The sequence below is a fragment of the Nomascus leucogenys genome, chromosome 6, assembly GCF_006542625.1.
Source record: "Nomascus leucogenys isolate Asia chromosome 6, Asia_NLE_v1, whole genome shotgun sequence".
Classification (NCBI taxonomy): Eukaryota; Metazoa; Chordata; class Mammalia; order Primates; family Hylobatidae; genus Nomascus; species Nomascus leucogenys.
In genome coordinates, this window is record NC_044386.1 from 112,190,816 (window position 1) to 112,262,904 (window position 72,089).

Here is a 72,089-nt window from a genome sequence, read left to right on the forward strand (position 1 = left end):
TTTGTATTCCTACTCACAATGAATGAGAATTCCTTTTGTTTTGCATCCATTTCTGCAACTGGTATTGTTAGTTTTTAGATGTTAGCCATTCCAATAAACATGTAGCAGTATCTCATTGTTATTTTAATTTCTAATCCCCTTATGACATGGTTTGTATGAATGGTTAATCTGTGTAAATTGATTTGTGCTATATATCTCATTCTGTCACTTTTTTTCACTAAGCACTCCATATTTAGGATTCACTTATGTTACTGTCTAATCCATTGCTTTTAACTGCTGTGTAACACTCAGATACATCCACTACATATCCCAATTCACTCTCTCAGTTTCAGACGTCCCAGTTGCCTCCTACTGTCTACCACCACAGATAGTATTGCATTGAACATCAGTGTTTATATCCCCTTATGAACCTATGAGGAAATTTCTTGGAGAATATACACACAGGTGAATTACTCAGTCATTCTATATGCACATTCTCAGTGTGACCAAGAGCAATGCTAGTTGGCTCTCCAGAGTGGCTACACCAGCTCAAGCTCCCACCTGCCATGTATGGGCTTCTACATCATGTACTTGACATTTTCCATCTTTCTTTTTCTTTTTTCCTTTTAATTCTTTCTTTCTCTCTCTCTCTCTCTTTTTTTTTAGACATAAAGTCTCACTCCGTTGCCCAGGGTGGAATGCACTGGTGCAATTCGAGCTCACTGCAGCCTCAAACTTGTGGGCTCCAGGGATTCTCTCACCTCAGCTTCCAAAGTAGCTAAGACTACAGGTGTGCACCATTTCACCAAGCTGATATATTTTTATTCTTTGCAGAGATGGGGTCTTGCTCTGTTGTCCAGGCTGTTCTTGAACTCCTGACCTCAAGCAATCCTCCCGCCTTACCCCCACAAAGTGTTGAGATTATGGGTGTGAACCACTGTGCCCAGCCTAGCTTTCTAATTTTTGACATTCTAATAGGTGTAAGTGATATCTCAGTACTGTTTGAATGTGCATGTCTCTATTACTGTAATCACTAATGATTTTGAGCATCTCTTTGAGTGCTTAGGTAGTCTTTTGCATTTATTTTCCTCTTCAAATTACATGTTCATATTCTTTGCCCATTTTTCTATTGGGGTTGCTATCTTTTTCCTATTGATTTTTAGGCATTCTTTGTGTATTATGGATATTTCTATTTATTTTGTCCATGCTGTTCTTAGTTTTGATGTAATGACACTTATGAATTTTGTCTTAAGTTTTGTGCATTTGAACTCTTGTTTACAAATGCATTTCCCTGCTCTGAGGTCACAAAGATATTCTCCCACATTTTTTCCTACTAATTATCTTCACATTTAGATCTTTAATTCATCTGGAGTCCACCAATTAATGAGGTATAGGAGGAATTCAATTTTATTTTTCTCTATATTGGGAGCTAGCTTTCCCCAAACCATCTTCTAAATGGTCCGTCATTTTCCTATGGATCTGTAGAGACTTCTTTATGTTATATTTATGTTCCATTTTATTCATAGATCTATTCATTTTGTTTCACTGGCATGGGTCTTGCACCAGTTTCAAGATGTTTTTATTAATTTTTTATTACTATAGTTTTACAACCTGTCTTGATATCTAGTCAGTCAGGTCCTTCTTCTTTATCATTCTTTTTAAAGGTTGACTTAATGGTTCATGGACCTCCCATCTAGAGGTTGCTTTAGTCACTAACTTCCAAGAGCCTCCTGAGCTGGCCACTTTGCCAGAGTTCCCCAGACTTCTTTATAGTACTAATGATGGACATGTTTGAGCTCCCTCTGATTTCTCCAGTTTCAAACAGTGCATCTCTGAAGACCATAATGCTAATCTTAGTGTTGTTTCCATGATTTCCACTAAGCATGAAAAGGAATTTCGAGGGCCAGCACTGGCCACAAATGATCAGCCTGTCCTGTGCTGTTGGGCAGCTGTAACAAGGGTCCACTCTTGGCTCAGTTCTGGGCTGAGGATTTACTCTTGAGTAGTAGCATGGTAATATGTCTCGGTTCAGAATTACTGGAAAAGCTCCAAATGTAATTCTGATACTATTGGAGCCACTCTGTATCCTGAAGCTTTTGGTGACTTTAGCTCAAATGTCCAATTTTCTCTGCTTGGCCAATTTCAAAGACTTCACCCATTTTTTTCTTTTTCTGAATTCCAACTCATCTTTCCTTACGTTTTTCTTGCTTTGAAGAAGTTAATCTGCAACTTAAGGTAAAAAAAAAAAGAACAGTTTTCAAGATGATCCCTTTTGAATATCTTGGGAAGTCAGGGTGATATATTAACATGAGTGAAAAACTGACATTCCAGTTCTGGTTCTACCACAGGTTATAATTTTAGGAGAGAGACTTTATGTGACATCTCTATTTGTCCCCATGCAGTTCAAAACACAGATCTCAGTCTCTTCTCTATTTTTCCTGAAGGAATCTATTCACAGATAAGGTTTTGTGGATTCAACAGCTTTACTGAAGATATGTAGATTGTTGTTAGCACTTCCTACCTTGCACAGCCTCTTGTACCCTCACTGGCTCCATGCATCTTCCTCTGCTGCCTTCAAGAAGCTCCAGATCCTGCCACAGACATGCTCCACTCAGAGGACTGGAGTCCAGTCCCCACACAGTGCTTTTCTCTTTGGGAAGCACCCCCTCCCCCATTGCCATTAAACCTCTGGAATTCTATGGAATAAAGTAAACCTTAACTTATGACATTCTTATTTGTATTGCCATTGTTATCATTATTGTCACCATCACACTGATAGCTAACACATACATTTAGAGCTTCCTTTGGAATAGTGAATTAAAAATAGGGTCAAATGATGCCCTCATTTGAATTCCTGTGCTGGGCCTTTGATGTAGTGTCTACTGCAGAGATCATGCTGTGGGACTATATAATAGATGATATAGTTAGTAATTAAAATAAAATTGACAACAATAAAATGAAAGGTACCTTCACTGAGCACTTAGCATGTGCTAGGAGCCATCTAGGTATGTAATATATTATCTTTGATTCTTGTGACAAATTATTGATGTAGATATTATTATCTTCATTTGATGGGCTAAAAACTGTGTCTGAGCGAAATCACCAACTGGGCCATGCCTCTGACTGATTTACAAACTTCGTCAATTAAAGTTCTCATTTGAGAAAAACACCATGATCAGGGCTCTTGGGGCTGTGATGATAATGATGCTAGGGCGTTCTGTGAACACCCAGGGCACTCAGTGATGGGAGCAGGTGTATGTAATTCTTCCCTCTCCCACCTTCTCTTGACCAAAACGTATGCTTCAATCTCCTGACCTGGAACTGACTCTACTCACAGGCAAGTAAGGGTTTGTGAGAACCACTTGCTTGGGATGGATAAAGCTATAAAGTGCAGGGGCATGTGGTTGGGGGCACGCCCTCCAGAGGACAGTCTTAAATCCAGTCTAGCCTTTCCCTTCACCACTTGCACATGGGGCAATGGAGACCCAAAGGGAGAAGGCACTCGTGGAGTCACAGCTGGTTACTGGCGGAGCTAAGACGGGAACTTCGCTTTTTTGGTCGTTGGACTCCTGTTACAGTGCTCTTTCTTTACTTTATATCACATTACATTTTAAAATGCAGAATTTATTTCCCTGGGAAAATGTGCACATTTTTGATGATACTTAGGTAGGTTATTTTGCTCATTTAGTTTGGAGGGGATGAGATGGAGGAAGGGCAGAAACAATTACTATTAATCTAAATTTTCCTACACCCATCTTACTATTTAATATCTATCCAACACATATCATCTGACACTGCTAATTACCATAAGGTGACATTTTTTGAGTTGTATAAAAGTAGATGTATGTACATGTGGTCAGAGGAAAACAAGCCTGGTTTAAAGACACCGTTTAGAACAGTGGTTGGCAAATTGTTACCTGTCAGCCAAATCTGACTCATCACCTGTTTTAATAAAGTTTTATTGGAATATAGTCACATCCATTCCTGACATATTTTCTATGACTCTTTTTGTGCTATAAAGAGCTGAGTTGCTATAATTGTGACGGAAATCACATCACCTGCAAAGGTTGAGATAGTTACTATCTGGCCCTTTAATGAAAAAGTGTGTTGACATCTGACATTGAAGAATTAGCCTGTTTTCAAGACCCATTTCCATGATCACATCTGTTGGTTTTATTTTTGGGGAGATAGAACATAATTATGAAGGCTCATAACTTTGGACCCAGAAAGGCCTGGATTCAAAACCCATTGTGACCATTTATTGGCCATAAGACCTTGGCCGAGATACCAAACCTCTCTATGCTTAAGTTTCTTAATTTGAAAAATAAGAGTAATAACATCAACCACTCTCTGTGGATATGAGAGGTAAATGAAACTATACATCAAAAGCACTAAGAACAGTGTCTGACACATGGTGATTAGTAAATAAATGGGAGTGTTTACTCCATTGAGCCTTTGTTTGCTGACTTTTGTTATTACTGATGTTCTCTTGACATGAGGCTACTGCTTTAGTCATTCATTTTCAGCAAATCTCTATATCCCAACTCTGACTTTTGGACCAGATGTTGAACCTTTGTCCACCCTCTTGTTTCCAGTACTGCTGATAAGTACCTCCAAGGTTTTGTCACTTCTGCCACAGGATCACTACCCGTTTTGTATAGAACCTGCTATTCCTATTCAAAATGGTGAACTCAGTAGAGAGAATTTGAAATTTTTTTTAGGTAGAAGTGACAAGAATAGATAGCAACTGAGATGTATGTAAGGAAGGAACAGTTGTTGAGAATGACTTGGAATTCCAACTGGGGTAACTGGGCAGATTGTGACGTCATTAATAAGGATTGAGAATACCAGAGGCAAGCATGTTTTTGCCTTGTAGGAAAAATATATCCAGAAGAGTTACAATCACCCTTGTAATATTGTTTAACAATATAAATATAATTTATATTCAGAGTTTGTTATTCTAGGCTTATAATTGGTTGTCCCCACAAATAATGCATTTTTTTTACACAAACACTTATATAGCTCTCACCATACCAGGCACTCTTCTAAGAGCCTTTTTGTTTTTTTTTTTTTTTGACGGAGGTTTGCTGTGTCGCTAGGCTGGAGTGCAATCTTGGCTCACTGCAACATTTGCTTCTCGGATTCAAGCAATTCTCCTGCCTCAGCCTCCCAAGTAGCTGGGACTACAGGTGTGTGCCACCATGCCCAGCTAATTTTTTGTATTTTTAGTAGAGACAGGGTTTCACCATGTTGGCCAAGATGGTCTCAATCTCTTGACCACGTGATCCACCCACCTCGGCCTCCCTAAGTGCTGGGATTACAAGCATGAGCCACTGTGCCCGGCCTCTAAGCCCTTTATAATATAATTATAATTTAATCCTCCTGACATGTCTATGAGATAGGTGTTATTATTATTCTTATATTAAAGAGAAGGAAACTGAGGCAAAGAAAGATTAAATGAGTTACTAAGGTGACATTGCTGGTATGAGTTTATCATCCAAAGAAGGCACTTATAGCAAACACGGCCATTTTTTTTAGAGGTTCATATCACACTGTGAACTGGCTGAAGCTGAACAGATCTCAGAGATATCCTGTACTGATGACCCATAGCAAGGTTGTGCTTGGTGGTAGATGGCTGCAGGTACAGAGCAAGCAGGTGCCAAGAGAAATGCTTTGAACAGTTTCCTTCAGCGGTTGTAAGACTGATAAAATAGAATAATTTATGGTTGCTTTACTGAATAATTTACCAACCAAATCATTCACAAAAGCAGTAAGATGTGAAATAGGAAAACATGAGAGACATGAATTTGAACTAGGAAAGAATCAATAAAAACCAGTAGGGCCAAAAACTGCCCGTGAGGGCTGGGGAACCTTGGCACTCAACAGAGGGAAGGCAGGTCTCTGTTGGATTCAGCTCTGACTTCAGGAGGCAAAACAGAGCTTTTGTTTTCCATGCACGGTGCGGCCTGAGTGCCTACATCAGCTTTTAGTGGACTAGTTTGTTTTTTTCTCACTCATCCACTCTTTCTGAATGGTAACTTACCTTTGTCTAGGGTGCAGGGTAGATCTTGGTATTAGGATTCACATTTGCATCACAGATTTCACTGGATCCTTGTTGCAAATTGCATGACTTCTAAAAATGATCCTGTGGAGAGTGCTATGCAGTTGATAAAGGATTTTGCATGTTATCTTGTTTAGTCCACATAACTACTCTTATGATCAAGGTTGTGTTGTATCTCATAGGTGGGCACCAAGGCGTAAAGAGGGTAAACTGTCTTGCTCAGGGTCTCAAGTGCAGACTCTGACTCCTAGTCCCCTCTGTTTCCACTCTACCCCCATTGCCTTAGTCTCAGTGGCCGCAAGGAAAGATCAGATCCAATGTCAAAGAGCTGGGCCTCTGTGATAACCACTTCATTAATTGTAGTCCGTTCTGCATTCTTTACCCCATCTATTATCCATGTAGACATCTGTGTAATATCACTTGGGAATCAAAACCATTTTCTGTGTAGCGTAACTTCAGTATTAAATGGCCATTCTGAACACTCATTTTCTAATCTTGTTTAGTGCCTGTGCCATGGGCACTTTTGCTGCCCTCTAGGCTTTTGAGGTAACTTATCTTAATTAACTGAGAAGAAATAATAGTGACTGGCTAAAGAGAAATGATGTCAGCTTTAGAATCAACTCTGATAAATAAAGAGAACCAATTTTTCTGAAATAATCTTGTAAATGGTCTTACTGTCTTGTTTAGAGAATCTTAGAGAATTCTCCTAAAAAAATTGTCAAGCCTAGTTTTCCATTTCTTACAGTTGAGACTCCGGATGATTATTGTACAGTAACAGTAACTACAAATTTTATTTAGTGATTTATGACTCAAAAAGTGCTTGAGTCAGAATGTGAATGCTGATTAGACAGCTCCAACTTCCTCCCAATCCTTATGGCATGTGCTGAGGGCTTGACTAGCTAACAGTCTTGTCACTGTACCTAAATAAATGGGCCACGATTAAGTGTGTTAGATTTCTTTGCCCATTTTAGCAATTGAGTGGAATTTACCTTCAGTTGATCTGTGTGTGGCAGCAATATTTGAATGTCATAAACTTTCCTGTCCATGTGTTATGGCTCGTTCAGTTATATTGTAATGACCACCTAGCTGGATTGCAAACAAATTGGTTTGGCACCAATAGCCTTGAGATATGAATATTGACAAAGTAAAGAACAATCTCATGAGAGTTACAAAAAGGAGGAATTTTGTTTTAAGATAACCAGATTCACTGTGCAAATCATGGGGTCTTGATTTGTTTATAGTTTCCCAATGAGATTAGTGCTGAAAAGAAAAACTTCCTTGATTTCTGTTACGCATGTTCAGAATTCTGCTAATCAAAGTTTCAGCAAATGGTCAGAGGTCAGGTCCATTGTGGGCCATTTTTCTCGTGTATTTTCCATGGATAATTGGCCATGATTATCAACCCATTGCCTTTGACCCTTTGACTTTTTGCTCCGGAGATGAGAGCTTAGCAAAGTTGGGGAGTGGTTGTTCATAATTATTCCCATTGCCTATTGGAGGCACCACGGGGGAAAGAGCAGTTCTGTGTGTTTGATATCCTTTATCGCCTTTCTGGGCAGCTAATATTCATCTATTAAAATCCCCAGAAATTAAAGAGTTTGGGTGGGAAATAGGATTATTGCTTATTTTAAGAAGAGATTCTTAGGAAGTTATTCTCTCAATCTCTCAGATTATCAACATCCTTTATTTCTGTAAAGCACTGTTTTATTACAAACTACATTGTGAAAAATTAAACTAAGAAGATGGAATTATTATAGCAACATGCAAGTACTCTCCTCCTGTTATCTTCTTTTGCCCTCAATTAACCTTTAGTAAGGACTTTTTAAAAGAAGGAGTGCATAAAGGCATTTTTTCTGAAATATTCAAGCACATAAGATAATATGGAATTTTAAAGATGACTGGTGAAAATCCACTTTATTTCTCAGTCTAGACCAAATTATGTCACAGTAAGAACCTGGCTTAATGACATACAGGGTAAAAGGTTTATTTGTCTCTCATGTTACCCATCCATTGTGAGTTGGCTGGGAGCTCAGCACCATTCTTGCTGAGGTACCCAGGGTGTCAGGGCTGTCAGTGACAGTCACTAGATGAGACAGACAGAGAACATGGTGCGTGATGCCTGGAGTCTTAAAGCTTCTTATCTGGAAATTACACAGGTCCCTTGTATTAACATTTCACTGGCAAAAGTAAGTCATGTGATCACACCTAACCTTAAGGCAGGTGGGGCAATGCACCGGTGCCCCATACAGAAGAGGAATAATAGAAATATTTGTTGGACAGCACCAATGACTATTGTATAGACTTTTATATTTCAAACTGCAACACTCCTCTCTCCATTTGTAGATAAACCGATCCAACATTATTTCAGTTATAAGACTTCTCAGTACTTTTTGACATCTGGTAGAAAGGATCCTTCTCATCACTTAAAAATAGTGGGAATATAGTTGTATATTGATAAAAGTTAGAATAATTATCTCAAGATACATAAAAAGTCCTTTGAGAATAATGATTGGAATTGCTTTATATTTAGGGATTAATGTTTGGAGAATCTTTATCTTTCTAAGGTCTTCAGAAACATGAGGTTGCTGAATTTTTCCAATTCTCTTTTAGATACCAGTTTGGAGTTTGTAATATCTACACATTTCCCTGTAATTTTGCTTTAGCTCTGTCCCATGTATTTGTAATGTAGCATTTGTATTAGCAGTCTAGTTGTTACTTATTTTTAATTTATTGAATAAAATCAGAGAATATAGCATGTGTGATGTCTATTCTTTGAACTTTATTGAGGCTTCCTTTTCTTACTTATTACATGTCCTATTTTTGTTTAGCTGGTTTTATTTAAATTTTAAATTTATTGTTGAAATATTATACTTGCTATTTTTCATATTTTAAAAAATCTTCAGATTTTTCATATTTATTTATGTTTTCATGTTTAATTTCTTTGTATCTTCTCTGTTTTTTACTTAACATATGTGCCAAAGATTTATTCATTTTGGGGAGCAAAAGGGAGGATTTTTCCCAAGAAGAAGCTCTTAGTTTTAGTAAACAAGTGTTTTTGTTTCCTATGTAATTAAACTAAATTTTAATAATTATTAATTTATTTCTTTTACTATCGTTAGGTTCAACTTACTGTTCATTTTTCTAGCTGCTTGTGTTGAATATATAATTCTTATTTTAATCTTACTCATTTTATAACAATTAGTTCAAGGTTATAATAATTACTCTGTTTTTTTTGTTTGTTTGTTTTAAGATCCACAACAGAGCACACATATGATGTGTGTACTCTAACATAGTTACTCTGAATAACACTTTGGCTACAAACGATAGGTTTATAAATGCACTGCCTTCATAGTCATTTATGTATACGTATGTCATTTTATTCCTGTTTTCCTGTTTTACCAAAAGGCTTATTATATGTTTTCTTTCTCTGTTTGTTTCTAATTTTTAAATGACTTGATGCACTTTTGGTTATCCCTTTATTGTTGTTAACTTTGGATCCAGTGAATGTAGTCCTTTGGGATTTTTGAGGCTCTTCTTTGGGACCTAATTATCAGAAGTTGGGAATGTCCATGTGTGATAAAGCCGCAGTTTTGTTTATTATGTCAAAAGTTTTATAAACATTTTTCCCTCATATATATATATATATCTATATATCTATATCTATATCTATATCTATATCTATATCTATATATATATATATACACACACACACATGAAAACATTTAGATCATGCTTCTTGATGACACATAGCATAAAGAAAATATGCTATATATAAATAATGAAGTACATCTGAGCCATGAAAAGAATGAAATCATGTCTTGCAGCAACATGGATGGAACTGGAGGATTTTACCTTAAGTAAAACAACGCAGAAACAGAAAATCAAATACTGTAGATTCTCACTTAAAAGTGGGAGCTAAATGGCCGGGCGCAGTGGCTCACTCCTGTAATCCCAGCACTTTGGAAGGCCGAGGCGGGTGGATCACGAGGTCAGGAGATCAAGACCATCCTGGCTAACACGGTGAAACCCTGCCTCTGCTAAAAATACAAAAAAACTAGCCGGGCGTGGTGGCGGGTGCCTGTAGTCCCAGCTACTCGGGAGGCTGAGGCAGGAGAATGGCGTGAACCCGGGAGGCGGAGTTTGCAGTGAGCCGAGATTGCACCACTGCACTCCAGCCTGGGTAACAGAGTGAGACTCCGTCTCAAAAAAAAAAGAAAAAAAAGAAAAAGTGGGAACTAAATAATGTGTACACATGGATATAGAGTGTGGAATGATAGACATTGGAGACTCAGAAGGGTACAGGGGTGGCAGGAAGAGGTGAATGATGAGAAATTAGTTAATGGGTACAATGTACGTTATTTGGGTGATGGATACACTAAAAGCCTAGACCACTGCACAATACATCCATGTAACAGAATTGCACTTGTGCTACTTATACAAATTTTAAAAGAGAAAGAAATATGTTCTAAAATATTAAACTTTCTTATATTTATATATTTTTAAATTTATTTTTACAGAGGGAAGAATTTTCAAATCTAGATTTTTCAGTTTCTCTTTCACTTCAAAATTTTTTACCTTAAATATTTTGATTTTGTATTGCTAATTACATGAAGTTCAAGGATATTATAACGTTGTTTTGAGATTTTACATTTTATGATTACAAAATATCTCTTTGCTCCAGCTTTTGCTTTTGACTTTATACCATTTTGGCTCAACATGAAGTTTTGCCATTTCTATTTTCCTTTTGTTCAATTTTTCAATTTTACTTGGTTCATCTTCTTCCATCTTTACAATTTTTAATTTTTGTATGTTATTCTATTTTAGATATGTCTCCCATTAAGATCATAAAACTATATTTTAATTTAACCCTTTTAAAACATTTTCTGATAATTCATTGTTGATAAGAAAGTTTAAACCATTTATATTTATTATTACTGACCTCAAATTTTATGCTTGGTCTATGCAATGCTTTCTTCTTTTCTTTTCTCATGTTTATTGGTCTTTGCGTGTGTGTTTGTGTGTTGAAGTTAAATGAGTTTTCTTAGTTCCAACTTTCTCTTCTAGCTTGAAATTATGATTCAATATCTATTTTTGGTACTATGTTTAAATGCATAATGCACAGTTAAAAACTCGTTTTTTTCTATAATCATTTAGTCATTGTACTTCTCTTAAACCACTGAAAGAATTTTAAAATACCATCTCTTATTCGCACTAACATGTTGTGAAAAATATTTTCATCAATTATTAAAGAGAATGTATTAACTATTGTTTAGAAATAACCATCATTACTTTTTGTGAGTATTCGTCATCTGTATTCTGTGATTAATTTTTTATATTTCGGTAGTGTGTCATTGAGTGATTCAGAGAAGGTCTGGTTTGATAAGCCATCTACATTCTTGTATGACCAAAATATATTTTCTTTTCTTTTTCTTCTTTTTTTTTTGAGACGGAGTCTTGCTCTGTTGCCAGGCTGGAGTGCAGTGGTATGATCTTGGCTCACTGCAATCTCTTCCTCCCAGGTTCAAGCGGTTCTCCTGCCTCAGCCTCCCAAGTAGCTGGGACTACAGGCGTGTACCACTGCACCCGGCTAATTTTTGTATTTGTAGTAGAGACGGGGTTTCACCCTGTTGGCCAGGATGGTCTCGATCTCCTGACCTTGTGATCCTCCGCCTCTGCCTCCCAAAGTGCTGGGATTACAGGCGTGAGCCACCGCGCCTGGCCCTATTTTCTTTTTAAAAATCTTCCACGTACATGGTAGTTTTCATATAGAATTCATGGGTCCAACAATTTACCCTCGAAACTTCAAATATATTTGTAGTAATTGTCTAGTGATGTTGATGGAAAGCCAAGTGTAAATTGATTTCTTTTGAAGGGGCTTCTGTTTATCTTTGAAAATTGTATGCTTTTATTGTTACCCATGGAATTCCAAAGTTTTACTAGGAGGTTTTTCATATGAGCTACTTATGAATCTGTTTACTTATTACTCATTGTGCTTTTCAGTATAAAAAGCCATGACTTTCTTCACATCAAGGACATTTTTAATGATATTAATTGATTAATATATGCTTTAGAACTCTAACTCCATGGAAACTGAGCTTTCTAGATAAATTCTCCAATATTTAGCACAGTGCCTTAATGTATTAGGTGCATTATAAAATCAACTTGAGTTATAAATGCCTTCAGAAAAGAAAACAAGGCCTAATTCCTGATAGAGTTCATTTAGGAAGAGTTCATAGATGATGTAGCATGTTGAATACACCTTGAAGACACAGCCAGATTATGAGAGTTGGAAAAAAGTTTTAAAATGCAAAAGTAATAGCCAGGGCTAAGGTGTGGCTTTGGAAAGTTTCAGGCAGCAGAAATAGCTTTGCTAGAAATAAAGGGAATTTATGCTGAGAGGTAGTAAAATACATGGCTAGAAAAATAGCTACCAGATTTTGCAGGGTTTTTTACCCCAGGTGAAGATATTTATGTGTTTTATGAAGTGGACAGTGAGAAACCACAGGAGTGACATCATTCAGGTAATGTACATGAATTTTTTTTTTCTTTTTTGTTGTTGTTGTTGTTGTGAGATGGAGTCTCGCTCTGTTACCCAGGCTGGAGTGCAGTGGCATGATCTCAGCTCACTGCAAGCTCCGCCTCCCGGGTTCATGCCATTCTCCTGCCTCAGCCTCCTGCGTAGCTGGGTCTACAGGCGCCCGCCACCACTCCTGGCTGTTTTTTTTTTTTGTATTTTTAGTAGAGACGGGGTTTCACTATGTTAGCCAGGTTGGTCTCCATCTCCTGACCTCGTGATCCGCGTGCCTCGGCATCCCAAAGTGCTGGGATTACAGGCGTGAGCCACCATGGCCGGCTGATGTACATGAATTTTAATATGCCCGAGTTGCATGACTGACTGGATTTCGACGGGAAGGGTTAAGTGGAGACTAATTAGAAGGTTCTGCGGTTGTCTTGATGGGAGATTACAAGGGTCAGAACCAATGTAATGGCATTAATCATGGAAAGGAAGAAGTGAATGTGAGAGATGGGAGGAGAGAGACAAAGAGATAATGATGTGACATGTCAGCACGGGCAGGCTAACAGAAAGAAAAGTCAGAATTTCAAAGAAATAAGGCAGCCAATAAAGAGGACTTTGGGTTGAAAGATGATTTCAACTTTAGGTGTATTTAGATTATGGTTTTCTTTGAACATCTGTCTGGGGAACTCCAATGGCTGGATAGAAACAGGGCATGTATGTTTATTGCGGCACTGTTCACAATAGCAAAGACTTGGAACCAACCCAAATGCCCATCAGTGATGGAATAAAGAAAATGTGGCACATATACACCATGGAATACTATGCAGCCATAAAAAGGATGAGTTCATGTCCTTTGCAGGGACATGGATGAAGCTGGAAACCATCATTCTCAGCAAACCAACACAGGAACAGAAAACCAAACACTGCATGTTCTCACTCATAAGTGGGAGTTGAACAATGAGAACACATGGACACAGGGAGGGGAACATCACACAATGGGGCCTGTCGTGGGGTTGGGGGGCTAGGAGAGGGATAGTATTAGGAGAAATACGTAATATAGATGATGGGTTGATGGGTGCAGCAAACCACCATGGCACGTGTATACCTATGTAACAAACCTGCACATTCTGCACATGTATCCCAGAACTTAAAGTATAAAAAAAAAGAAAAGAAAAGCAACAGGGCATTATAAATCAGAAGGTGGGAATGCTTAATAGGTACAAAAAATAGTGAGAAAGAATGAATAAGACCTAGTATTTGATAGTACAACAGGCTGACAATAGTCAATAATAATTTAATTTTGTATTTTTAAATAACTAAAAGAGTATAATTAGATTGTTTGTAACATAAAAAGCATAATCACTTGAGGGAAAGGACACCCTATTCTCCATAATGTGATTATCATGTATTACATTCCTATATCAAAACATCTCATATACCCCATACATACATACACCTATTATGTACCCACAAAAATTAAAAACAAAAAATTTTTAAAAAGAAATAAGGAAGAACAACTCTTAATAGCATGTGGTATACAGATGCTTTATAAAATATAGTTTTGTTTTTGTTTGCTCGGGGGCTTAAAATTTATTTGTGAGGTCAAGGTGACACCTTATAGGCAACAGTAATATAGAAAATATAATTTAGAGCTGACTTGGCATGACACATTTCCAGTGTTGTGAGCATTTAGGAAAAAAGGAGATTAAGGACTTGTTGGGGCTGGTCGTGGTGGCTCAGGCCTGTAATCCCAGCATTTTGGGAGGCCGAGGTGGGTGGATCATGAGGTCAGGAGATCAAGACCATCCTAGCCAACATGGTGAAACCCTGTCTCTACTAAAAATACAAAAATTAGCTTGGCGTGGTGGTGTGCACCTGTAGTCCCAGCTACTCGGGAGGCTGAGGCAGGACAATTGCTTGAACCCAGGAGGCGGAGGTTTCAGTGAGCCGAGATCTCACCACTGTGCTCCAGCCTGGGTGACAGAGCGCGACTCTGTCTTAAAAAAAAAAAAAAAAGAAAAAAGGACTTGTTAAAGAGAACTTAAATTGGCCTTCGATGGGTGGAAGGGTTTAGTTGGGTGCAAGCACAAGGAAGTTTGACAATGATGCCATATTTTAGAATTAAGAGGTACCCATATGTTATGGTCATTATGAGTAAATGTCTTGATAACCAATTAGGCCTAATGAAGGCAAGGAATTCCCATGTATTTCTGGGTTTCTGTACTGTGCCTGGAAGTTTGCTGTTGCATATCTGTCATCCACACTAAATGTGAAGTAGATCTGTGTCTGTTTAGAACTGTAGCTGGCACAGGGTAGTGAATTTAATAACAGATGCAAAATGTGCGACTGACAGGATGTATGCCGCTGTAAACAGGATGGGGCTTAATCCCTTGGAAAGTAATGTAATGCAATTCAATGCAAGATTTCACAGAGACTTTAGGTGATTTTGTTTCCCGGAAAACCTAACAGAATTACGCAGCTGTACATCCTTGGGATGGGCACCAATAGACCAAAAAAAAAAAAGTATTCTTTTTCAGAAAGCAGACTAAATCTCGCCTCATATCCCCCCACGATATTTGCTCTCTGCGTTCTAGGAAGAAGAAGCGAAGCACACCATTGATGTGTGTGGGTGTGATGTAGCATCTTCTAAGAGGTCTACAAAGAGACATTGCAAAGCCAGGGCTCTAAATAATTCCTCTGTGAAACATTGGGCCAAACATTCCGTAACCCCTTTCCGCTCTGGTGATCACGTAAGTAGATATTCTGGAAGCACTTGCTCTACAGATGGAGAATTGTCACCATCTGCCAGGACGGCTCCTGCTCATCTTTCATGACTCAGCTCAAATGTCATAACTTCAAGGGGCCTTCAGCTCTCTGGCCCTACCTGCCCCCATGAAGGTTCTACCCAGTCCCCCAGCTTTGCTCCTTCGGCTGCATTTGAAGCACTTACCTCTGCTTGTTAATTGTTGGTGGAATTGTCTGTAGACTGTGACCTTGAGTATGCAGAGTCTGGTAGAGTCATCTCTGGATTCCTCACTCTGAGAACCAGGCTTGGCCATTGCAGGCTCTCAACAAAGGCTTGTGGAGGGGATGGATGAATGAATGAATTAATGGATGGCACGAATGGATGGGCTCTGGTGAATTTTTTGCCCACATTTTGCTGGCCAGCAGCTGCATTGAGTCTGCAAACTGAACACTTTGGCTCAAGGTATCCTTCCAGTGAAGACTTGGATGGAAGACTTGGAGTGAGATGCAGGTTATGGGGATACGTGTCACCTCAACTCCTCATTCAGAAGGATACATACCTCACTGGACCATAAAAAATGAGAACTGAGAACTGAATTCTCTGTAAAAACGCACCAATCAGCACCCTGTGGCTAGCTAGAGGTTTGTAAAATGCGCCAATCAGTGCTCTGTAAAAATGCAGCAATCAGCACTCTGTGGCTAGCTAGAGGTTTGTAAAATGCACCAATCAGCACTCTGTAACATGGATCAATCAGCACTCTGTCAAATGGACCAATCAGCAGGATATGGGCGGGGACAAATAAGGGAATAAAAGCTGGCCACCCCAGCCAGCAGCAGCAACATGCTCCCGTCCCTTTCCACGGCTTGGAAGCTTTGTTCTTTCCCTCTTCCCAATAGATCTTGCTGCTCCTCACTCTTTGGGTCTGTGCCACCTTTAAGAGCTGTACCACTCACTGTGAAGGTCCGAGGCTCCATTCTTGAAGTCAGTGAGACCATGAACCCACTGGAAGGAACAAACTCCAGACACAGTGTGTTGGAAAAAAATGCCATGTGAAACCATGAGATACCATTGGCTCCCTTCTCTAAAGAGACTGAACCCTGCCTTCAATATCAAAGGTTTGGTGCACTGGCAATATCTTTGCATGCAAATTACCCCATTGCTGCTGTTATTTGCTGCTCTTGAGTAATTCCAGTTTTGCTTTCCTGGGAATGAAGTTTAGTATGAGAAATGTGGATGCCCATGAACATTTCTGCTATATCCTTGAGACAAATGATGGAACAAATTTTTCTCTGTGGGGTTCCATTCAGGAACCTGGAGGCATGGCACTGTTAGTATTGTTATCATTAGCAGCATGGCAACTTAGTCTATTTTCATACTGGCAGCAGAAAAAGTAATATTTATCTACTTGGCCATCCAGAGAAATGTTATGGATTTGCAATTTTGCACTTTAGTGGGGTAATAGAACAGGTACAGAAATGGAAGCTGTTTTAAATTTTCATGCAAGAGTAGAAACACACAAGATCTGTGAATAGATTGAAGCTTTGGTCAAGAAATGGAGGTTGTATGTTTGATTTGAAGATCTCGAGTTCTCCTCAGGCTAATTGTGTACAGTCTTTTCTCAACGAGCACAAATCTATCAGCCAGCTGGATTTTATATTATAGAATTAGCCTTTCAAAAAGGACAATGCATTGTTAGCTTAGTTACTATATAGTAGTGCAATGAAATGATGTATGAGGATGTATTTTGAAAACTGCCAAGTGCTGTGCATGGGAAGGATGACAGTGGCGGTGATGATCATGATGATCATGATGATTTATCAGCAGACATTCTAACCCAGATATATTTTTCCCCAATCAGTCCTGTGGGGAAATGAAGGTCTATAGCCTCATACATCACAGCAAATCAGTTCCCTGAGTCCCAGCAAAGGAGACACAGGCGTGGAATTCCACATGTAGCTGGGGTTCAGAAGCTCTAGGGGATTGAATGCTAAGAGCTTTGTATCTCTGTAAGAAGTTCTCTGTAAGAAGTCATCTCTGCAAGAAGTCACTCTTGCATTGAAGGCACTGCGCTAAAGGAAAAGCTTGATTTGCTATTCAGAGAATCTCACGTGTCACTTTGATTGTGCAGACACTCCGCCCAGCTTTTATACACCATACCCACATGCAGTCCCTAAACACATATCCTCACATTATACATGTACCCCATGTGCACACATAGCTCCATGCCCACACCTCCCATCTGATGTGCACACACCTGCATCTACCACCCAGATAAATATACCCCCTCTGTATTTTACACACAGAGCCCATATACCCCCGTACATGTTGTCTCTCTAATCTCTCTCCATGACCACAGCCTCCACCCCTTATTCAGGCACCCCTCACATCCTTCATAAATACACATCTTGCACATCTGTACACACCCCCACATACCCCACTCTTATGTGCTATTACATGTTCTCCCTCATCCCACATACATACCACTACATGCAGACCCATAGGATGTACTCAGACACTCATATACATATGCATGCATGCAGGTGGTCACAGTGTTGTCTGGGGTAGAGAGAGGTACAGTTCTAGAGGGACAAGTTAATCTGTACGTATTTATTACACTAAATCTGTCATTCTCTTCCCCTTTTTCTGCCCTTCCCTCCTGGCTCCCTCCCTGACAATTGTTTGTAGAGCAACTCTTTTCAGGTTTCATAAACATCCTTTGCTTTGCCTAAAATGTAAGTATATGGCCTGAATTACTATCTATTAACCTTTTCAAAAAATTAATGAATTAACTTTATTTTTATAGATATAGGGAGTACAAGTAGTTTTGCTACATGGATATATTGCATTTTGGTGAAATCTGGGCTTTTAGTGTAACCATCACCTGAATAGTGTACATGGTACCCATTAATTTCTCATCTACCACCCCCTGACACCCTCCCACCTTTCTGAGTCTCCAGTGCCTATCTTTCTACTTTCTAGGTCCATGTGTACACATTATTTAGCTCCCACTTCTAAGTGAGAACATGTGGTATCTGACTTTCTGTTTCTGAGTTCTTTCACTTAAGAAAATGACCTCCGTTTCCATCAATGTTGCTATAAAAGATACAATTTCATTATTTTTTATGGCTGAGTAGTATTCCAGAGTATATAGGTAGATAGGTGGGTAGGTAGATAGGTAGATAGATATCACATTTTCTTTATTCAATAATCTGTTGATGAACACTTAGGTTGATTCCAAATCTTTGCTATTGTGAATAGTGCTGTGATAAACATACAAGTACAGGTATCTTTATTATATAGTGATTTCTTTTCCTTTGGGTAGATACCCAGTAGTGGGATTGCTGGATCAAATGGTAGATCTATTTTTAGTTATTTGAGAAATCGTCATACTGTTTTCCACAGAGGTTGTACTAATTTACATTCCTATTTTTTGATGAACTCAGATGAAGAACGTTTCTTAACAAGAATTCATTTGGGGATATGTTTGTATTTATTCAGCTGCTCCCATTACCAGATCAATGAACCGTTCTAGAGACTTCAAATCCATTGAGATGGGATTAATGCATTTGCTTACTCAGGCAGAGGACAGAAAGACCATTGCAAGTGTTCATCAGCATTTTCCTGCTCTTAGATAGAAAGGGCCAAGGCCACCCCAAGCATGCTGAAATTAATGGGCCATTGTCAGGAAGGAGTTTACAACTGCATATGGAGCCAGGTAACTGCTTTTCATTTTCCCTTAGCTGAAAAAACTGCTAGTTCAAAGACATTGATGTAAATGGCACAAGGGGCATACGTTTTGCAATTTGTCTTCAGCAGCCCAGCAAGATGAGATTTTAGAAACTTTGTGGCATCTTCTCTGTCATCTAGAAGAGTTCTTTGATTTTTGCACAGCTGTCAAATGTTTAGTTGCTTGCCTTCTTATGCTAACCACATCTGGAGCTCTCTGAGACTACCAAAGGGCCTCCTGCTTCTTTGATTTCTCCAGTCAAGAGCTTAACCCTGAATTGATGATTGTGGGTGCCTGTGGCACCATTGCAAATTTCATATGATGAAGGTGAACTCATACCTCTAGAAGACAGAAAAGCCTTGGAAATAAAGCCATTGACCTCAAACAGGAAATTCTGGTATATTTTCCCAGAAGGTTTAACAAGGAGGAACACTTTCTCAGAATCACTGCCTCACTATTTCACGCCCGCAGTTAGACTCATTGTGGACTGACCTAGCATTGCCAGACACATAAGGATACCAGAGGTGGAGGGAGAGGAGAAAATGTGATCTATTTACAAGTGGGGCTCAGAAATGCAAATGGAGACGCTTCAAGTGCATAGCCTTTTGCTTCCTGTTTTTTGTCTAATTTTGTACTCTATTCCAGTTTTCCATTGAGCTAGAGAGGCTAATGCAGATGATCTAAAAGTGGAGCATATCTAGAAACACATGCCACTTCAGTTGCAGTGGAATGAAAGCTGCATGCAAGGACCTAGGACTGAGATCCACCAATAATACAGTATCACTGGAGTACTTGTAAGAATCAAATCGCATTAGGGAGGTTAGAAGGATGAGAAAACTCTTTGCAAACTGTGAGGAGATAGACAGCTGTTCATTATTCTTCATCTGCCAATAGCCTTCCTTAAAATATGAAGGCTTTTTTCTGGAAATTTTACAAACTTTATGGATCTGCAATTAATCCAAGGCTTCTTTGAAGATGGGGAAATAAATTTGTCTTTACAACATCTCCAAGAAGAGACCAACAGTCCAGTAGATGATTAGAACATCAGAAATTAATTGGCTGAACATTTTTATTCTTGGGCATTTGAGCCTAGAAAAGGGAGGCAAAGAGACCCTCAGAGTGAGCAAAATGAGAAATGAGAGGGAAGGGAGAGACAGACGAGAGGTCTGAGAAAAGGACAAGGGTTGTGATCCAGAAGCTTCCTCTGTGCTAAGTCACTTAATTCTTGCTGTCACCTTGTGAGGAGTGTCACTCAGCTGTCCTCAAGTCCTGTACACTTTAATATCCCAAAGTGGGCTTGGCAGCTCATCTGCATAGAGACTCCAGCATTCTCTTTAATACCACCATGGATTTGGGGTGTTTGTTTTGGTGGTGATAATGATGGGTTATTCTGTCAACCACACAAAGTAGAAGTGCCTGCAGTTAGGTTTTTGTATTAAGTAGCAATGGTTTTTTTGGGGGGTTTGGTTTTTCTGCAGTTGTATATGAATAGTCCATTTTACAAAAAAGAGACTCAATAAATCTAAATAACCTTCTCAGTTAATTATGATACTGATTACTAATAAAATACAAACCTGAAATACAGAACTGGAATTGAAACTCAGGGCTGTGGGCTTCAAGTCCTCTTATTTTCTGATTTGCTGCATGGTCTGTAGGAGGAGACCAACTTCGGGCCAATTGATACCCTGGGACAGTGCTCCCTAGGCTTCACGAGCAGATTGTTGCTTGTGCAATCCTGCCCTCAGCAGGTGGACACTTGGGACACATTAGGGATGGATCTCAATGGCTTCCTGCTTCCTAGAGGAGAAATGATGAGCAGAAACCTTAGCTCCATGCAAAATATCAGCTACTTCTGACATTGCTGGTTCCCTGTCTCCCTACCCTGGGTTTGCAATAGATGAGGAAAGGGCGATGGTACTCAGAGGAACTTCAGTAGGCAACATGCCTTAAATCTTAGTGGGCTTGTGGCATTCATGGCTAAACGTCGTCACAAGGAAACACTCATTTCAATAACTGTAAAGAAGTGTGCCTGAGGAATACTGAGCTCAAAACATTTGAAAAAGGAATTTGAGAAGGGAAAGCAATGAAAGGAAGACAGTTTTTTTTATTTTGTATTTTTTTAGTATTTTCAAGACTCTGAAATTTAGTACTAATAGTAAATAATAAAAAAATAAGTTTAAAGTTCTTGAGGGCATAGAACAAAAGCTTTTGAGCTGGGATGAAATTCTAGCTGCTTTTGTTAAAAGTTTGTGTAGAAATCCACAGGGACACTATTGAGACCATTTTAATTTTGGTTCTCCTCCAAAGGCCGCTCTTCTCATCATTCACTGTTTAGTAGATTTCTTGAGCTGTGAAAATGATTTCTTCTCATTGATCTGATACACAGGGATGGCACTCTCAAAAGAACAGGGCACGTGAGTGACACCGCAAAGCACCTTGGAACTCACGCCTAATATGCTCTTTGATGAACAAGACTATAATAAGAGTGAGACAGATGCGTTTTTAAGACCCAAACATAGGCTGGGGGTGGTAGCTCATGCCTGTAATCCCAGTAGTTTGGAAGGCCACAGCAGGCAGATTGCTTGAGCCCAGGAGTTCAAGACCAGCCTGGGCAACTGGTGAGACCTTGTCTTTACAGAAATATAAACATTAGCTCAGCGTAGTGGCACATGACTGTAGTCTATAGTCTTAGCTAATGGGGAGGTTGAGGTGGAATGATCACTTGAGTCCAGAAGGTGGAGGCTGCAGTGAGCTGTGATTGTAATACTGCACTCCAGCCTGGGCAACTGAGCAAGACACTGTCTAAAAAAAGAAAAAAGAAAAAAAAAAGATCCTAACATAATGAGTAGTTTTTTTGTTTTATTTTTAATAGAGCATTTTAATTGATTTTTATCCTCCTATAACCTTAATACTCTTACCTATTGATATGGTTTGGCTGTGTCCCCACCCAAATTTCATCTTGAATTGTAGCTCCCATAATTCCCACATGTCGTGGGAGGGACCCAGTGGGAGTTAATTGAATCGTGGGGGCAGATTTTTCCTGTGCTATTCTTGTGATAGAGAATAAGTCTCATGAGATCCAATGGCTTTATAAAGGGCAGTTCCCATGGACATGCTCTCTTGCCTGCCACCATGTAAGACGTGCCTTTGCTCTTCCTTCTCCTTCCACCATGACTGTGAGGCCTCCCCAGCCATATGGAACTGTGGGTCCATTAAACCTCTTTCCTTTATAAATTACCCATTCTCGGGTATGCCTTTATTAATAGCATGAGAATAGAATAATATATTTATTTTGTAATATTTTTAATTCTCTAGGAATGCAAAGAATTTAAACCTTGGTGATCAATACATAGTTGTAAATATTTATTATGGAAAAGGAAAAAGGGGCTGAGCATGATAGCTCACACCTGTAATCTCAGCACTTTGGGAGGCCTAAGTGGGCGGCTCACTTGAGGTCAGGAGTTTGAGACCAGCCTGGCCAACATGGTGAAACCCCATCTCTACTGAAAATACAAAAATTAGCCGGGTGTGGTGGTGGGCGCCTGTAGTCCCTGCTACTTGGGAGGCTGAGGCAGGAGAATCACTTGAACCTGGGAGGCGGAGGTTGCAGTGAGCTGAGATTGCGCTACTGCACTCCAGCCTGGGTGACAGAGTGAGACTCTGTCAAAAAAAAAAAAAATAGGAAAAGGGTAGGGTTGTGGAATCAAACAGCCAAGGATATGGACATTACAAACATGGAATTACAATCACACAATTGTTCTGTTTCATTTCTTAACTAACTAGAACTTTTGTTTTCTCAATTGTGAGATCAGGATGACAACACCTCTCTAGTAGGATTGTTTTGAGGATTAAAATTGAGAGCTTATATAAAAAGAGTCTTGAATACTGCCTGGCATGTAGTAAGTATTAAACTGGTCATTTTCTTCCCCCTTTCCTACACTGAAGTGCTCATAATTATGATCACTGCCAATTTGTTTTTCAACATAACATTTTGAGAACTTCAGAGGCAACCAGATGAGTGTTTAATGAAATTAACTGATCATCTCATTTATTTATTCAATTAATATTTAATTTTAGATATGATAAATGGAATGAGCTAGCATAAAACATATTTACTTGCTAGGGTAATTTCTTCCTGGAACTTAAGTGCCTTTGACTTTTAGTCAAAGAACTCTCTTTGAGAGTCAACTAAATCAAACTTATGGAGAAAAAAACCATCAACATAAGATTCTGTTACTTGGGGGGTTGATGTGGGAGGATGCCTTGAATCTAGGAGGCTGAAGCTGCAGTGAACTGTGATCTTACCACTGCACCCCAGCCTGGCCAGGTTGAGAGACCTGTCTCAAAAAAAAAAAAGATTCTGTTGTCAGTTGACTGATATATTTTATTTCTACCTCCAGTGAACATATATTTATAAACATAAATTGAACACATATTGTCTATCTCATATATACATGTGCATATATGTATACACACACACACACACATAACATATATTGCATATATGATGCAAGGTGCTTATCCCAGCAGGAAAGGTTTGCAGGCTGATCTTTGAAACTACATTGATAAGAGGTAGAGTGAACATACATTTTAGTTTTTCTCTTTTAGGTTTAATTTATATCTGCTGACTTGATGCAATTATTAATAAAACCTTCTTGTACCCTCCAAAGAGTTCCAGGAGATGATAAGAAGTGTTTGGATGATATAGTACATGGTCATCCTATTAACAGGTATCTCCTCCCAGGAATAGGGGCTTTGTGGCTCCTTTTGAAAGATCCTGGGAAGTAGTTGCCTTGACCGTTTGTCGCTCAGGGTCGGGATTTCATTGTGAAGGCCTCTGGTGCAGCAACAGCTGGGCTATCCAAGGGGTTGCTATGATGAATGGAAACATGCAGGGCAGCAAAGGCTGGAGGGCTCAGATAATGGATGTCCAGATTTACAGGATGTGCTAATGTTAACAGTTCCATTGCTAACTAGTTAAAGATCAGCCTTATGAAAAACGACTTCCCACTTCCAGCCTCTGATGAACATAAAACTGTGCAAAGACAGATGAGATGATGCTTTGAGTAATCCTTAATGAAACTGATTTGAGAAATAAAACCATTTGTCTCTCCCATTCGACTGCCTCTTGTTATATAAAATCGCTGTGTAATCATTTTAAACCAGAATGGACTGGAGAGACTGAGGGACAGAAACTTCTGAGTCTTATGTTTCTGTCATCCACAGCTGCTCATCAATAAGAAAGAAGCAAATGTTGCAACAAGCCCTTTCTCATGACAATACTGAGCATTCATGCATAACTTGAGAAAAATCTTTCCACGGATTTGTGAGCACTTGTGCAATGCGTTTGGCCCAGTGATTCACCTTGATCTAAAAAGTCAGAAGGCAAGTCTTTGGCAGAAACCTGTTGTTACCCTGAGTAAATTAACTCTGGAACTCAGCTCATTTCCAGCTGTTCACTGTTCAGATTCTTGGTGGTCTTAATACCTGGCACCTATCCTGTTGAATTTGCCAGTTTGACAATTCAATCGGTTATTAATACAGCCTAAATGACTGAAGATTTTAAACATGGCCTGCTAGAGAAAACCCTGGATAAGGAGTCTGGCAACGTTATTTTCTAGTTCTCTTTGTGACTTGGAAAATTCACTTCACTTCCTTATGCCCCACTTTAATCACCTGGAAGCAAGACTCACGTGGCTCACAGAAGTGCTTTGATCCAGAACACCAGCTGTTCCTTCTGCATACCCTGTTCCTCCCTGCATGCCTGACTGTACTCCTGGCCCGTCCTCCCTGCACCACGCTTTCTACAAAAATCAATAGCATTTCGAGAGGCAGCACAGGTGCCAGTTTTGCCATATGAAAATTCCTGTTTTTCTCCCAGGTTCTTTGAAGGAAATGGTTTGTCTCCTTCCAGCTTGTTAACGTGTTATCTCTACTCTTTCCTGGCAATATCCATGCTACTGCTTTGCACATTTTATTATTGTTCTCAAGAGCATACTAGCTGTGGGCTGGCTCTATTGCACCTTCATTTACCTGGTTGCCAGAGAAAGAAACTTGCAAGTGTTCTTTTTCCTGTCCATTTTTAGAGCCATGTTACAAGTGTTCTATGTGATTCATTTCACTTGCATCTGGTGTCCTTTCTGCTGTCCTTCCTTTTCCTCTGCCCTTAACTTTCCTCCCAAATCCCCGATCACAGTGCAATTTGCATAACGATCCCTAATTCCTTAGTTTTCTCTTGGACCGGTCTGTACCTCTCTAGCTCTATTGCTACTGACTGGCTTGTTCAGGCTCTTCTAATCATTATGGCTGGTGCAATTTTCTTCTACGAGGCTTTCCCAGGCCTCCTGCTAACAATGATCTATAATGCATCTGTAGATATTTTTATTTATTTATTTATTTTTATTATTATTATTTTTTTGAAACAGGGTCTCACTCTGTCACCCAGGCTAGAGTGCAGTGGCACCATCACAGCTCACTGTAGCCTCTAACTCCTGGACAAAAGCGATCCTCCCACCTCAGTCTCCTGAGTAGTGGAACTACAGGCACACGCCGCCACACCTGGCTTATTATTTTTCGGAGAGACAAAATTTTGCTCTGTTGCCTAGGCTAGTCTTGAGCTCCGGAGCTCAAGCAATCCTCCTGCCTTAGCCCCCAAAGTGCTAGGATTACAGGCATGAGCCACCATGTCCAGCCTGCGGTGATTTTTCTTAAAGCCCTTCCTTAAATCTCATGAGCTTGCTCCTATTTAAAGTCTATCAGGGACCCTTTAGTGCCTGTCTGCAGGGCTGGCTCCACAGGCGTGTAACATGAGCACTTGTATAGGACCCCTGTGCTTAGAAGGGCCCCATACCTGGTTTATCGTTCTGTAGTCACTGTTTTGCACTGAGATCTACAGATTATGGAGTCGGTCCTGTGTTTGGTGTAGAATCTGAGTCACATAAAGAGCCTTTACAACCATGCGGCCACCTCCCCTCATACCCCAGTCGCTGTTCTCTGACCCTAAGCCCTATGCTTTCCTGTTCCTTCCCATGTAGCTCTCCCCCAGTCATGCCATTTGGTCTAGCTGGTGGTGTTCATGCAACGACAATTTAGTCCATGTTTCCTGTGTGCCAGAGATTGTCACCGGGTAGTGGAAATACAGAGGCGAGGGCAGAAACTTGATTTCACAGAAAAAACCAATTGTACACACATAACTCCAATACAATATGGGAAATGCAATAAAAGAGAAATAATTGATAAGCCAGTCACACAAACATACACAATATATGGCTTCTGTTTGTTTGATGTTTACCGAAATAGAATTGTATTTTACATATCGCCCTGAGCATATGTAAAATATGCTCAATCTGTAAAATATGTAAGATATGTGCCTATCTTTTACAAGCTTTCTACTTACTTTTGTAGGTTTTTCTCATTGTTTCCTTTTTAAAAACGACACGCATTTTTATCTGCTTCCTTCTTTTCTCACTCAACAATTCCTTGTGCAAATTTCTTCTAAACCAATGATTAAAACAAAGTTTGGGATTATTTTAAGAATCTTCTTTTAATCATTTGTTTCTGTCATTAGAACAGCAAGCTTAAAGTTCATTTTCATTCGACTACTTTAGAAAGGCACATTAAATAGTAGCTGTTTTCCAACTTGAGCCTTTTGTGTATTAAAATTAAACATTCAGTTCTACCCTTGTATTTATTCCTTCAGTTAAGCAAACTAGCATATTATTTGGAAATTTTGTTATAAATGCTGGCTTTCCTTTACAATTTTTTTTCTCAAAACATCTGTTTAGGGAGGAAACATGCACAAATGATGTTCAGATGAAAACTTTTCCAGCTCGGCCTAATTTTAGAGCCCTGCTACAAATATTCTGTTTAATTAATTTCACTTGCATTTGGCTTCCTTTCTCCTGTCCTTATTTTCCTCTGCCCAGGGGAAATCAGATTTTTCCTAATGTTTCCTCTCCTTCCTCTGTGTACCATAGGTCACTGTAGACTCCATGGTTCTCTCTCTGTGTTTGCCTGGATCTGCCTGCAAAAGTGCACTGCCCTCTCCATTCCTCCTTGGGTAGGATGTCAGTTGGCAAATTGAGCCTGACATTTTCCTAGAGATGTGCAGAGGATGGCAGTTTTAATTTCATTTAAATTTTAGGAATTAAAAGTCCTTATTTTTCCCAGTCCGAGTTATTAATATCTTGGGTAAAACCTAATTTCTACTGGGAGCCTGGGGATGTATGGGGGCAGGATGAATCAGACAGCAGAATCTGTTTGAGGTTGAAAACAAAGCAGAGACTGAAAAGCCTGGAGACATTCTGGACCCTTATTTTCTGTCGCTCTTTCTTCTTCTGTCTGCGTATTGAATGCCTTTATCCCCATCCCATCCTGCACCATGCCACAGATACACACATTCTAGTGGGAAGCGATCCTTTCAGATTCTTCGGGCCTTCTCTCTAACTTCACTCCTCAAAGCAGTTGTCTGGGATCACGTAGGCAAGAAAAATACTTGATGCTGTATTCTCTCCAAGAACCCAGACCTTCCTTTGTGGCACTATCCCAAACTGTTATTGCTGATTTATTTGAGAGAGTTCTTGGTTAATGTCTGTCTCTCTGCTGGGCTGCATGCTTCTAGAAGACAGAGCCCACCATAGAGACCAAGATACATAAGGTCTCAGGAAATCAGTACTGCCCGACAGAACCTTCTGCAGCGATGGGCATGTTCTGTATTTGTGCTGTCCACTATCATAGCCATGGGCGACAAGTGGCTGTTGAGTATCAAAATATGGTCAGTGTGACTGAAGAATAGAATTTTAAATTCTACTTAATTTTAATCCATTTAAATTTACATAGCTTCACGTTACTAGTGGCTTCCTCATGTTACTAGTGAACTTCCTAGTTCAGGGCAGACTGAACTAGGTTAGTAGATGTGTGGATGGAGGAAATCCAAGGAAGTAAGTACCTGGGTATGGGATTAAAGGAGAGTCAAACTCATCACTGGTACTATTTTTGCATTTTTTATTCTCAACATACATCACCACCCCTTCCCATCCCCCCTCCCCCAACACATACACCAGCTTGCTCCACTGGCTGGATAGGGTTGAATTCAAGAGGTGGAAATTTGTAGCCTCCCATATTGGTTCTGATGTCTTTGCTCTCACCAGAGAAAACACTGTTGCAGTTGTACAGGGTGTAGTCATTCATAGCCCTGTTTCACCCTCACACATGATCCTGTCTTCCTCTGGGTGCAACGAGGTCGTCATCAGTCTAAGTACGTTGGTGTGGTCCCCTGAGTCAACAGGAAGTGGCAAATCCTTGCTGAGTGAGTTCCCTGAACTGGGAGGATATCCTGAACATGCTGTAACCTGAGAAAGCACATGTTTATCTTGCAGCATAAAAGCCCTCTGTTGGCCATACAGTGCTTGTTAATCCAGGGCTCTCTGTAAGCCTGACTCAGTAGGTGGTAAGTAAAGAAATGAATTTACCGTCCCTGTTCCTGTAACTCGTGCTGACTGGGCACATGCCTCAACTGGAGGCTGGTTTTTGCTTTTCCAAGGGGTATGTTTCTAAGGAGACATTTATCTGTGTGTATCAAAGAATCATTTGCCTTGGATGACATCACTGGTCACAGCCCATTCTGCTCAGTTCCTTAGTTAAAGGAGCCAAGTCTGAAAGGCCTGGCTTAGAAAGTTTTTACCTTCAACAGTTGTGTCAACACGAGAGCCTCAGCATGCTGTTCTGAGTGGAGGGCCAGGCGCAACATGTACACGCAGACCCAGAAGATAAAAGTCGGGCCTACGAATGCACCTCTTCTGCAAATGAGATGACAATCTCACCAGGCCACCTGCGAGTGAAAGGGCTTTCTGACCTTCATGAAAACCCAACACAAATATCTCAACAACTTTTTCAAAATATCTGTTTTCCTGCCACTCTCCTGCTGGTTCAATCTGGGGAGCTTAAGTAGCTGTGATTGTCTCTGGGAAATCTGCCTTCTAGTATAACTTATTTGGACAGAAAAAAAGCCATCATCTATTTAAAGTTTAGATGCACTTGCCCCTTTGATCCAGCAATTATACTTCTAATAATTATAGAAATACTTGCATATTTAAGAATATATATATATGGTTATTCATTGGTGTGAAAAATTTGAACCAAGAAAAATGCCATTAATAAATCAGGATGTAATAAATCAAGGTGTGCAGATGGAAATGGCAAAAGTTGCCTGCTCACTTCCGTTTCCCTTTCTACTTTTTATTTTCTCATCTTAATTTCCGGAGTATTCATAATAAAATATGGCTTTATTCAAACAAAGATTGATAAGCATCGTGGTGAATAATATCAACAATATTTGAAATATAATCAAATTTATTTTTCATTTATTGATGTAAAGGCTCTGATATGGTTTGGCTCAGTGTCGTCACCCAGATGTCATCTTGAATTGTAATCCCCACATGTCGAGAGAGAGAGGTGATTGGATCAAGGAGGTGGTTTCCCCTCTGCTGTTCTTGTGACGGTAAGTTCTCATGAGATTTGATGGTCTTATAAGGGGCTTTCCCCGATTTGCTGTCACTTCTCTCTCCTGCCATCATGTGAAGAAAGTCCTTGCTTCCTCTTCGCCTTCACCATGATTGTAAAGTTTCCTCAGGCCTCCCAAGCCACGTGGAACTGTGACTCAATTAAACCTCTTTCCTTTATAAATTACCCAGTTTTGGGTAGTGTCTTCACAGCAGTGTGAAAACAGACTAATACAGGGTTTAAGCTGGGGACCAGGTTAAAGGAATGACCATCACTAATGCTAACCAAGGCAGGGTTTAATGAGTAAGGCAAGATGATTGAGGCCCCTCAAGAAAAGTACGATATATTTTCTGTACCAGCAGACTAGACTGAGAAAAGGGGACTGGAAGACTCTGTAACAGACCACATTTTAAACTTGAATTTGACTTAGTAATTGAACTAATTACTAAGAATGAAAAGAGATTGCTTGAACTGGAAAGGGCTGATACTTTAAATTCTTGAGTAAGGAGGGTTTCATTTTGGTTTCGATTTTGCTCTCAGCAAAACTGGGGATCCAGGGCTAACTGAGTTCACTTTTTAAAAAATGATGTGACATTTCGGCATACTAAGTGTCTGCTATCATGGGTGACAGCAAGGGCAGAGAGAACATCTATGCAGTGGCCACCCTGGATTGCCACGAGATTCTACCTTTTCACTTTCTCAGCCCAGGGCACCTCCAGGCAGTGAAATCACTGGTAACAAGACAGTAGAAACATGAGCACACAGATAGGGGCAGATAAGGGATTCTTTATACACCTGTGGCCATGGAACCAGAGGAAGAAAGAGCAGGTCTGCTCTTGGCCATGTGCAATCTCAATTCAATAATTCTATACAAAACACAGATTCTTTCCCTCACGAGCTCATCCTTTGCGTGGCATAATTTCCGGGCTCCTCCAAGGTAGATGAGCCATGTGACAAATGTCTCTACAATGCTAATTCTTCCATTTTCATACAATTCACACCTTTTATAATATTACCATCAAAAGGTGAGGGTAGGAGTGTCTGGGCCACTGGGAAACCTTAAGGCTACTTGATCAAAACCACATTGTGTGCCAGGTGTCCCTTCCGCCACCAGGAGTTGAAATTATGCCAGTTGTTTCTTATGTCTGCAGCTTTGTCTGTCTCTTGTGATCTGTACCTTTGTCTACATTTTATTTCTATTAACATATTTTGTTACGCTTCCTCCATCTTTTTCAACAGATGCCCTCTTCTGAACAATCCTGCCAACCTAATATTGTACATTTGCATTGTAACTAAGATTTTGACTCCCTTACTTTCAGAACAAATGGAGAGACCTCGTTTAGTCGATTGATGGTAGCAACAAGGAAGACGGCAAATGGAGAAATGACATCTCATGACCCAGGTAATTTATGGGATTACATGACATAAGAATTAATGCTGGAAAGGACCTTGCAGATTACCTGCTCCAACTCTCACATTTTCATTTGAATAAATTAAGAATCTTAAGTGACCTTCCCAATATCACATAGGTAGAGTTGAAACTCAAGTGAAACCAACAGAACTCATTTCTAGAAAGTTCAAATAAGATGTTCACAGCAATCTTTGGAATCAACAATAAAATAAGCCTCTGAACTGAAATTTGAAATGAATTCAGGGCATTGGGCTTCTTTGCATACTATTAGGAATTCAAAATACTAAAATTAATTCAGGCAAAATCATAGCAGCATTTTAATTTTACTAGCTGATTTATCCAAGCATTTTGGTGTAAATCCTCATTTAATATTCATGACAACTTTATGAAGCCTGAATTATTATTCTGATTTTGCAGTTTAATTATTCTAGGTACAGAGAGGTTAACCGGCTTTCACATTAACAGGTGGTAAATGTTAAAACAAGGACTCAAATACAAGTCACATCACTCCAAAGGAAGCACCAACCAGCGCCCAAACAGTAAATTCTAATTCATATCAGAGATATATCTCCTAATGTTTCCAGAAGAATCGAATCACTGACCACCTTCCTGCTTTGGTGAGGCTTATTTCAGGGTTCACTGGCCCTCATTATTGGTGTGATCCCAGTTGTTAAAGGGACCAGAGAGCTATCATGACACAGCATGCTTCCCCCAACAGTTATACTTGAAGTGTCAAAAATGATAAAGGAAGCTAAGCATAGGGTGATACTATATTAGTGTTTTTTTTTTAATAGCCCCTCTTTCTGGCATCTTTATTTATAATAATTAAATTTGAATTGGATTTTGACTGCTCATTCAGCCAAAATTACAGAATTGATTATGCATTTGAAAAGGGAAGGTATAAATAATGCAAAAATTATTCTGTAATTATAGGCAATTGACGAGGATTCAGGAGATGTGTTTAAACCTCTTTACCCAGCATCCAGAAGCAGCTGACTGCCCTTTTTTTCTCCTTTTAGGGTATTTCTATAATCTTCTTTGCCATGTTAGAATGATTTAATTTTGCATGCATTTTTGCTCATGATGTTTCCGGGTTGATGCCAACCACGTATGCCAGAGACAAAAAGGAACGTGCTTCCTTTGCTGGAGTTGTATAGGTTGTTCCTCAAAATGTTAGATTCTTGTAAAATTGGAAACTTAACAGTGATTTGTTGTGGTTTACGGTTTTATGGTCACAGAGCCAGAAGAGACCCTGGAGGCCATCCAGCGGTACCATTTTATGTCGTAGTGGATGGAACGAAGACTCCAAGAGATTAATTGAGATACCCTGGAGTTTCCTGGCAATTTCCTTGAGAAATAATGACACTTAGTGGCAGAAGTGAGTCCAAAATACATTAGTGCAGGTCCAAATCGTGCAGTTTTCCCCACCATACCCCACTGCCTCTGGTTACAAGTTTTCATGTGCCCTCTACTCCTGACATGCTGTAATATCTGGGGCAGGTCCATCCTTCTCTGCCTGTCTCTCCTTATCTATAGATCTGATGTATGACTTCTCTTTGTAAGGGTGTCACAAGTTTTCTTTCAAGATTATACTTCTGTATGCTTATTTTTAAGATGGCACTTTTCTATTTCAGCTCCTCTTGCAAATAAAGTAGACCCTTGAACAATGCGTTTGAACTGCACAGGCCATTTATAAACAGATGTTTTTCAATCAGTAGAGCCGGCCCTTTGTGTCTGGGCATTTTGCATCTGCAACCAACAGCAGATTATATAGTAGTATTCCCTCAGCGCACAACCTGCGGATATGAAGGGCTGACTTTTTGTGATACGTGGGTTCTGTGGAGCCAACTCTGAAGCTTGAGTATGTGTGGGTTTTTGTATCTGCAGAGGGTCCTGAAATCAATCCCCTACAGACACCGAGCAACTGTAGTTATTGTTTACAGGGATAAACTTGGCAATCATTCCTTAACATTGATTACTGACTGATGTGTTTTCCTCACTTCCGGAGCACATACCATATGGTACTGTAGTTTGGGGATTTTCTTTCTCTCTAACTGCACCACGTCCACACATGGGAGAAACTCATGGAACATTGGTTGAATCTTCCCAGCATTGCCTGTATCTGCATGATGCAGACAAACTGAATTGCTTCACATTGCCTTCATTTATTTCTAAATAATAGTAATAGCAAAGTTATTAGGTTCTGACAGTGCTAGGCTCAAGGTAAGCAGGTGATATTTATCATCTTATTTAAAGAAGCTCACAACCCTGTGAGATAAGTACTGTCACTAGTTCCTTTAAACAGATGAAGAAACTGAAGCTGAAAGTAGTTAGCCCGGATCTCCTGGGCTGAGTGGTGGAACCAGGATTTGAACAAGCTGCTTTTCACTCGCCGTAGTATTCTGCCTCTGATAGAAAGTCAGGGTATCCCAGTAAGGGCAAGGAATGCCTTGGCATCTAAATCTTATGCTTCGATTCCTTCTTTGACATTCCCACCAAGTAGCCAGGTACTCTCTGAACATCTTCTGGTTTAATTTATGCAGTTCCATCTTTACCTGTTAGAAGGGCTGTCTCTACGTTAAGGCCAAACCTGCCTCCTGGTCCTTCATATATATTGCCGCTGCCATCTGGAGTCATGGAGAAGAATCTTCTGAGTATTCTCCGATAGCACAGATTTCAGAAACTCTGAGACTTCTGCTTTCCTTGATTGATGTCCAGTTAGCGCATCCAGTGTTTGCATGTTGGAACTTTAAGCTCCTTCGTAAACCTGCGCATTTGCATCTGACGCCCTCGGTTTGTCTATGTGCCTCGTAATGACAGCATTGACACCCACCTCCCACTCAGTTGGGTTTGGACCCCTTCCAAAAGTTAACCATGTTCTCTTTGTCATAGCACATAGCTCCTGTTAATTCAACTACTAGCTCTTGTTAATTCAACTACTAGCTCCTGTTAATTCAGCTACTAGTTGTGCTCAGGGAGGTCAGAGTCATTGGTTTATGCTGGAGAAGGAGAAGAAGAGGGAGCCCCTGTCTGGGGCAGGTGTTGCCTGAGTTTCCAGATTCCCTTTCTCTCTCACCTGGTGCTTCTGCTGCCCCTCTCCAGCCCTTTCCTGGCCCTCCGATACCACCCTGTTTCTCTGGCTCTGGGTGGTCCTTGCCTACTGGCTGCTTGTCTGGCTTTGCCCTGCGTTCCTTGGGTTACTTAATATTTCGACATGCTCCCATCCCAGTGTTTTCTTTTTGGTAATGATAGTGCTTGAGGGATTTTCCAAAATACCCAGAGGAGCTACTTTCCTCCCTCCCTTCCTCCCTCCCTTCCTCCCTCCCTTCCTTCCTCCCTTCCTCCCTTCTTTCTCTTCCTCCATCCATCTCTTTCTTCCTTCCTTCTTTCCTCCTCCCTTCTTCCCTCCCTCCCTCCCTCTCTTTCTTTCTTTGTGGAGTGGAGATAAGGAGCAAGAACATGTAGAAAAATATCCCCAGGTAATTATGATATATAACATTTTATATCATTTCTTTATACTCATTGTCTGTTACTTGAAGAAAGAAAGTATTAAGCAATGAAACGTCTGGAAGTCTCTTAATAATATCTGGTACAATATTCCCTATATTCTTTTTTTTTTTTTTTTTTTTTTTTTTTTTTTGAGACAGAGTCTCACTCTGTCGCCCAAGCTGGAGTGCAGTGGCGCAATCTCAGCTCACTGCAACATCCACCTCCTGGGTTCAAGCGACTCTTGGGCCTCAGGCTCCCAAGTAGTTGGGATTACAGGTGTGTGCCATCATGCCCAACTAATTTTTGTATTTTTAGCAGAGGCGAGGTTTCTCCATGTTGGCCAGATTGGTCTCCAATTCCTGACCTCAGGTCATCCACCTGCCTCAGCCTCCCAAAATGCTGGGATTACAGGTGTGAACCACCGTGCCTGGCCAATATTCCTATATTCTTTTCATGAAAACAAACAAAAAAATATTTAAGAGATTCGATGCTATTTCAAAAATGTAAAACTTCACTGAACTGTAGGCTAATGAATGAGGGAATGTCATAAAAGCATTGTCAATATTTTAAAATCTTTGATGTGATTATCTCACTTTAGGAGTTATAAATTTCCTTTTTAGCATTTTGCTCACAATTATAGTATGCTGCCAACATATAATTGAGTTTCTTTGGTGAGGTCATATTTTTATGTTAAACTTCACATCCAGTACTTATTAGACATCCTCATTCAATTTTAGTTACTCCTTTTTTATAATTCAATTAGTACTCTCTTTTAAAAATGAATCATATTATTTCATTAAATATCCAGCACAGAGACATTAAACAATACGTCATTTATATATGTTTTTAGAGTAGTAATAGTAAAAATAATAATAAGAAGAAACTATTAGGTTTTCTCACTAATCAAACTATCGCTGATCAATTCTTCATAAAATTTGCTTAATTCCCAAATTTGAGGATAGTCTCAGACTCAGTATAAATCTTTATCATAAAGTAAGAACATTTCATAATTTCCCAGTAGATAATTATTAAAATTCTTCAGATTTCTTTCCTAACTCTCTTAGCTTCCCTTTGTAGACAACTGAGCGGTTTATTTATCTTGCCTTGCTATGCAAACGCACTAAATGGAGAACCTGACTTTTTGCTCCAGTGCACCACTCACCTCTCTCGTGATCCTTTTCTTGCATTCAGCTGCAGTGAAAGTGAGATAGGCCATCCAGGAAACCATGCAAAAACTCCCCAAGGTGTCTCTGAGAAGCAGAGATGTTTCCTGCACTCAACTTGAATTTGAGCAAGTTTCTGTGATCTTAAGTTTGTATACTAATGCTTATTTGACAACTCTTATACAGTGTTAAATACATTTTACTTAGGGAAATATTTTATTATAAATTACAGCAATTTAACACTGTTTCTGTTTACTGAAAGAGATTGGTATTATTTCTTCTTTAAATATTTGGTAGAATTCACCAGTAAAACAAGTTGGGCCAGATTCCTTGTTTTTAGAAATGTTTTAAATTGTTGATTCAATTTCATGATAGATGTAGGACTATTTAAGTTAGCTCTTTTTCCTTTTGTAACTTGGTAGTTTGTATCTTTCAAAGGGTTGGTCCATTTCATGTAAGTTATATGTGTGCATTGAGTTATTGGTAGTATTTCTTTCTTATTCCTCGAATATCCATGGGATTGGTAGTGATGACTGTTCTCTCATTTCTGATATTGATAATTTGTGACTTCCCCTTTTTTTCTTGGTTAGTCTGGCAAACGGTTTTTCAATGCTATTATTTAAAGAATGAGTCTTTATTTTATTGCTTTCTCTATTATGTTCTTGTTTATAATTTTATTGATTTATGTTATAGTTTTTATTATTTCCTTTTTTCCTGTTTAGGTATAATGGGCTCTTCTTCCTCTAGTTTACTGAGGGAGGAGCTTAGGCTACTGAATGTCTTCTTTTCTGGTATATGCATTGAATGCCATGCATTTTCCTGTAAGCACAGCTTTCACTGCATTCCATAAATTTTCTTTTCATTTTCATTTAGTTCAAAATATTTTAAAATTTCTCTTGAGAGTTCTTTGACCCACAGCTTATTAGAAGTGTTGTTTAATCCAAACAGTTGGGAATGTTTTAGTTATCTTTCTGTTATTGATTTTTATTGTGTTCTGAGAGCATTCTTCATATAAGTTATATTTTAAAAAATTCATTGTGTTTTACGGGCTAGAATGTGGTTTATCTTGGTGAATGTTCTTGTGAACTTGAGAAGAATGTGTATTCTGCTGTTGCTGGAGTACCCTATAAATGTTTCTTAGTTTCAATTCATTGATAATGCCTGTCAAACCATTTATGCCCTTACTGACTTTCTCCCTTCTTGATCCATGCATTACTGAAAGTGTAGTGGATTTGTCTATTTCTCGTTGCAGTTCTATCAGTTTTTGTCTCATGTATTTGGATACTCTTTTGATAGGTGCTTATACATTTAAAATTATGTCTTAAAGAACCAACTCTTTTATTACTAAGTTATGCCTTTTTTTATGCTTGATAATCTTCTTTACCTTGAAGTTTGCTTTGTCTAAAATTAATAATCTGCCAAGCTTTCTCTTGATTAGTGTTAGCATGGTATATGTTTCTCCATTCTTTTACTTTAGACTATTAAAGGCTTTGTACTTAAAGTGAGTTTCTTGTAGACAACGTAGAGTTGGGTCTTTAAAAAAATATTTACCCTGACAATCGTTGTATTTTATTTGGTATATTTAGTCCATTCACATTTAAAGTGATTATAGCTATAGTTACATTGATATCCACCATCTTTGGAACTTTTATTTATTGCATTTATCATTTATTTATTTTGTTCTGACTTTTTCTGTCCTTTCTACTCTTATTGAGTATTTTTTATGTTTCTATTTTATCTCCTCTCTTAGGATAGCAATTATACTTCTTTTAAAACTGTTAATATGTTTGCTTTAAACAGTTATCTTTTAGCTTATTTGAGAATAGGAAAATAAAGATTTTACTTTGCCTTCATGTATTTCATACAGATACTCTTTATGTTGATGTAAGTTTCTGCCCTATATTATTTTCCTTATCACTGAAAAACTTCTTTTTATATTTATTAAATTTTCAGCATGGAAGTTCTCCCCTTAATGAATTCCCTCAGTTTTTGTTTGCCGAGAAATTATTTATTTTTCCTTCACTTTTGAAGGTTAATGTTCCTAGTTATTAGATTTGAATTCTGAGTTGATATTTTTTTTTCTTTCAACATTACGTAAGTAATATCTGTTATTAACTTTGGCAAATTGTTGGCCAATATTACGTCAAATATTTTTTCTTCTTTGCTCTTACTTTCTTTACCTTCTGGCATTCCAAATATGTGTATGTCACATCTTTTGAAATTGTCCCACAGTTCTTGGATATTCTGTTCTATTTTTAAATTTTCAGTCTTTTATTTTTATTTTGGTTCAAGAAGTTTCTATTGACCTGTCAACAAGTTTATCTATTCTTTCCTTAGTTGTGCTAAGTATACTAATGAGCCTATAATTAGTGTATATTAGTATTCTTCATTTTTGTTATTGTGTTTTATTATTTCTAGCATTTCATTTTGATTTTTTCTTAAAGCTTTTGCTTAGGCTACTTTTACCATTAGCACTCTTAACATATTAATCATAGTTATTTTAAATGCTCTGTCTGATAATTCCAACACCTGTGTCATATGTCTTATTCTAATGCTTGCTTTATCTTTTCAGATTGTGTATGTTCTTCTGGCATGTCTTCTGCTTTTTTATATTGAGTAATGGGAAACAGGTAAATTGAGGACTTAGGTTAATCTGGTTAGGAGTTGGGGTGTGTTTAGTATTGCTCATAGATGTAGGTACCAAACATTTCAATCTCCTCTAGCATCCTTGTTTTTGTTTCACTTCTTGATTTTGGGTTTTTCTGTGTACTATTCCTGAAGGAACATTTTTCTCTTGCAGTTCTTACAGCTGTAAGCACAGTTATTACACTGCCCCCGCCCCCCCCCGTATAATCTTCTGATTAAGTCTCAGCCTTCTATTACCTCGGTGTTTGAGGCTGTGATCTTCACCAGTGTTTCTCCAGTGGTGTAGCTTTTGTCTCCTTGTCCCTCCTACCTTTCTGGCTGCAATATTCCTAATCTATTTAGTTGAACTCTAATCTCTGTGAACGAGTGTGTTTTCTACTGCCTTAGGTGACATAGGAAAGCTGGAGACTTAAGCTGGAAGAATTTCTCTTCTCTTTCTGGAATAAGGGTTCAGAATTGAGTGCTGGCAATCTTCTTTTTCCTGGCAAGTGGGCTTTTTTTTTTCCTTTAGAAACAGCTGGCATATTTTACACTGGCTGTTCTTCCACTCCACTTAAAAGAGCCATGAGGACATATTTTTGAGATACATACAATGTCAACCTAGTCGAACTACTGAAGAGAAAGACCACAAAAGTGTGGGAGCTCCTTCTCAATCTCATGCTAGTAAACACTTAGCCTCCAGAAATTCATCAAAGTCACCATTTAAGTGTTTATACCAGTTTATGTCTCTAGAAGCTTCTGCTCCAAGTAAGTAGATATTGGTTGCTATATCTTTCTGCATGTACCTCTCTCCATATTTGGGAGTTGGTTTGCCCCATGACCTCAATTCTCTTGGTGGGTCCAAGAAAAGTATTTGGTTTTTAGTTTGTTCAGATTTCCCTTGTAAGGATGGAGGTGATGACTTCCAAGCTATTTACATGTTCAAGCAGAAACCATAACTCCCCACATTAACTATTTTACCTGTAGTAGAAAAAGGTCCCACTGTGGTTGGCAAATCCTAAGAAGATATCTGTAATTTAGTGGATCAGAGTCACTGGGAAGTCAAAAGGAAGTGGAAGTCTGGTAAGTCCCTCTTTTGGGTAATTACTGGTACCTTGAGGCTGATGGCATCTCTTTAGGCTTCCTATTTCAGATAAAGAACCTACTGAAACAAAATAGTTTTCCAGAATACGGGAAAAAAAGAGGGGGAAAAAAGAGGGAGAAAAACCCTGTTTTTCACTGTAGAAACTGAATATGGCGATTCTGACTTCTGAATTATGAAACCACTTGCCATCCCTTTCCCTACTTCTAAAACTCCTCTCCACATGGAATTTCCTGGTATTGTGAATGTCCACATTCCTGGTATTGCAAAAATCCAATATAATAATAATAATAATAATACAAACATAAGAAACCAGCACCTGTGTAAAGTTATTATAAGAAAATGTAAATTAGTATCAAAACCTTTAGCATATTAAAATGTTGCCAAAAGTCACGAAAATGAAGAACATTGTAACAAATACTGTTTATGAATTAAATATCATTAAATGAGCAGTTGCATATGTGAAAGCGTACATGACTCAGAGTAGAAAAAATCAAAAACAGGGAGGTATAAAACAAAAGTTGGTAGAGCTCAGAAAGGAAATGGAAGAAAAAGACAAAAACCGTTTAAGAATAAAAGATAAATTATGAGGAACGCAAGGATGAACAGGTGCAATGGAGAGGACAATAGAGAGAGAAAGATAAATGTTTAAAACTGAAATGTGGAAGAGGCTAAAAGAATTAGATAGACTACCTGTTCTTTCCTTGATGGAGTGATAGTTATAGGGTTAATCTCCTGCTATAAACAATTATAGAACTGGATTAAATATTTGAAGCAACTGATTTCAGATATTGAACAACAGGTAGTGCAAGGCTTTGATCTTTGAGCAAATGGAAATACTCAAGGAGAGCTCAACATTTACCCTGGATTTCTGGCTGGTGCTTGTTCCAAATAATTGCACAGGGAATTGGAATAAGCAGAAAGTAACTGTCCTTCTGGGTGGAAGAAACAGAGATCAGAGTTTGGGGATGCTGTAAGGCTGAAATGTACAGAGTATGGTACTGGAGAAAACATATATTCAGAGAAGGAATTTTATAAATCTGCAGAGGTACCCCTTAACTCTTGGCTTAATACTAAACTATATTGGCACGGCATGCAATTTCTTCAGTTGTGGCAGAGAAATGCTGCAGGGGCACCACAAGCTGAGCTAGTATTTTAGATATCATTCAGTTTTGAGAGATGTTAAATTTCTGATCAGGCAGCTTTGGGCATCTCAGCCGCGCATTTAACTGAGATGCCAAAAACTCTGTCTTTGAGTAGGGTTACACCTTATTTTAGAATAAGAGTTACTCCGGACCTATACTAAGAAGTACTAACAGTAAGCCATGGCAAGATCAAGCTTATCTTCCAGTCAATTACCTGCCAGAATAAACCTTAACATTCTTTAATGGAACACACAAAAAATTAGGCTCTCAACTATATAACATATACAATGTCTAGTATACAAAGAAAAATTACTAGATATGGGAAGAAATAAGAAAATGTGAGCTACAACCAGAAGAAAAACCTGACAAACAGGAAAAGCCTGGGATAGAAGATATGTTGGAGTTAGCAGGCAAGGACTTTTTTAAAAGTTATAAGATGCCTGAAATTTAAAGAAAAAGATAACACAATGAGCAAACAGATTGGGGAATGTTGATGATATTAACAGCAGATTGGATTATGTAGAAAAAAATCAATGGACTTAAAGATGTAGCAACAAAAACTATAAAGCATAACACACAGAGAGAAACTTGCTGAAAAAAATATGAGAGAGTGCATTGGTGACTCATGGGACAATAATAAGCTCTTTAATAGGATTGTACTTGGTGTCCAGGAGGAATAGGGGAGACATTAGGACAAAAAGAATTTGAAGAGATAATGGCCAAGAATTTTCCAAATTTGATGAAAAAGAGCAACTCACAAGTCTGAGAAGTTCAACAAACACCAAGAAGGATAAACTCTAAGAAAACCATCTCTAACCACAGAATAATCAAAATGCTAAAAACAGTAAATACATAGAAGATTTTAATTCTTATGAATTACTTTTAGTACTTTCATAGTCCATTTAGTGTTGCTAAGGAACACTTAAGGCTGAGTAATTTAATTTATTAAAAAAAGAGGTTTATTTGTATTACAGTTCTGCAGGCTGTACAGCAAGCTTGACCAGCCTGCAGCCTGCAGGCCACATGCAGCCCAGGATGGCTTTGAATGCAGCCCAATATAAATTCATAAACTTTCTTAAAACATTATAAGGTTTTTTTTTGTTTTTTTTTTGCAATTTTTTTAAAGCTCATTAGCTATCGTTAGTATATTTTCTGTATGTCCCAAGACAATCCTTCTTCTTCCAGTGTGGCCCAGGGAAGCCAAAAGATTGGATACCCCTGCTGTACAAGAAACATGGCGCCAGCATCTGCTTCTATTAAGGGCTTCAGGCTGGTTCCACACATGGGGAAGGTGAAATCAAGCTGGTGTGTACAAGAAAGGGGGAAGATGCCAAGATATTTTTTAACAACCATCTGTCATGAAGATGAATAGAGTGAGAACTCACCATTGTAAGAATGGCAGCAAGCCATTTATGTGGGATTTGCCCCATGATCCAAACACCTCCTGATAGGCCCCACCTCCAACATTGTGGATCAAATTTCAATATGAGGTTTGGAGGGGTCAAATATCCAAACTATGGCAAGTGCTATTTATTTTTTTCATATTATATTTATTTATACCACACGCGTTAATATTAATCACTATGCTTTATAGTATGTATTAATATCATATTCCTATGCTTTGTATTTCTTCTGCAAAATTAATCTTAAGTTGTTTTTGGCCTTTGCTGTTTCATATCAATGATATGAAAATGCCAAAAATAAGATTAATTTTGCAGAAGAAATACAACTTACCAAAGCTTGTCAAGTTCCACAAAAATTTTGTTATTATTCAGTTAGTGGTGTTTAGGAAGAGTATGAAGTTTTGTATATTAATCTTATTCTCTATAATTGGTCATAATATTTTGCCAATAGATTAACAGCATCTAAATAAGGAGAATAATCTAAATCTTTCAAATTCTTAGAATGTATTTCTGTTTCATATTATTGTATTGGCTGGTAACAATACCTGTTTGTACTCATCATGGCTTCTTTGGGTAGACACTTAACATAATTCTAGCTTCTAAAACCATCCCTAAAATGTGAAGCAAAAAACCTGAATAACAACAACAAAAAAAACCTGGAAGGCCATAATGATCATAAAGAAAATATTTGGAATTAATGAACAGTTGAAAAACTGGGAACCTCAGTCTTGTCCTTCACTGCATTAAAGATCATTCTAAAGTTTCACCTTTAGTTTGGTGAAATCTGTAGGTTTTGATAGAAATGCGTAATCCAGCTGCTTTTGGGATGTTGTCTTTGTCTTCAGTTTGAGCTGTTTTACTATAAAGTTTCTAGGTTTGGTTGTCTTTAGGTTAATCCTGATTGGTTTTAACAGAGTTTCTTGAGTCTGTGGCTTGATGCCTTATTTCTGTTTTAGAAATTTCTTAGGTGTTGTGTATTCAAATATTGCTTCATACTTCTCCATCTTTCTGGTTCTTTAATTACATGTACATTAGAACTTTCCACTGTGTCCCATACATTTTAATACTCAGTGTAATTCATCTCTTGATTTGAATATACTAGTTCTTTATTCTTTTGTTAAACTCATCTTCTGAATTAATTTAGTTTTAGCCAACATTTTCTCAGTTCTGAAATTCCTTTGATTCTTTCTTATAAATACCAGTTCCCAGGTAAAATTCTGCACCTACTTCTTAATTGTCTTAATTATATTAATTATAGATTTTTCAGTGTCCTTGTCTAATTGTTTTAATATCCGGTTCAGATATTAAATCTATTTCTGTACAGTTTCTGTATAGATTCAAATCAACTGTACATTTAGTTCATTTATTTTACTGTGCTGTGACATTAATATATGTAATCAAAAAATAGTGAACCTAGATATAGGAAATAGCCCCAGGTTGGGATCATAACCATCCAGATTATTACATTGTTTGTCCATAAATTCCAAGAAGTCCAGGTTTCAAAGTCATTTCTTTATGGTCATTATGGCTTTCCAAATTTGCTTATTCTCACATTTGGTACATGATCTGTGAAGTTATTGGGGCATGCTATTAGTCCATTTTCACACTGCTGATAAAGACATATCTGAGACTGGGTAATTTACTAAGGAAAAGAGGCTGAATGGACTCACAGTTCCACGTGGCTGGGGAATCTATTTCTGTTGTCTGTTTTTGCTCACGTGTTCCTGTTCTTTTCATGTTTGGTAATTTTCACTGAATGCCAGGCATTGCTTGTAAAACATTCACCATAAAGAAATGACTTTGAAACCTGAACTTCTTGGAATTTATGGACAAACAATGTAATAATTTGGATGGTTATGATCCCAACCTGGGGCTATTTCCTATATCTAGATTCACTATTTTTTGATTACATATATTAATGTCACAGCACAGTAAAATAAATGAACTAACTGTACAGTTGACCCTTGAACAACACAGGTTTGAACTATGCAGGTCCACTTATATGTGGATTTTCTTCTGCCTCTGCCGCCCCTTAAAGAACAAGATAAATCCCTCTTCTACCTCCTCCTCCTCAACCTACTAAATATGAAGACCACGAGGATGAAGAACTTTATGATGATCCACTTCCACTTAGTGAATAGTAAATGTATCTTCTCTTCCTTATAATTTAAAAAATAACATTACTTTTCTCTAGCTTACTTTATTGCAAGAATACAGTAAATAATTCATACAACATATGAAGTATGTGTTAATTGACTGTTCATATTATCAGTGAGGTTTCCAGTCAACAGTATGCTGTTAGTATTAGGTTAGTGCAAAAGCAATTGCAGTTTTTGCCATTACTTTTAATTACTTTTAATGGCAAAAACTGCAGTTACTTTTGCACCAACCTAATAGTCAAATTTTTTGGGAGTCAAAAGTTGTATACACGTTTTTGCCTGTGTGGCAGATCTGCACCCCTTACCTTCACATTGTTCAAGAGTCAACTGTATATTATCAAACCTTGGGACAACATAGGTATCCAATGTGAGTACTTTTCCTTAGACAAGCTTTAGAATGCTCACATTAGATACACATTTGCACATTTCTGAAGTTACTAGTTCATCTTTTGGCTTTCAGAGAGAGCTTCTAGCAAAGACTCATTTCAATGTTTCTTGGTGGCATGCAGTCCAGATGTGACCCACCACCAGCTGAACATCCTGAGGGATATAAAGCACACTGTGTTTGTTTTGTTTTTTGTTTGTCCCTAAGTCTTGTTAATGGTTTTGCCAAGGCGTGATCTAAGCCATCTTTTTCAGCCACAACATTGCTGTTGTGTTTCCTCTATAATATGAATAATTTGACTGCAGGCATGCATGCTGTCTGGTTATGGTTAATTTCAGTCTCTGACTATTGAAGATGCTCTGCCCTAGTGTGGCAGTCTCTTCTCATGAATTCTCAGACACTTGTTTCATAGGAGGTGAAAATTCCAAGCCCTCAGCCAGAAGGCTGAAGAATAATGGAGAAGATGAGATGACACAGACCAGCACACATCCAGGGAAACAGCTCTGGCTGGGCTGGAGTGTTAAGGTGGTGAGCTACCTAGAGAACAAAGTATATCAACTCCCTGATTTTATCCAGCTGCTCGCCAGCTCCAGATGGACAGAAAGAGTTTGATCTCTCCCTTCTCCATTTAGACAAACAATACATTATTATAAATAAATGATTATTCTGAAATGTGCATAACAGCTGCAGGTTGGATGCAATTGTGATAAGCAGAAGAAAAAAAATGAAAGCCTGAAATGAAGCCTTAAAAGAAACCTAGAGAATATTCAGGTTCCACAAAATAGAGATGATTCACAAACTAGAGACAATTCACTTTGGCTGCGTCCTTTGAGCTGCTTGGCAGTTTTGATGCTAAATCCTTATCTTTATAAGCATATTTTTGCCATTGCCGTTACTTTATAATCTCTCTTCTCAAGCAATTTCATATGCTTTATTCTGGAGATCATAGTTTGCAACAAGCCATGAGGGAGAAGCTCATGGAGGGGTGTGTGTGTGTGTGTGTGTGTGTGAGCTATCACCTCCTCTTTTGTTAATTCTCAACTCCTTTTCTATTAGTACTTGAAACAGTCACGTGAACAAATGAGTTAAAGTAATTTTTCTTGTTCTTGAGAAAACAAACTCACCTGTTACACTATGAATTTAATTTCTTTTTTTTTTTCATTTTAAAAAGGCAGACTTCTGGGAGACCTTGCTTGGAAGAAACTAGAAAGTCTAATTTTTATTTCAAATTTGCATGAACCACATAGAGAATATATGAATTCTGTTGATATCACTTTCTTTTTGGATCTGTCTGGGATAAATGAACTTGATCTAGAGAGCCAGAGGCACTGGATGACTTTCGGATGTATTGCATGACTTTCCCAAGGCAATTTCCCTGATTAGATAGAACCCATGGATTCTCTTTTCTGTTGGTTCCCAATCCAAGGTGGTTGTCTGCTTCCCCTCAGCTCTTTATTTTATTCCAGCAGAGCTACAAATGAGAAACCCAACCCATTCAATAGCTCTGAATGAGGTCACTCTGCTCACTTTGCTGTTTAAAATAAATAGATGTCCTCTCCCTACCCTAAGGTGGGGCTGAGCTGTCCTCAGTCTAGGGAGACAGTTTCTCTAGGGCAAAGGTTTTTTAGACTTTTTTGTTAGTTGACCTAACCGTCCATTGAGAATTGGATGGATACATGGATTATCTCCCTTCTCCCCAACAAATACACACATTCCAAAATTAGCATGCAGTATTGCAGAAATTATGAAGCATCTCGAGATATTTCATGTACACCAAGTAAAGAATCCCTGTGTTAGTGGCATGTGGAGTAAATGTTCAAAGCAGGCTTTGGAGACAGACAAACATGGGTTTAAAACCCAGTTCTGCTACTTAGTAACTGTGAGACTGCAGACAAAAATACTTAAAATCTTGTTGCGTCAGTTTTCTCGTCAATAAAATGAAGATTATAGTATATACCTAATGAATTAGTTATGGGGGATATCCAAGTGCAATATAAACCATGAGAAATGAAAACAGGAATCACAATCTGTAATCCTGCACTATGACTCACAAAACAGATAAAATGCTTCAAATGATGACATGCACCAGAACCATCAAAACTCCAGTTGTTGGAATACCAGTACCTTCAGACCCATATGTTCTAAGATAAGAGCACAGAAAAACTGCTTTAACAGTAACTCTGCAGGAATCCATATGTTTCAAAGATAGAACCATTGCTTGTACCAGCAAATCATCTGATTTATAAGTTCTGAACAGTCTCTGCCCAGGTCTTGATTAATAATTATCCTAAAACCAGACTATAACTTCCCTTTCTTAATTCCTCATTTGAGATACTATCACAGTTTACAACCATCCGTGGATTTCTCTAGTGGTCTTGGTATGAGGGCTTCCACTAACTACCAAGAGCCCCAGAGCAGAGATTGTCCATTTTCTTCCTTCACCTAAAGCATGTTGAATTTGTTTACAGTTATCTTGGTTAGGGCCACCATCCAGAGAAGAAAAAGCAAGACTGAATGTGAGGCTATCTAACGGTGTGTAAGAACAGCCTTGTTCTGTGAATTATACGTTAATATATTTTTGCTTATTTTCTGTTGAGTTTTTGGTCTTTTTATTTCTAGGAACTCCTTGTACATCAACATTATTAGCCCATCATCAATGATATGAGTTGCAGAATGTTTATTGAAAAGATGCACTGTCTTTTGACTTTGACTCCGTTTATGGATTTTTATTTGTTTTAGTTCATCTTTCAGAAGAACTTAATTTCATGTAGACAAACATATCGTGGTATTAATGATTTCTGCATTTTGAGTGGCATTACAAAGGTCTTCCCCACCAAGGATAAAGTTCATTGTGAAAAAAATAGGTGAATAAAAATGGCAAGAATCAGTTTTTAAAATAAGAGCTAACAGTGCAGATAGTACTACCAGGTATAAAAACAATTTTAAAGATGTGGCAATGGCACATAAAGAGAGACTGATGGAATATAAAGAAATAGGAAAAAAATTACGATAGGAAACTAAAAGCAAAAACGTATAAGAATTCACTATTCAATAAAGGTAGCATCTCAAACCAATAGGAAAAATATGTCCATTTCATAAAGTAAACTAAAACAATTGGGTCACATCTGGAAAAAAGTTGGAGCGTTACTGTGGATGAATTTCAAATGGACCAAAGATTTATATGTGAAAAATCCCTTACAAGTCTAAAAGGAAAGAGGGGAGAATTTGTTTATAAACTTAATTTTTCTTTACCTGGAATAGTGGATACTTGTTAGTTACCTGCCTTCCCAGCATAATTCCATTTGTATAAAATGTCCAAATTGTATATAAATATATAAACACAGAAAGTACATTAGTGGTTGTATGAGACTGGCAGTGGGAACTACGATTGACTAAATGTAAGTGGGCATGAGGCATCTTTTGGGGGTGATGAAAATATTCCAAAACTGTACTGTGGTGGTATTATAATTATCGAATTGTATATTCTAAATGAGTGAATTTTATGATATGCAAATTATACTTCAAGTTGTTAAAGTCAAGTATGATTTAGTGACAGCTATTCTTGGGCAGAACCTAGAACCATGCTCACACTAAGGTCTCTCAATATGTCAAATGACCGATTCTCCCCAGGATTAGGACTTGGGAAGAATGGAGGTGACCCTCATGAATGAATAAAGAAGACAGAACTAGAAGAAAGGGAAAATTTTCTTCTGAAGGTCTAGTTTCCTTCCATTTGTTATCTTGCTTCCTGTAGGAACTGGCAACCTCTACTGAGAGCGGCGTCCTAGCTTTCTTCCACAGATGGTGACCAGAACAGCCCGTCTCATTGCTGAACATTCACCAACATCCCTTATTGACCTCAGCCCAGTTGTTGCCTCTCTTGTTTAATTGGCCTTACATGGAAGCACTTCAACTGAAAGCATGTCAGTTTTTAGGGAATTGTGCCAAGAAGCAATTAATTTCAAATACACAGCTTTTATATTTGATGCTGCAGTTTCTGTCTGAGGCAACGTTTATTTATGTTCCTGTCGGAGGGAGATAACACACAAGCTGAAGGAACAAGCAGATGCAGACCCATGGGAATCGCATGGTTGTTGGTCTAACTCTCCTCTTGGCTTTGGCATCCTGCAGCTGTGGCTGCCTTTACAAAATGTTAGCAATCAACTCTACCCAGGAACTGTGGCTCTTGTTTCTTTCTTTTTAAAAATTTAATTTATTACACTGGTTTATAATCTGGATAGAACTCTATCAACTGTGGGAATATTCCCATGAAAGCCTACATGCAAAGGGATATTATTCAAATTCCATGGGGATTTTTCTACCCATCTCAACCATGGCTCTGCAAAAAACCATGCTATTTGTTCCGTTTATATCTCTCAGGAGCCTACTAAAGTTTCATGTACTCCAATATGTTTCTAAATCTATGTTTCATTATGCTCTACTAGGATTCTATTGCTAGAATCCTAGTAGATTTCACTAGTAGCTTTCACTTAAAGTTGTAGGGATATCACGGAGAAATAGTGCCCCAAAGGGAAAGCCACACAGCTGGGTGGGAATTGAGACACTTGGGGCATTTGATACACCATTTGAGTGGTGGGGTGGGCAGCACCAGGGAAGTGCATCTAATACAGCAGCACTGTCCGTTGCTGTCACTCCTTATGGCTTGTGTGAGAGCTGGTGGTGGAGGTCCAGAAGGGGCTAAAGGGTCCTTGTCCTGTGAGCATGCAATGTGCAGAGTTTTACAGTTCTGCTTAGAAGAGAACAACTCTTATGTTGGTTTGGCCAATGTCCTTCTCCTGGTCACCCGGCTTTCACTTTTCTCCTTTGTGCAGGTGAAGCCTGCTGTTACTATTTGGCTAAAATAAGCCATATAGCTTGTGTTAAAGAATCTTTTTTATTTCTTTAAGGCGAATTTGGTGCCCATGAAAGTGATCAAAGTTTTTTGTTCTCCAGTGACATCAAGCAGGAGAAAAGGATATATTGTCCATTCGTGAGTCCTTAAATAGTCTAATCTCATTTCAACAAATTCCTTCCTTCCTGCTTCTATTCTTCCCTCCCTCCTTTCTTTTTTTCCTTCCTTACCTTAGACAACCTAAGCAGTCAATAAAAAATCACAACCAGCAAGAAAAGAAACCAGAAGAGCAATCCTTCCTTACCTTAGACAACCCTAAGGAGTAAATAGAAAATCACAACCAACCAAAAAACAAACCAGAAAAGCAATATGTAAGATCACAATACAGGTGGCCCACAGGCTTGAATATTGTTATTAAAGTTGAATTGAAAATTTGACTTTGAGGTTCTTAGGTCCAAGCAAAAGCGAATAATCACAGTTGTATGGGTCCTTTTGACCACATAGAGAAGTAAAACTATTCTTGGCACTCATGCTGAAAATTCCCATCTGTGAGTCTTTAAGTTAAAAAAGCCCAGGCAGCATGTAGGGTATGTAAGGCAATGACTTTATTAAAAAAAGATATTGGTTTTAACAACTTTGATTCTGTAGTATTCTCAGGAAACATTGAGGATACATGTAACCTAGGAGGAGTACTGTGAGAGCCTGGGCAGTTTTCTGCAAGTTAATGTGGCTTCTTGATGATCTAGTTTAATCTACAGGTGTAACACAGTTATTTCAAACTCTCCAGTGTAAATATGGATTATCTTGGCAAAATCCTTTTTTTTTTTTTTAATCAGGCAGCAGATAGCTCAGAGATATGTCTTCTGTCAAATACCATTGTGGCATAATTTCTCTTCTCCCCAGCCTCCTACCAATTTGCTGTGGAATCTAAGTACATAATAAGCCTGAAACTAGAAGATATGCTATAAAGGTCTTAAATGGTAAGAAGCAAAACATCACTGAAAAGTTGGCTTTACCTTAGAAAAAATGAGGAGGTGCTGGGATTTCTGGGTGTCTTCGATGAATGCTGGTTGCCTCTGTGACAAATGCAGTTGGGAGTTCAGCTCTGCAGGGCTTTCACTGATTTTGTGGAAGGGTGACTGCTGTTTGCCACTTCAGAGCCCAGGTGAACCATCTATATTCATTAAGCCTGCTGGCGTGGTGGAGAAAATGGATACATCATACTTTCTTAGGTCGAAAGATCTGGGATCAGAATTTTAAGTGTTCTAGAAAACTCTGGCTGATACCTGCACTTCTTGTCTTCTGTAACCAGTATTCAATATAGGCCATCCAGCTTTTTTATTGAGATTTGATCACTTAGCTTTCCATCAGTAACTCATTTTGACATATGATTGAAGAAGTTACCTTGCCAAATATTATCCAGAATCAATTTTCAGCAACCTGGGACATTTTTCAGCCTGGTCATGAATTAAGACTCATGCTCTTTTGTCTGACCATAAACTTAACACATGGAAGCTGCTCCCCAATTTCTTAGTACATAGTCAAGTTTCCCTCCTCCCCTATACCTGAGCATGGAGCCAGCTGTGTTTGAGACTGATTAATGAGGATTAAAATAGAAGAATCTTATCCAGTGTGAGTCAGTAGAGCAAGAGATTGAGCACACGGTGAGGGGTGTTAGAATCAGAAGGGTAGAGGGGAAAGAAAGAGAGCTAGGGACAGTTAGGACAAAGCAAGCAAAGAAGAAGGTTCGAGTAAGAAGTGTCTTGAAGAAATAGTAGCTGTTGCTCATGATTATGTTTTACCTGTGAAATTCAGATAATAGTTTTGAGATATTAAAGCAATGACTTTTTGCTCCCCCCAGATCTCTAATGAGTTGTGTCCCACACATTTCCTGACCAATTGACTCAATAATGTTCATTATTTGAAGGAATGGGCCATACTGCTTAGAACAAGTTCAGAATTTCATGTGATGTTTTGAGACTCATTGATGCCAAAGCTAAGCACAAAACTCATGTTTTATTAGTTTAAAAAGTTTTCTAAATTCTAGAAGCTTCCCTTTACCTATTGAGTAAAGGCTTGGGGATCTGTGCTAGTGAGGTTGAGGAGATATAAAGACATTGAGTTTACGATTTAAGTGAAGTCTGTACCACACAGGAAGGGAAAACAGAAAGGCCTTCTAGCCAGTTTTGGGTAGAACGGTAGCTGAAGGGAGAACGGGAGAACAAGGAAGTCAGACCGAACAAAAGCATGATTCTGAAGAGCCTGGACAGGCAGAGAGACCCAGTCTATTATCAAAAAGAAAAGAATCCCTCCTTACTTAAAATTACCCAGCAGTCCAGAAAGTATGCTTTTTATATTAGTATAGATACATGCAGAAACATCTGTATAAAATATATATGAGGCCAGGCGCGGTGGCTCAAGCCTGTAATCCCAGCACTTTGGGAGGCCTAGGTGGGCGGATCACGAGGTCAGGAGATCGAGACCATCCTGGCTAACACGGTGAAACCCCGTCTCTACTAAAAATACAAAAAATTAGCTGGGCGTGGTGGTGGGCGCCTGCAGTCCAAGCTACTCAGGAGGCTGAGGCAGGAGAATGGCATGAACCTGGGAGGCAGAGCTTGCAGTGAGCCGAGATCCCGCCACTGCACTCCAGCCTGGGTGACAGAGCAAGACTGCATCTCAAAACAAAAACAACAACAATAAAATATATATACATATGCATATAAATATGGAAATATGTTAAAAATGTAATATTGTATCTGAAACACAAATCTACACCTTTTTCTAGCTCAGTGTTAGTTTCCCTTGTACCTATACAAAGGGGCTGCTCTCAGGTAAGGTGCACCCGTCTCTCTATGCTCACATAGCAGCTCCGTCCAGAAAGCTACTAGACATTTGGTACCAAAACTAATGGTAGGCCACATGCACCAGAATAAGGAAACACAGTCAAAAGCATCTATATTATTTGACAAGCATCTAGAGCATACATAAATAAATTATATTGGGAAAAAAGGCATTGAGTGGTTAGCAAAGATTCTCAACCCTTGTACTGTATACTTGGAGAGTTTTAAAACACTGATATATAGTCCCCACTCAGAGATTTGAGTTTAACTGGTCTGGCCAGGCACTGATGTATATGGTTAAAAATATCTTACTTTGTACTTTAATTCCGGACTTACAGAAAAATCATAAGAATAATACCAAAGACTTCTGATTATCCTTCATCCACATTCCCCAGTAGTAATTTTTTTTTTTTATTTTTGAGACAGAGTCTCACTCTGTTGCTCAGGCTGGAGTGCAATCGCACAATCTCTGCTCACTGCAACCTCCCTCCACCTCCCGGGTTCAAGCGATTCTCCTGCCTCAACCTCCTGAGTAGCTGGGATTACAGACATGCACTACCACGCCCGGCTGATTTTTTGTATTTTTAGTAGAGATGGGGTTTCACCATGTTGGTCAGGCCGGACTCGAACTCCTGACCTCAAATGATCTGCCTGCCTCAGCCTCCCAAAGTGCTGGGATTACAGGCGTGAGCCACTGCGCCTGGCCAGCTGTGAAAATCTTAACACATTTACTTTTTTTAAAAATTCTTTTTTTCACTCTATAAGTGAGTACATTTATTTTTTATGAAACATTTGAGAGTAAATTGGAAGTATGTTGTCCCTTTTCTCTGAAATACTTTATATTTCCTATGAATGAGGACATCTTCCTACATAACAACAGTACAATTATCAAAATCAAGAAATTAACATTGATACTATTGAATCAAAGAACCAATGTAACCAGTGAAGCAATATATGCATATTTGGGACTGTCTCTGCTTAGATAGAAACAGCTCTACAAATGCTTGCAGGTGATGCTGAAACCAGTTGCACTGGCAGCTGAACTTAATTACTTATTCATTGCCCATAGTAGCGTACCAGCTGAAGGCAATGGTGACTCGTTGGTTTAAGGGTAAACGCTTTCCAATAGGGTTGCTTTTTCTACGTCGTGGCAAACCTGACCAATCAAAGTCTTTCTTGTTGGATATAAACTCTGGCTGACAGGCCAGAACATCACTGAAGCTTAGCACAAGGTCAAAATAAAGATATAGGAGACCCCGAGGCCCAAGAGCTGCAAATGAGACCACATCTTCTACTATCCCATATCCTCTGTTTTCCTGCATCTTCCTTACTGAGAGGAATAAGTACTTTCCTCCCTGCAACTCTAAGGAATTTGTCTCCTACAAAGCCGTAGAGTAAAAATTTAATTTTTGATAAATCCAATACCACTGACAAAAAACCTGCTTCTGGACTGAAGCCTGTTTCAAAAGCTGTTTACGAGAACAACAGCCTTCTGTTCTGAATTAGTGGTAAGTAACTTAATGAAAAGCTGTATTAAATGGGGTTTATTTTAGCCTTTTGCTATTAAAAGTGTGGTCTGTGGACTGGCAGCAGCATCATGGGTGAGAAATGAAAAACGTGGGGTCTTCCCGCAGGTGGATCAGCATCTGCAGTTTAACAAGCTCCCGAGGGGTGAGTGCACATGAAGGATTGAGAAGTATTGCTCCAAATAACCAGACCAACATGGTAAGTGTGGTGCTTTTTGGTTTTACCCGATCACAGGTGTCTACTTAGTTGGGATACAGCAACAGACATTCATTCCTTCTTGGCTAAATATTACTGATTGGCAATATATCTGTATTTATACACATTACTCTGGTATGGTGGTTCTCAAAGTGTGGTCCACGGACTAGAAGTATCAGCCTCACTTGGGAATCTGTTAGACATGCCATTTCTCTGGCCACGCCCCAGACCTACTGAATCAGAAACTCTGGGACGGGGGCTCAAAATGTGTGTTTTGACCAGCATTCCAGATAATTCTGATGGGCTGTGGTAGTGAGACCCACTACCGTAGTACCTAGCTGCTCCAATAAGCAGACAATCTTGTCATTATAAAGCAATCTACCAGGATTTGAAGCAGTAGAAAATCGATGACTAATGGAGAACAGGAATGGTAATCCAGCTCAGTTTCATTTTTATCTTAGAATTAATTGGAAAATGTATAGGTCGAGTGTTTCTTTCTAATTTTTCTTTAAATGCTTGGCCAGTGCCTGGATTTTTGCCTTTAATTCTGATGTCCTCCTTACTTAGGGAGGATGCCTTCGGTGGACGCCAAAGTTACTGCCTAAAAGACCAGTTTACTACAAATAGGTTAGAAGAAACCTGCCTAAAATCAATCACCTACTTTAAGTTAATCAGATGTTCTAAGTGGATGATTTAAATGATTCACAAAGGGCATTTCAAAAAATTGCTGTGGACCCAGCTTCAGCAGTGAATTTTGTGTTCTAGATAAATAAAAAGGAAAGTTTTGCAAGCAAATGCTGATTTGCAGATGGGCAGGCACTGTAGAGTTCATGAACAGGAGGCACACCTGCTCTGAAGTTCTGCAGCCAACAAAGCTGTTTAAAGAGAATGGGAAAAGCAATCAGTATTACCCACTGGTGCCTCCAAGAAGTGCCAAAGGAGGTACTTCCCATTTTAAACAAGTTGAATAATCAGGTGCAGATTAGAATGAAATGTGTAGGCAGTCCTTTCTCCTGGGCAGCACTGCCTCCACTCAGAGCCGGTCACAGATGAGCAAAATTGACTTCTTGGCTTATCTAATTTTCAGTTGAAAATATTGTTGATGCATTTGCTTCTATGAAAGCCAGGAAAGTAAAATTATAGTAGATCCAATTTTAGGTATGAAGAAATACTTCAACATAAAATAATGTGAGCTTTAATACACTGGTCTTTCAATTTTTCAGTAATTTCTCAACTTCTTTAATGGCCCGGAAAAAAAGAACTACAAAAATATATATAAAGATATACGTGTATCAGATAGACATTTTCAGTCTTGCCTTAGGCTCCAATAAAGATTGACAAGGTATTGTTGGGCTACATCATTTATTTAAAAATCTTGATATTTTGTTCATGAACATATTTCCATTAAGTTTTTAAAAATTCATAAAAATATTATTTATCTTCATTACTGATTTTTGGCACCCTCTTAAATTAGGCCAAGGCTAGTGCCTCCCTTGTCTCACCCTCGTCCTGGATCTGCTGCAGAGAATTGAGTTCAACTTATTGGGATGAAAAAAATTGGTTTTTCTTGTTAAACATCATAGTGCAACGAAGATATATTGGGCTTTTGAATAAAACGGGACATCTTTTGAATCCTTGCTGTCATTTGCTAGTTTGTGATTTTGCCATTTTTGTGGTTATGAAATACTGCTTGATGTCCTAACTTCCCTAAAAATCAGTTTTATAAGTTAACTTGTGCTTTTATATTTGTTAGATATTTTTGTTCCATTATGTAAATTGCATGTTCTCTGAATATATTTCTGCTGGATTTATTTATTTATTTATTTTACTTTAAGTTCTAGGGTACATGTGCACAACGTGCAGGTTTGTTACATATGTATACATGTGCCATGTTGGTGTGCTGCACCCATTAACTTGTCATTTACATCAGGTATATCTCCTAATGCTATCCCTTCCCCCTCCCCCAACCCCACGACAGTCCCCGGAGTGTGTGATGTTCCTCTTCCTGTGTCCAAGTGTTCTCATTGTTCAATTCCCACCTATGAGTGAGAACATGCAGTGTTTGGTTTTTTGTCCTTGCAATAGTTTACTGAGAATGATGGTTTCCAGTTTCATCCATGTCCCTACAAAGGACATGAACTCATCCTTTTTTATGGCTGCATAGTATTCCATGGTGTATATATGCCACATTTTCTTAATCCAGTCTATCATTGATGGACATTTGTGTTGATTCCAAGTCTTTGCTATTGTGAATAGTGCCACAATAAACATACGGGTGTATGTGTCTTTATAGCAGCATGATTTATAATCCTTTGGGTATATGCCCAGTAATGAGATGGCTGGGTCAAATGGTATTTCTAGTTCTAGATCCCTGAGGAATTGCCACACTGTCTTCCACAATGGTTGAACTAGTTTACAGTCCCACCAACAGTGTAAAAGTGTTCCTATTTCTCTACATCCTCTCCAGCACCTGTTGTTTGCTGACTTTTTAATGATGGCCATTCTTACTGGTGTGAGATGGTATCTCATTGTGGTTTTGACTTGCATTTCTCTGATGGCCAGTGATGATGAGCATTTTTTCATGTGTCTGTTGGCTGCATATATGTCTTCTTTTGAGGAGTGTCTGTTCATAGCCTTCACCCACTTTTTGATGGGGTTGTTTGATTTTTTCTTGTAAATTTGTTTAAAGTTCTTTGTAGATTCTGGATATTAGCCCTTTGTCAGATGGGTAAATTGTAAAATTTTTCTCCCATTCTGTAGGTTGTCTGTTCACTCTGATGGTAATTTCTTTTGCTGTGCAGAAGCTCTTTAGTTTAATGAGATCCCATTTGTCAATTTTGGCTTTTGTTGCCATTGCTTTTGGTGTTTTAGTCGTGAAGTCCTTGCCCATGCCTATGTCCTGAATGGTATTGCATAGGTTTTCTTCTAGGGTTTTTATGGTTTCAGGTCTAACATTTAAGTCTTTAATCCATCTTGAATTGATTTTTGTATAGTATGTAATGAAGGCATCCAGTTTCAGCTTTCTACATATGGCTAGCCAGTTTTCCCGGCACCATTTATTAAATAGGAAATCCTTTCCCCATTTCTTGTTTTTGTCAGGTTTGTCAAAGATCATATGGTTGTAGATGTGTGGTAGTATTTCCAAGGGCTCTCTTCTGTTCCATTGGTCTATATCTCTGTTTTGGTACCAGTACCATGCTGTTTTGGTTACTGTAGCCTTGTAGCATAGAAAGAAAATTCTTTTCTTTAAGAATGTTGAATATTGGACCCCACTCTCTTCTGACTTGTAGAGTTTCTGCCAAGAGATCTGCTGTTAGTCTGATGGGCTTCCCTTTGTGGGTAACCTGACCTTTCTCTCTGGCTACCCTTAACATTTTTTCCTTTGTTTCAACTTTGGTGAATCTGACAATTATGTGTCTTGGAACCAAAAAAGAGCCCATATTGCCAAGACAATCCTAAGCCAAAAGAAAAAAGCTGGGGGCATCACGCTACCTGACTTCAAACTATACTGCAAGGCTACAGTAACCAAAACAGCATGGTACTTCTTTCCCCATTTCTTGTTTTTGTCAGGTTTGTCAAATATCAGATGGTTGTAGATGTGTGGTATTATTTCCGAGGGCTCTGTTGTCTCTCTGGAATCAGTGAGTTCTTGCTCTTTTGGAAATACATTAGTTTCCGCCACCAAAGCAGGTTGTTATAAGTGAGACTGCCTCTTGCGTTGGGTCTTTTTGCACATGCTCACTTGCTTTTTTTTTTTTTTTTTTTTGAGATGGAGTCTTGCTCTGTCGCCGAGGCTGGAGTGCAGTGGCGCATCTCGGCTCACGGCAAGCTCTGCCTCCTGGGTTCATGCCATTCTCCTGATTCAGCCTCCTGAGTAGCTGGGACTACAGGTGCCCGCCACCACGCCTGGCTAATTTTTTTTTTGTATTTTTAGTAGAGACGGGGTTTTACCATGTTAGCCAAGATGGTCTCGATCTCCTGACCTCATGATCTGCCCGACTCAGCCTCCCAAAGTGCTGGGATTACAGGTGTGAGCCACTGCACCCAGCCGCTCACTTGCTTTTATGCTTCTCTGCCATGATGCGAGACAGCATGAGGCCCTTACCAGAGCCTGAGCAGACACTGGTGCCATTCTCTTGAACTTTCCAGCCACCAGAATCATGAGCCCAATAAACCTCTTTTTAAAATAAATTATCTGGTGTCAGGTATTCTGTTACAGCAACGCAAAATGGACTATGACACTTTGGTAGAGTCAAACTCACCAATTTTTCCCATATAGTGTATGCTTTGAAGAAGATATTGAAATTTCTACTTTTATCATCCAGTACTCCTACCTTTACTCTTTCTGACCTCCCTTAATCTTACGTGCTTTTAGAGGTTTTCTTTATGAAATTCTTTCCCTCTGAGAGAAAAAAAATATGTCATTTTTAATTAGTTTTATAGTGTGTGTTTCATAATTAGGACTCTAATCCAAGTTGATTTTCTCTGTTGGGTGATTTCATTACAACTTCTTTTTAATATATTACTCCATATGGTCTGAGTCAAATATTCTAACGCTTTGTTAAAATCAGTTTTTTCTTTTTTTCTACTGATTTGTGATACAAACCCTCTCATATATTATGTTCCCACATATACATGAGTGGCTAACCTCTCTATCATGTTCAGTTGCTTTCCTTGAATGTTCCTATGCCACAGTGATACCTTGTTAATTACTATGGTTTTGTAAGGAATTTTACAGCTGAATTAATGTCCTTAGTTAGTTGGCTTTGAGTCACTCAAAAGGGAGATTATCTTGGATGGATCTGATCTATCAGATGAGCTTTTGCAAAGAGCATCTAGACATCAGAATCTTGAAGCAGCAGAGATTCTCTTTATTGCTGGCTTTGAAGAAGAAAGTTTCCATGAATATTACTGCTGCAAAGCCATTAATTCTGCCAACAACCAGAGATTGCTTAAAGACAGACACTTTCTGAGTCAAGCCTCCAGATGAGAATGCAGCTTGGGTGACACCTTGATTTCAGCCTTGTGAAACCCTGAGTGGAGAACCTGACGGAGCTCTGCCTAAGCTCTGACCTTTAGAGGTCAGACTCACTTATTACTGCAAGTGATAAATACTGTTTTAAGTCATTAAGTTTGTGACTATTTGTTACACAGAATAGAAAGCTAGTATGCTATCTAGAGCTAATCAGTATTTAAAACTTTCTACTAAGATGTGCATATTATTTTCTTTTTCTTCCTCATCTTCCTCATCTCCACTATGTTGCTATCATATATTTAGTTGATGATTGCTGTAAAAATTTTTAAAAATGGATAATTCAGACACTTAAGTTTTTTTTTTTTTTTTACCATTAATACCTGTAGCTGACATTATTTATTGCTCAATAGCCAAATATCACTTTCATCTTATTTTGATGTCCTGGCTTGCCAAAAGAGACCTAATTTTGTTCAGTTGGCAGGTGCAGAGCCCTTGGAAAGTAGGTTCGTCTGCCAGCTTCACAGGTAAAATACGATTGATGTAAGTTAATAAAGACTCATTCCTATATTACATGCGGCAGTTCCGGCCAATGAGATATAAAGTAGCACTGGGAAAATGTGTTTTCTTATTGATACTGTTTGGCTCCCTTTGTGCCCTTTCAGTCTAAGATCTTGAATCTTTTTAAGCTCTGGAACGTAATTAAATATAATTTCTTCAAGTATAGCCCACACTCATTTTACCTTTTCTTTTTACCCTATAATTGCACTTAGTTGGATATTGAAATTTCTACTTTTATCATCCAGTACTCCTACTTTTACTCTTTCTGACCTCCCTTAATCTTATTCAATGTCCTATGGGGAGTTTCTGAAAATCCCCTAGCTCTGTAGTTCTTTCTTCAGTTGAGTCCATTCTGTTATTAAAATCATCCTTTGAGTTCTTTATTTCAGCAATTATATTTTTAATGGCAAATATCTGTGGTTGGTTCATCCTAATGCTTGTTCATGCTTCATATTGGTAAGAATTCTCATTGAATACCTCAACCCTATTTATTAAGCTTATTTTGAGTTGCTATTTTCTTGTATCATTAACCCTGCTTCTGCTGTGTTACATTGCGATTTTTTTTGTCTTTTTCTTGTAACTCTTGGCCCTTGAAGTGTCATATAATTTTTCCGTGGGAGGTCGTTTATATTGCCTGGAGCTTTCCTTACTGTTACAGCTACCTTTGGGGAGGACAGAAAGCCTGGATGCTGCTCAGGGAGTTTAAGGGTTGGAGACTTGGAGATTGTAAGGGTATAAAGCCTCCCTTTGCATTCTGGAATCTACTACCATCTGCCTCCTGCAGCCCTTCCCTTTTCAATAGCATCCTTTGCCTCCCCAGGAAAACTCCCAGTATCTCTGTCCTAGGTACTGCTCTTATGAAATTGTAGTTTCTTAGCCATAAACTGAAAAATATGAAGAGAAGTCTCAGAATCTGATCAGGCTGCCTTCATGTTTTGGAGTTGGTCTCCAATCCATTCAGGCTCGAGAGCTGCCCCATGGCTACTGTGGCCTTTGACTGGAGCATCTGCTCTACCAGTCTTCAGACTTAGAGCAGGTGGCACTTCACCCAGAGCAATATAAGGAGAGAGGGGTCCCCCCAGGAAGCTCTCTCCTGGTCTAGCTCCTTGTCCATACTCTGAGGATGCATCTTTCCAGTCCCTGGGGTAAGATTCCAAAATGGAATACCACATCCAGGTCATGAGTAGAGAGAAGGAAATGATAAGGTGGGCTGGGCATGCTGAAAACAAATTGTATCAGACTAGTCTCATTCAGTACTTTTGAGAGCTACTATGCTGAAGATTCAGAAAATGAGATACCTCTAGGAGAAATGAGAAAGGCATGATATCTTTTAAAGCCTTGTCGACTAGATGAAAAAATACAAGAAAGATCAATGAGTTGTAGGTATCTTTAGACGGCTGTTGACTGGCCCCAGCTAAGTCAGTTGATTGATTAATGTCTACCTGAAGATGATTCTAGTAGTGTGCTTCAGCGATTTGACCTTAGCCCTATCCTGATAGTTCAATATTATTAGCCCTATCCTGACATGGTGAAATATAAAGGCATATTCATATTTATAAATGTTCAAAAGCTAGGAGGGGGGACTGTGCCTGTGTTGGATGTGAGAATCTGATTCTAAATAAACATCAAAAAGATTAGAGAGACTAAAGTAATACAAATTAATAGGAATAAATATGCAGTTCTAAAATTTTCCTCCAAATATGACAGGATTAGCACCAGTTAACGTTGAGTGTTTTAGTTCACAGTAAGTAAACTTAATACTTTGTCAGCCACATTACACTTATTAATATTATTGCCAAAAGTTGCATGTAGAGGAATATATTAGAAAAAGGGAGGTAAGATCTTGCTCTTCCCTGTTCTGGTCAAACTATACCGAAGCAACTTAGTTCAAATCTGAGTATGAAGCTTTAAGAGACAAAATGATGCATTCTGGAATCCACTACCCAAAATTTAGCCTCCCCAGTGAAACAGAGTACATTCATGGCATTATCAGAGTAGTGAAAATGCTCACAACTGCATCACATAAGGACTCATTTAAGGAACTTATGATTTTCATCCTGTAAAAGAGGATGACTGGGAAGGAGATGAGCATCCTCAACTAAGGGATGTTGGGAGAAAAAAAGAGGAATCAGCTGCATTTTATGTGGATCTTCCAAAGGATAGGGTTAAGACCAGTGAGTGGAAGTTGCAGAAAGACAGATTTCAGCTCAATGTGTGGAAAACATTTGAAGAGAGCTTAGCCATTGGACACTTCATCTTTGGAAAAGGGTTGACTGATAAAGGAGACATTTAAACATAAGCCATGTGTTTCATTAAAACCACACGATGGACAACAGGAGAAGAGATCATAAAATGTTCCTATAACTCAAAATTGCTTAGCTTATTTGAGGAAACTTCATGGGGGAGATAAAAATGGAGCTGTGCCAGGAAGGATGGACAGATAGGACTTAGTTCATGCATTTTCAACATGGTGACATTGCCTTAAGGGAATGAAATCAGTTCTTGGAGGGTGAAAAAAATCTTGGCTATTCAAATTGTTTGTGACCCTCCTCAGAGCCACAGTACATAGACAGAAATACAATATATCTTTGATATTAATATTTCATGCTGGAAGGAGAGTGATTAGGGAAATGCTCTAAAAAGTTTCCTTGGCCAGGGACGGTGGCTCACATCTGTAATCCCAGCACTTTTGGAGGCTGAGACGGGCGGATCACTTGAGGTCAGGAGTTCGAGACCAGCCTGGCCAAAATGGTAAAACCCTGTCTCTCCTAAAAATACAAAAACTAGCTGTTTGTGGTGGTGGGCACCTGTAATCCCAGCTACTGGGGAGGCTGAGGCAGGAGAATCACTTGTACCTGGGAGATGGAGGTTGCAGTGACAGTGCAGTGTAGTCTGGGTGACAGTGTGAGACTCTGTCTCAAAAAAAAAATTTTTTTTTCCCTTAAGGAGGCCATAGTGAAAAAAATGGTGTATATATGTTTTCTTTTCTTTTCTTTTCTTTTCTTTTTTTTTTTGAGATGGGGTCTTGCTTTGTCCCCATCCACAGCATGGAGTGCAGTGGCTCAATCACAGCTCATGGCAGCCTTGAACTTCTAGACTCAAGCGATCCTCCTACCTCAGCCTCCCCAGTAGCTAGGACTACATGGCATTGTTGCATAAAAAATTGCCACAAACTTTGTGACTTGAAGCAACACACATTTATTATCTTATGGTTCTGGAGGGTCAGAAGCCTAAATGAGTTGGCAGAGCTGCAGCCCTTCTGGAGGTTTTAAGGGAGAATTCATTTCCTGGCCCTTTCCATCTTCTAGAAGCTGCCACAGTTCTTGGATCAGAGCTTTGCATTATTCTAATTTCTGCTTCAGTTGTACATCTCCTGTTTCTCTGTTTGTTTAGAAAGCCCCTGTAATTACATTAGTGCCTTAGTGTTACATTAGTGGATAATGCAGGATAATTTCTCCCATCTCAAAGTCTTACGCAGGCAACATTCTTTTGCCATAACAGGTAACACAGTCACAGGTTCTGGGGATGAGGATGTAGATATATGGGGAGGGGGATGTGCATTCTTTTGCCTATCAGTTGGGAAACGCCGACCGATGATGGTCATTAGTCACGTGTTAGGAGGAACAAGGAAAGAGAACACAGATGGTTCTGCGCAATCATAACTGTGAAAAAATGGCTTAGGACCGAGATAGATCCAGAAGCATGCTAAGCCCAAATATGGGCACCATTATTATAATTTGAACTGTTGTTGTTGTTCACCACTGTTATCATTGTCATCATTTAGACAGGGCTAATTTTTAAGTATCATTTGCACATGCAAATCCTAAAGCCCCAGTCATTCCCTGTGGTAGTTTTGTAGGGCTGCCATAACAAATTAATATTGATTGGGGGCTTATAACAAACATATCCTCCCACAGTTCTGGAGGGCAGAAGTTCAAAATCATGGTGTCGGCAGGGCCATCTTCCCTTTGCAGCCTCTACAAGAGAATCCTTCCCTCCCTCTTCCAGCTTCTGGGGGCTCCAGGTGTTACTTGGCTTGTGGCTGCGTAACTCTAAGCTGAGCTCTGCCTCTACCTGCCCGTGGCTTCCTCGTTTTCTCCCTCTATGTTCATGTCTTCTTTTCTGTCTTTTACAAGGACACTTCTTTTCTATCTTTTATAAGGATACTTCTTTTCTATCATTTATTCATTTATTTATTTTTCTATCTTTTATAAGGACACTTCTTTTCTGTCTTTCATAAGGACATGTCATTGGATTCAGGATTCATCTTATAAACCAGGATAATTACATCTACAAAGACCTGTTTTCCAGGTAAAGTTGCATACACAGTTTCCAGGATTAGCACGTGGACTTCTCTTTCTAGGAGACACCATTCAACCCACTAAGTTCCTAAATCAGAGTTGCCTCAAGGGAAAGAAATGGTAATTTTATCCTTAAAGATAAACACCAATATGCTGGGCTTAACCATTAATCATTCTCTCAGTAGTGTTCCTAGGCGTTAGTGGGCAGCAGCTTATTTGGTGGGTAGGTCCAGGGGGCACCTAGGGATCTATACTATTTGCAGACTCCCTGGGTGGGGAGTAGAGTATGATGCTATTTCAAAGCGCTTGTCTTGATGCTTCTCATTTCTCCCCTCACTTCCCTTCTCCCTTCCTTCACACAGTAGCTGGGGTTGCACTTGTAAAGCACAGCCCTGAACGCAGCATTTCTTCCTCAAAACGGTCACTGATTTTTTTTCCTTCTTCCTTCAGACTAAGTCCAGATTGCCAGCTGGGCATTTAACCCGTTTGATGATCCTGCCTCATACTCATCTCAGTCTCGACCCTAAGCCCCAGTTCTTTCAGGCGTTTCCCTGCTCTCTGTAACCATCTGCCATTCCCCTGGGATCGCGTCACTGCTTTTGGGGTTCCTTCATCCTTCAGGAAGCCTCCTCCCTGCTAGCATGTATTCTTCCTTCCCAGTGCAAGCACATTGATTTCCCATTTTCTATGCTTCTCAGACTTTAGAGTTCATAGGAATCACCTGTGGAGGGTGTTGAAATGCAGATTCTGACTCACTCGATCTGGGGTGGGCTGGAGACGGTGCATGTCTAACAAGCATCCAGACGATGCTGATGCTGTCCTTAGGGACCACACTTTAGTAGAAAAATTCTATAGCCCGCCACTGTCTGCCTTAACTGGTTAATGATGGGTATGTGTGGAGGGGAAGGTGTCCCTCTTCCTCTCCCCAACAGGCTCTGATCTCTCAGGGATGAAGAACAGTGGTTTGTTTGTCGAAGCTGATGAAGGTGAGTGGAGGTAAATTACATTTGAGTAAAAATGGAGAGGAATTGCTGTCATTTGGCTTGGCTGTATTCCTTCTGCTGTTGCACAGTGGGCTCTGGAGAGGGACGTCCAGCGCCCTTAGCTGGCTAAGGAGATGGCCATGACCACTGTTTTTCAAGAATCAAAAGCCTATCTGAAGTATCTTTATGCACCCAATCAACTCTCCTTCCAGCAAAAGTAATTGTTTAAGCAGATAATATCACCAGCAGATCCAGGCCACAGCAGCGATTCAGAGAGAAACATTTCCCATCATGTTTGTAGAATCAGGAGAAAGCATATTTTCTCCTAAAAACAGTGTCTGTTGGGAGCGTGTGGAATGAAATGGTAAAACTCTCATTTTGGGGTGGGCTGGCTTGTTCTGCTACTTTCTTTAGAAGTAAACTGGAGAAAAGCTTAATAGAAATAAAGTATTTCTATAGGCACCAGCAGACTACTAAGAAACAGAGGTCACTTGGTTCTTCCTATCCCTCTGCATGCTTGGTGGAAACATTAGACCAGTGGAAATGATGAAACAGCTTGGTAGAGAAATACCACCACACCCCAAGAATGAAGGGTACAGAGATTTCACCAACAGGAGTGGGGTAGGTGTAGTAGGCTGACCAATTCATCTTGGCTGCCTGGAACTGTCTTGGTTTTAGTATTGAAAATTCCAGGTCCCAGAAAACCCCTCAGGTCTGGGCAAACTGGGAAGTTTGATCACTGTCTATGTAGGGAGAGCCACCATAAGGAAGGTTTTAAAGCAGTTCATTTGGCTCCTTCTTGTCTAAATTCTTCAGCTGCATTCTTTCCTCCTGGTGGTCCCCGTCTGCCTTCCCACCTCTCCAAAAAGAGGTGACTTTGAGGGTCCTTCTCCTGAATCTGTCCCAAGTGTTTAATGCTGAAGAACACTTAAAGCCTTTTGCCTTCCAGGAATGTTGTAGCTGTGAGCCCCTGAGGCTTCCTCCAGTCTCCACGCATTTTTACACGCTCGTCTCCATGTTTTCATTTGTAGCAAAACAGCACATTTGCATACAATTTTATTTTGCAGAATGTTTTCTGATATCACATTTGCTAATCATTACAAATCCCTCTGAAATCTGTTGGGAAAGGTGTTGGTATGTCTAAGTTCCACTTAAAAACAATAGGCTGGGAAAGCTGCACAGGTGGCCCAAAGTGACAGAGGTAATCAGAGATAGAGCTGAGCTCTCAAACTCAGGAGTCCTGACTCTAAACATAGGGCACATTCTACTGTCACCTTATTAAAAATATTTTGTTTCTATCTGTACAATGGTGGTATTTTCATTCTCATGTTATCTCTATGTGAAAGTCAAGTTCTGAATTAGCCCATCACCAACTACTGAAAAATGCCACATCTCATCTCTGGTGGAGGAAAAATGACTGGGCTTTATAATTTTGTATTTTCATCTTCAGTGGCCTCAGACCTGTCAAGCCAATTGGGAGAATTTCTTGTGTGTTATAACTCCAGTTTCAGGCCAGAGGCAGATGTCTGCTCCTGCAGCCAGGACCAGATAGAAGAGCAAGGTCTAGCCCGAAGCCCACCCACTATGCCAGTTTAGATCCTGGGTTAAAAAGATTCAGATAAGGCTCATCATAGCTTTCCAGTGAGGCTGGCAAAAGCCAGTGTTTAAGCAGAGGACCAGACCCAGTTGTAATGGTGGTCACATTTGGTCCAAGGATCTGTTACACCTGTGGTGGGGAAGGCAATCATATGTCTTACAAGAAGTTAGGGTGTGTTCATCCAAATGATCTGTGCAACACTGAAGGGTCCCTGCTTGACCCTTCTAGGGACATTTGCTGACAATATTTGATGACAAGTAAACTACAGATGTATGTTGTATTTACTGAGTAATATGGATTTGAGCATCCAAACAGCTAGACAGTAACGCAGACGAAAGTGGAAATGATTCATTTGATTGTTCTCCTACATACAATTTTTCCTGGACTGCAGGATGTTTTGTTTACATTTTAAGAATTTTATTTAACTGTAATAGGTGAATCATTAATGAGGAATTGTAAGGGGAAATTGACAGTTGGCTTTAACATTCTTTTGTTATTTTAAATGAAGGCTGGGCACCGTGGCACATGTCTGCAAACTCAGCACTTTGGGAGGCCAAGGTGGGCAGATTGCTTGAGCCCAGGAGTTCGAGACCAACCTGGGCAATGTGGTGAAACCCTGTGTCTACAAAAAAGTACAAAAATTAGCCAGGCATGGTGCTGTTCCCTTGTAGTCCCAGCTACTCTGGAGGTGGTGGTGGGAGGATGGTTTGAGCCTAGGAGGTCAAGGCTGCAGTGAGCTGTGACCGTGCCACTGCACTCCAGCCTGGGTGACAGAGTGAGACCCTGTCTCAAAATAAATAAATAAAATAAATTACACCTCTGACATGTATTAGCCAATAGAATATTTTTAGAGTGTGTATTATTCAGGTGGCCAGAAGAAACAGATGGTACATTCAAATTAGGATGATTTGAGTGTGTTTAATAAAAGGCCTCTTAAGATGGTGTGAGCAGGATATGGAAAACCCACAAAGGATGAAGCAGGACCCTGAGCTAGTCATGAAGTGGGGGACACCATTACCATCCTCAGGCAAAAAGGGCTCAGGGGAGGTAACAGTTCCTGGAAACCGCCGTAGAGGGTAGGTGGACTTGGTGACCTGCAGGTGCCACCACCTCAGGGCAAAGGACATAGCTAGCCCGGGGTGAGCTTGCCAGGTGGGAGCCAAAGGAACACACTCCCAGCCCCACTTTCGCTCCTCCTTTTGTTCTCCTGCTAGTGCTCTTCATTGCCAAATCTAACCTGAAGTCACAGTGTATGGAGCCCAGTGGTTGCGGAATCTATTCGGGTATCCAGGTGGTACCTCAGGGCAGAGAGGAAGCTGGGGAAGTATAGAGAGGGGATCGCAGGGGCAGAGGGAAGCAACTCTGCAGACAATTTCCATAATCATTCCAACTTTTGAACCTTACAGTGATCTTATGAAAAAGCTGTACAGTTACTATCTCCATTTGTAAATAAGGAAACTGAGGCTAAGAGAAAATCCCCTCATGTCAAAGACATCAAACTCATATCTTTTTTTCTACGAACACTGTGCTGTCTCCTCTGCTTCAGAACAATGAGCTGGTGGGCTACTTCACTGCAATACCATGCCTGATGGTGCATAGCCCAAAGAGGAATCATTACAAACTCAACTAGCTCCCAAGATTTGAAAATATCTCTAAATCACCTCCTTATTTTCTTTGGTATCAGGCTGAATCACTGTAGTGTCTGCCTTTGGTGAGTTTCAGTATCGGTCTGACCTCTTGTGAGCATCTCCGAGGCGGTTTAAGCTCTGGCATCATATTTTATAAACTCTTTTGGGGCTGGTTAAAAATGTTTCACAATGTGGGGCTTGTTTTATTTAATGGCTTAATGTGCCCATTTACAAAAGATTTTCCTGTCTAAAGACCTCTCTGAGTTGCCCACACTCTAAGTCCTGTAAAATGCAAGAAAACTATTCCATTGCCTGTATTTCCCAAGGCAAAGGGACATTTCTTCCTGCCTGGACAAAATGTTCCATAAATTACCCAGACCAAGATGCTTCCATGGTGACAAAGAAGTCAGCTAGTATTTATGCAAAGGTGAGAAGGCATAGTTTTCCTTCCTCATCAGGTATATGCGATTTGCATATCCTATTATCTGCTTATTAACCAGAGTGTCTTATAACAATGGCAGGTTGTGAAATGTGCACACATGGGCAGTTAAGCAACACGCTCTCAGGGATTCATCCTTCGATTACATCTCAGTAATGAAGAGGCAAAAGGCAAGGTTGTAACGATGGGATACTCGGCAATGAAATGAAATCAGAATTTGATCTAATGCAACATGACTTGCTCATGGCACAGATAGAATATCAAATGATTTGTGTGAAATTCAATCCTTAGAATAATCTTCCTGTTACATCCATTGATCTCTCATTCCCGTGAATGCTATACAAAACAGTATGTAAATTAGGATGGCATTAACACATTTTCCTTTATTTTAATTCAGTTTAATTGGGACTTCTACATTTTAGCTTAGTTTACTCTGGGTATATGTATGCCCTGGTAAACTCAGCAATATATTGGGAAGGCAAAAAATGATGCTCCCTGGCATCTGGGTCATGCCCACTGGAGGTGGATATAGAAAAGCTGTTTCTTTGAAAGCAGTTGTACTCAGAGTTAAGGCATCTAAAATGCAGCATGGTTTTTGGAGTTTGTCATGTATTATTCTTAGGAACTTCTCAGAAATTAATTGTTTGGACTTTATCTGATGTTAAAATAACAGAAGGTATACAATGATATTTTGCAAGGAAGAGAACTAACAGTTAAGTAGTCACTTAGGGCTACGTACTCCGGTAGATACTCAGAGTGTCTATCAGACATACACTATCTGACTGGATTTCCATGACACCTCATGAGGAAACAATTACTGTGTCTGTTTCTGCTCTTTCAGAGCCCTTCTCAGCCAAATCAAGATGCTCACAGTGGGGGGATAAGGCAGTCTATGGGAAGGGTTATTCAGCAAGGGTCCTTCCTACTTGGAGCTGCCAGAACAAAGGCTCTCGAAGTTAGGATCTTGCTATTTGGGACATTCAGACCAAATCCAAATCTCTAGCTCTGGGCTTTGGTTCCTCTGCCAAAGCTGCACATGCTGCTCAGTAAAAAATAGCTATTGTTTCTTTCCGGCACCTGGATTATCATTGCCAGCTTCCTCCTCAGCTAGAGTGGCCTGGGTCCCCCTCCAGCCTTGCTGCTTGTCTGCCCCCCCGACTCCTTGTGATGGGATGATGGGATGTGGACCTTGCTCCAGGATTATCAGGCACCTCATCCCTTTCTCAGTCCTCTCCCAGGAGGAAGACATTATACATTTTGTATTAATGCTAGTGTTAGGTCTTTACCTCTGGAGTGTTTTTGATCAGACATTTAGAACATGGGTTAGCTTCTCTTTTTTAAAATGCAGAAATATTAAATGGACAAAATACAACCAGAGTAATTTAGCCAATCTATTCATTGTCCTAGAGAAGGCATTTAAGGCCAAAAAAATTCAAATCGATTTCTGTCTTTGCTTAAAAAGAAATTTAAGCACCAACAAATGAGCCTTTTTTTTTTTTTGAGAAAAGCAAGGCTCTCGGCTTCTCTTGCCATTGTAGTGTGGCTGCATTGCCAGGTCCTGCTTTAAATTTGAAGGTCACATAGTTAACTTATGATAAATGATACTACATTGAGGTTTGAGCCAAGGCAAAGAGTGTGGGAAAGCTTATAAGAAAACCATTAAGCCTCCAAATTTGCTGACCTGTGAGGACTCTGAACTGAAAATGTAGAGATTCTTGTGGTAAGTATGTACTTGTGAAGAAGCCAGAGCGGGTATTACTGGCTGAACCAAGGTCAGAGGAAAACAGGGTATCAGAACCTGACAATAACCCCATTTAAGATTTTTACAGACTTGTATTTACAAACCTGTCCCCTGAAGTTTCAGATTTGCCTTTTTCTTTTTCTTTTTTTTCTTCTCTGATTGGATAGAAGACCTGCTATAAACTGTAGGCTTAAGTGAGCATTTGAAAAGCACTTTCTAATATTGCTTTTTCTGTACAATATTTTCTTTATGTTTGATAGGGCTTTGCAGCCAAGCTGATTCTAACAGAGCTGACTACTGGCTTTCTATTCATTTAGTCCTCAGTTTTAATATTACCAGCAGGCTTTTTTGTTGTTGCTTGTTTTGCCTTGTATTGATCTTAAAATTTGTAGGCTCAAGAATAAACAGTTTAAGTTAGAGATAACTACGAGCTGTTTAAGATGAATCCTATCATAAACTTGAGTAACTCACATCATTTCTCATGTCCTCGGATTTCTTGCCCATATAATGAAGTGTATCCCCCTTTTGTCAACTACGAGAATTTCGTAAAGCCTTGCTGTGTGCCAAGAATGACCAAAATACTCTACATTCGTATATACATTGTCTCATTCAATCTCCAAGTCATCCTACGAGCCAGTTACTACAATTATTTCCAATTCTTTGGAGGACGATGCTCAGGCTCAGAGATGTTAAATAACCTGGAAGGCATGGAGGGCAAATTCGGGCAGTATATTAAGGCACTGTACTAAAATGTTTAAGTACCTTCCTGCCTGAATAGTCTTTGACTTTGTTTTTTAATATAAAGATTCACATTGGTTTAGCTATACTAAAATATTAACTCTAATGATATCCTCTGAATGACAAAGGAATACTTGATTTCTTCAAAATTATAATGTGGCTTATACGTTGATGATGGCTGCTGAGTATATTCTCCTACAGATTAAGTCTTTCTGTGAAAGAGAAAGGCTGAGTAGAGGCATCCCAAGCTGCTTGGCGTCTGTTTTCAGGGAAGACGCTCAGTAACAATGAAAGTAATTGTATTTCTTCACTCCATAAGCAGAAGTAGAAATAAAAGCAACACTTACAAATATGTATAGCATATTTTGAATTTTAAACCGTCAATGGTGGTTTTTTATTCTTATGACAATACAACCATAGAAGCAACATTTTTATGTTTGAGGAGATTGCTGCTTTGATTTTATCTGGATTTTTATTTCGGGGTCTCAAATTGTTACACCTCTTACCTAAGGTGTCCAAGAGAACACAGTTCTAAGGTGGAGGGGAAACAGGGTAATGGAAGGACCTTGAACGCATTTGACACAGTACATTATAAGACAACGGCCACTTTACTAGCAGAGGCAGATGGAGACTGGCTTGGAAATAGATATAGTAGCTTTGCTATCATCCGTCTGTCTATTCGTTAATTCAGTTCTTTAATAAATACGTATTAAGTGTTTACTATATGCCAGGGACAAGGCAAGCTTTACCACTACCAAAATACCAAAATGTATGACAAAGGTCTTAGTCTCGGGAACCTCCCAGTCTAGTGAAGCAGACAGGTGAGCGAAACAATAACAACAATGAAACCACCTTTGCGAAAATTATTACAGTGAAAGAGATCTGACCTAACCGACTCCATCTTGTTTGTGACCTCCAAACTCTCCTTGTCCATTCCTAGGCATAGGTTAAACTAACTTTGGGAGGAACTTAGCTTGTAGTTTAGCTTTGAAACAAAGACAATGACAGCCCTTTCTCAAAACAAACCTCCTTCCTGCCTGGGGACTAGACTGCCTTTGCAGGACTAACAAATTAGCCACAAGATTAGAAACTGGTTTAGGAGTCATGCAGCTGGAGGTCTGCAAGATTCTAAACCTCTCTAAATTGCTTCTAGGGATAACATTATTATTTTAACATCTAAGATCAGTGGTTGAGATATTTTGCAGACCCTGCAGACCTGATGGATCAGCTGGCACCACCTACATCGACAAACTGGCTCACCTGGTCTTATTGGCCCCCCACCCAGGATCTGGTTTAGCAC

The 72,089-nt window shown here is 39.2% G+C and overlaps 1 long non-coding RNA gene across 1 annotated transcript; it reads left to right on the forward strand.

The window, feature by feature from the left end:
* The first annotated feature begins 18,853 nt into the window (after positions 1-18,853).
* Positions 18,854-53,826, forward strand: LOC115835541. Its single transcript, XR_004030609.1, has 4 exons — positions 18,854-19,018; positions 29,406-29,528; positions 30,850-30,932; positions 53,742-53,826. It is a non-coding gene; the product is annotated as an uncharacterized LOC115835541 (long non-coding RNA).
* Positions 53,827-72,089: the final 18,263 nt, after the last annotated feature.